Source organism: Triturus cristatus, chromosome 4_2 (genome assembly GCF_964204655.1).
Source record: "Triturus cristatus chromosome 4_2, aTriCri1.1, whole genome shotgun sequence".
In the NCBI taxonomy this organism is placed as follows: Eukaryota; Metazoa; Chordata; class Amphibia; order Caudata; family Salamandridae; genus Triturus; species Triturus cristatus.
This window is the reverse complement of record NC_140586.1, coordinates 116,947,826-117,019,914: the sequence shown is the minus strand read 5'-3', so window position 1 is coordinate 117,019,914 and position 72,089 is coordinate 116,947,826. Positions and strand designations below refer to the sequence as shown.

Sequence of the window (72,089 nt, the reverse complement as noted above, 5' to 3'; positions counted from 1 at the left end):
AGCAGGGCGGTATCAGTAACTAGTTCCTTAGTAGTGTTCTCCGCTGTTCCTACCCTCTCAGTCATTTTCTTTATGTTTTCTCAGATTAGCACCACATTTGTGGCCACCGTGTCAATCTGCACCTCAAGGGAGGTCCGTATCACCGTGATCGCCTCAAGTAGATCCTTATTCGATGGTTCCGTGGCGTCACCTGGTGTCACCGCCTCTGTTCGATCTTCTGCCTGTTGCTCTGCCAGGCAAATTTCTCCAGCTTGGACTGGGTTGCTGTCCGGTTAGTACGGCCGGATGCCATTGTCTATTGCCACAGGATCACACCTAAATGACCTGGGTGCCTCTGCTACTCCCCGCCGCTTGCAGTGAAAACCTCCACTCAGCCTGTCGGTTTTCGCGGGAAGCACCCCTCGCAGAGGGGAATCCAACTTGGTCCTTCACGTAATGCACTCAGTTGGTGAGATAGTGCACCCCAGTCCCCAGATGTAGGAGACTGCTCGAAAATTGGGGCCAGACCCCTTCAATATTTCAGTCCCTTCCACCCCGCTGTGGGTGTCGCTCCGGTCGAGAGGTCAGCCAGGCGTGATGGGAGGCAGAAAACCCAGGAGCCCCCGGTGCCAAATACTCTCACACCAGTGTGACGGGCTTTTCAGAACTCCAGCACCTCTAGAATGCCCCCAGCACCATAGATAGAGAGACCATTCTGTGTGTGGGACCCTGCAGCCCTTGATCTCACAGGGGGGACCGCCACTGCTCCTCCAGGTCACCACGTTGACTGGGTCTCTACTAGTGACTAGTCTGGGTCAAATCAATTTGGGGCACCATGAGGTCTAGGTCCCCGAAGCCATCTCCAGCAAAAGCAAAAATCTCAGGCTCCCAGCGGTAGGTTCATAGATTATATTCACAGCCTGGGGCTATGTCTGAGCCCCTCTCACCAGCCAAGCCACGACCGTATTTGTCTATAGCATGGGGGTTCACCACTTTCACCCCCAACGCACATCCACGTCCCAGTGTCTCAGCTATGAGCGGCCGCCATTAGCTCACAGCCTCCACTTCGAATCCTGCAGGTGTTTTGTTCCCGCAGCATCACCAACATACAGCGCAGCAAGCTGTCCCCGGGCCTCCAGCTCACTCCCACAAAACGATAGCAGCTGCTCACCGCTGCCTCTTTACAATTGCACCAGCCGCGCGCATGCTCCAGTGAAGACCCGCACCAATATTCACAGCGGGGGCTGTCGCACCGGTCACTGGGCCCCTGTCACTCACCGGACACTCGAAGAAGGTCTCTGCTGCTGCCGCAAGTGGTACGGCGGTGTCTACTCAAGCGAGGTGAGCTCCACCCGCACCGCTGCAGGCTCCGTCGGGTCAGGCCTCAGCCCCGGTCTTGCGTGGCGCGCTGGCTGTGTTGCGCAGCACCGCCGCTGGCAGGGACACCCACGAGGTCCCGGTCACTGGAGCGCTATCAGGTCACCTCCTCAGATGCCCCTCAAATTTCACCGGGTGATCGTCGGGCCCCACCGCTGTTATTTACCGGCACTAGAACAGGGATCGGGCCAGTAGGAGCAAGGTTTTGCAGGATAGTTTGGGAGTGGCGCTCCGGAGTGAAACTACCGAGCGGCTATTCCCGTCGGTGGTTAGCCACGCCCCCCAATAAATGCATTCTTGGATTTTTATTTGGGTCTGCTATGTCTATGTCCATTTACAAGTGAACAGTCTATCCTGAACCAGGGTCCCCTCACACATTCACTCTGTGGCCCACTGATTTTGTAGTTGGGGAATGTAAGATTCATGTCCACCCACCTTTAGCTCCCCCCGAGCTCCCCAAAGCTTCACTGTCTAAGCTGCCAATGATTTACTATTCCATTCTGCCTTACGGCAGCTTTTGAAGGAAAAGGTACCCGTTATCATAAAGCTTATTAGTGAACTTCCACAAGTTGTGTATGTCATGTTGGTTTGCCATTAAGTGCTCATCAAGTGTAACCATTCACCCTTGCAGGTCTCATTCTAGTTCTTTTGCTCTCTTCTAGAGCATGAGCTGTTTGTACAGCTGAATCGATGTTGGAGTAGGGCTCACTGATCAGTTTTCTTACCCCCTCTCATCGAAGCTGAAAGAAAGAATCCTCCGCTATGCATACCCTTTGATTAGAAGTGAGCACTAGAGAGATCTCTCCATGGCTGGGAAACAACTAGAGTATATTTTGCATGTCTATCATACCTCGTGCTCCATCACACTGCTATTCTCTGCAAACCAACACAAGATAAGTGCACCTCTCTGGCCACTCATTCATGGAGGTGGGTGAGTCAACAAATTAACAGGGAGAGCAGAGCAAGAGCCAAGCCAAGGATTGGCTCTGGCTCTAAGAGCCCTGTACTAGCTGAACCAGTGAAAATATTTGGCCTGCAAATCATGCAACAAACCTCATACAACACATGCTAAACCCTCTTTAGAATTCAAAAAAGTGTATTTAACACGCAGAAGAATTTCACCTTATTTCACCAGGTAATAGCACTGCACTAAGAGGCACATATTACATGTGATAGCTTGTAGACATGAACTTAGGGGAGTAATTTGTCATGTATACCCTAAATGTGACCTTGGTAAACTATGTTGTAGACTACCACACCCTAAACTCATGTATTTAAAGGTGCTCCTATGTGATAATGAAGAAAAAGGAGGCTCAGTGAAATAAAGTATTTGCCTAGGCTCACACAATTTGTTTAAGCAGAAAATCCAGGATTGATCCCAGATTTTCCAGTTTAACACCGTGGAATTCAGCTACTAGATGGGTATCGCTTTCTGACATCAAAAGTTAATGCTTTGTACTTAATTCTTAGAGAGTGTGTAAGAAGCAGAATTCATATTTTTGCCCAATTTTACATAGCACAAACATTGCCAAACAATACATAACAGCGTTTTACAACAGACATAGACTATGTTACTCATTTGTTTTGGCACGGGATGATTTACTGGGATTCAGAGAATGCTGATCTAAGGACGGGATTCAAACTTGGATCGCCATCAACAGAGTGCATAATTGGATTCAGTCATCCAGCACTTGTTTCATTGCTTGTGGCCACAAACATGGGGCATCTTCAAGACTTTATATGAGCAAACTGTTGTCTAAAATTTGTGGGTACCATCTGTAGCCACTAGACCGCACGCCTCCAGTAAAAGCTCAACTTGTTTTGTGCTTGAGGTTTCAAGGGCACCACAAGCTGAGCCAGGTCCAGGCATCTGGCTTGTGTCTGGCTCGAACGTTTAGTGGCTCGTCCGCCTCTACTCATGCATGACACCTAAATGCTTCCCACTTGCTAAATGCTCCTTTGCGGTAAAAAATGCCGGATATGAAGCACTATATAAATGCTACAATAGAGTACATACACCTAAGGAAGGCTCCTGCAGACGTTGAAAGGCGGACCCCCTTTCCAAAAATCTCCAGTTTTTAGGTCTGGCTGAGTCAGCTCATGCGCTACTCTGAGAGACATTTAGTAGGTGAGTTTTCAAAGTGCTACTGGCTGGCCTAGCGCTTGCGTTCACGTGAGCGTGCACGCGCGCAGGCGCCATCTGTCTTTCACGGGTCATTAGTAACACTCGGCCGCACGTCTTGTGGCTCCTGCCGTGTCTGCTTTTTTTGCCATTGCATGCATAGACAATCCCTCAGGGCCATGGCATGTTGCGTATGTTACATTGTCCCGTTCATGCTCCCATTGGTCTCAAAGTGCGGGCTAGCATAATAACTTTGTTAGCCTGTAGACGCAACCTGGCATGCAGCTGAGTGCTTTTGAATCCCCTCTTGACCCCCCCGTATGCCTCACTCTGCGACTCGCTCAAGCGTGGTCTTGCCTGCTAAGTGAATGCCTGCAGTTCAAAACAAAGCACGATCAGCGTTAAATTATTATTGTTTTTGCTCGGCTCTAACACAGTTTTTTTTATATATATATATATCTTTATACGGCCCCTGGGTTGCAGAGCGCCGTGAGTGAGCACACGTTGCATTACATGCGGACACCCAGCCCGGAAATGCCGAAGAAATCGGGCCCACAGCTTTGCAAGCGACCGCCGTAGTCGTGAAGCAAAATCCTCTCCTTACCAACTTTTTTTTTTCTTTTTGGCACCAAGTGAGTTAAGCCTCGGAGCTCGTGTCCTTGTTCAGCACACTGGTGGATAGCGCTGGCTGCATCTACACATCCCTGCAATGACGTGCACCTAGGGACAACGACTCTGCGCTGTTCTGCCACTCCTACTTTTTCCAGCCAAACGCCCGGGGTAACTATGAATTCAGAGGTCGACTTTAGCATTCCACTACTCTCCGCATGGTGTAAACTATGCCCTGCTTGTACAGATGATCCACACTATAACTTTTCATAGGGCTGGGCATACTTGCATTGCTGCCCCTTCACTTGAAACCACGCATTTATATGTCGATCTAATCCTGCGCTCAACACTCGCGCTGATGCCCTTCCCTTGAATTTGGACCTCGAACCAGTGCGGGCTGACCCAAGGGCATCCGAGCTCCCCAGGCCAGCCCCCGCCACGCAGGGCTATATCAACCCTGTCCGACCAGGGGAGACTAAGCAGCCTGCTCTGAATACGGACCTTGATACTTCCGGGTGCACGAAACGCAGTTCACCTGAGCCCCAACTACCCTCCACGAGGTCATGTCCCTTTCACATTTTTTTTTAAATTACAGGTCACACGGCTCAAATTTGGGTTAAGGGCTCTATCCCAGAAAGGCTGTTGAGCCGCCACACAACCTCTTTCTCCTTGAAGAGTGTACACATGCTTAAGACACGCAAACGTGCCACTGCACCAGGTCTGGAGCACTCACTCACGGTCTCACGCACAATACCAACATTCAACTCAAGCACGCGTTACTACAGCTAACAGCCTTCTCCCATCCATGGACTAGTGAATACGCTTTTACTCATCTGACCCTCTTGAAGGTGCTTTGGTGCCTCGACAAGAGGGAGGCAGGTGCTATAGAAATACTAGTGTTCAATAGGGTATAGTGAATACATATATCAACAACAAAAAACTAGCTGAGGACCTATCAGCATTTTTGGCTGCTCACATTCTTTGGGGAGTTTTATCTAGCGCAAACTCGACCCGAAGGTATCAGAGCGTTTTGCATAAGCACCAGTTGCATTACAGACGAACACATTCATTTTTGTTAGGGAGATTATGTGATTTGCCCAGAATCACAGGATGTTGAGCATCCCTGCCGAGACTCGAACACAGTTCCCCTGCTCTAAGGTCGACCGGCCTAGTCGTTAGGCCACATCCTCTCATCCTTAAATGGGTTTTGTGTTTTAGCTGCACACTTAGTATTGATTTGTGTTTGCTCGCACATTTTGCTTGATTATTTTCATGATATTTCATGATTATTTTTGCCTTTACAAGATGGCGCCCCTGGACCCCCATTAGTCCTTCTTTTTTGTTTCTCACTATATGTATTGGGTAGTCACACTGCTGATCATCTGATCAGGGCTGTCGTGGCAGAAAAGCGTCATGACTGTTCACAAAGTAAACAAGCATTGGCATAGCCAATAGGTCTCGCCTTTGGGACCTTATAAGTATTTAGTTATGCGGCACAATATCCTTACTGCAACAACATTAATTGTTGAATGGCTAAACACTTATAAGGTCCCAAACCTGAGACCTATTGGCTATGCCAATGCTTGTTTATCAAGCTCTACATTTTCTAAGTAGTCAAAGCTAATAAAGTGTTGGCCCAAACGCGTCAACAGGATCCAGACCTAATGCAGTACACTGAATTATAGTAGCTTGTTGTGCTAGACTAGGCTAGCACATAAACCTCCTCTGTACCCTTTTGTTGACAGCAAACACAATAATAATCCAACGTCCATAGTGTTGGCAGACATATCTAATTAAGCTTAGGTGCTAGGTCCTTCTGTTTTTGTTGTTTTCTATTTTGAATCTTATTGTATTAAATAAGCATTCTTTTTTTCCATGAAATATCTCTGACTGGATACGTATATTCATTTAGTGCGGTGAACTTTGTGTTACTAGACTCCTCACCACTTCCACGCCTTCACTGCTCGGCCACATATACCACCGGAAAATCAAGGAAACTGGAGGAGTCTTGGGTAAGCTTTGAAAAAAGGACATTGAGCCTGTTTATCCACCCACACTGATTAATAAACATAGATGTAGTTCCTCATAATGTCCACAATAAATATTAATGAAGCAATCAAGCCTTCTCCAACAAGTAAGCTCACGAGCTACTGGAAGCTCTCCAGCTACCTGTGAGTAGTTCTCCTGTGTGCAGCCAAGTCTAATACATTTTGAACTTTTGTTTGGTTTAATTATTATATGTGTACCAAACCTGAGAGCACATTTAAGAACTCAAATGATTGTATTTTTAGCACCATGAAACTCCGCTCTACTCTACGACTCTCCACTCCACTGTATAACACTCTACAACTCTTCACTCCACTCTTCACCACTCCACAACACTACACTCTACGTGTCTCCACTACACTCTACACCACTTTACTATATTACACTCCACACTATGACATTCCACTCAGCGCCACTCTCCATGCCATATCACGTAGATTGGAGTAGAGTGGAGAAGACTGCTGTAGAGTGGTGGGGCATTCAGTGGAGAAGAGTGTCATAGACTGGAGTCGCACAGAGTGTTGTAGAGTGGAATAGCGCAGAGCGGAGAGGCGTATAGTGGAGTGGTACACACAGTGGCATAGCTGGGGGGGCAGTCCGCCCCGGGTGAAACAAGATTTGGGTGGGTTGGCGGCCTCCCCCGCTCTTACCTGCCGATTAGTCGGGCGGAAATAGCAACAAAAAAAACACACCTCCGCTTCTCAATGCGGCAAACAGAGAAAACTCTCGACACCCCCCTGCTCTTCACTGCAGCCGCCGCGGGTGGCAAACGCAGGGACCGCCACAGGCGGCCAGAAGGCTAGCTACGCCACTGGGTACACAGAGCAGGAGAGTGGCCTAGAGTAAAGTAGCAAAGAGTGTTGTAGAGTGGGGTGGCATAGTGTGGAGTGGTGAAACTTTCAGTTATGCTAAACAGCAGCCATGCTGGTGTACAACATGGCTAAAACACATTGGCAAAACCAATATCTCTTACCTAGGCAAGACTCATTAGCTGTACCAATGCTTGTTAACATTATTGCTAGCAACACTGCTAGTAATCTTGCATATGGTGGCCACTAATGTACCTTTTCCTGATGTGGTCACTCTAACAATACTAAGAATATAAGTAGCTTGTTACAGGGACATCTTCAAGAATTCGGTAGCCCTGGGCCAAACATATTTTGACGGCCTCTATTTATAACAGTTTTGAATTTATAATCTAATTTGAACTTGTTGATGCCCTCTTTGGCCAGATCACTGACATTGCACAGGCATACTGGTCCAAATTCGAAATGTATTTACATGTAATATTTAGGGATGGTGACGTGTGTTTTCAATATTATAATTCAGCAGCAGCTCCATAATATTATTGCTAATAGTCTTTGTGACCCCCTGCCATTTCTCATATGTGTGGTCCTGTTTTGCCCTAAAATAAACAGTTTTTATAGGTACTGCATAATGGTGGTAAGGCAAACATTTATCTGCCAAAGGTCTGTAACAGACTCAAATACATAACTCACATTAAAAACAGTTATGTAGCTCTTAGTTCAGAAAAGGTTGGAGACCCCTGTGGTAGATTTCACGGACATTATTTGCGCAGTGTGTGGTGGGCACTCCGAAAGCCGACTTGAATTTACAGAGAGTTGGGTCGACGAATAGCCGTGCTTACGCCAGTGTCCACGGTCCACTGAGGAGGGAGGATACTGCCAAAATGGGACAGCACTCAGTGCTCTCAAGGGCACCAATGGCAAGAGGAAACGTGGAATCTCACAGCAGAAACGTGTCAGTGCCGAAATATTGCCTTTAAACACAGTGCTTAGTTTGTAAAGAAAAAAAAACCTAAGTGCCAGTGCTGGAGTGGGGTTTTCTTTAAAAATTGTATACCCTCTCCATTTTGCATGTTTATATTAATAAGAATAATTAATTAATAGTAATCGTACTAATTGTTTGCTGTGTGAACTGACCAACATTACTAATATAAGAAATACACGTGGGAATTGCATTTTACATGGCCTAATTAATACGTAAACGAAAATATGTACGCATACTAATGATAGACAATTAGAATTTGCATGTTATATGTTGCTTTCATGATGTATTTGGTGATTTGTGCTTTATAATAAGAGTATAACCCGCAATGAGTGTTGCTTTTGCTAGATAAATACACACACATAAGGGGTTTAGCGAGGGAATAACATTTTAATAGCCATTTCAATGTATTAATTAAGATTTTGTGTTTCTTTTGCTTAAGTTGGCCATTCGGGCCTGCCACAAGATGGCTGACATCTCTATCTGACGATGACGAAAATCTCTGGGTGAGGTGCGCATGCGTCGCCGCTAGCAACAGTGGCCTTTCCGCGACCCTAACCCGAGTGTACCCCTCAAGGACATTCTGGGCTACAAGCCAGCTGCTCTGAAAGAACACTAAAAGATACTTTTGACCGGAAAAAATATGAACTACATCTAAAGAAACATTTTCCGAATGCGAACCATGCTGAACAAATTTAATGGACCAATCAGAAGACATTCTAAAATAATATTGATACTTGTGGAATGTGATTTTACTATAAATTAGGATAGAATAGAGAGGTTAGGAGCTTCTTTTTTGGACTCTTTTCGATATCCTGACGTTATGCTGACGGAGAGGACGGTGACACTGCAGGACAGCTGTTTCCCTGATACTCTGACGGACTGATCAGATGCCCAACTTCTTGACGAACTAAACAAGCATTTGCAATGCAATAGGTCTCGCATTTACACGTGTTTAAGCTATTGGTATTGTAAATGACAATGCCTTTTATTTATGTTTTAAAAACTTTCAATGTTAATAGCTCAAACTTGCGTAAATGCGAGACCTATTTCATTGCAAATGCTGGTTATTCCTATAATTTCAGGAATGCATGAGATCTCAGCAATGCCCTCCAGGCACACTGCTCACCTATCAGAATCAAACACCCACAGTTCAATCAGTAAAACTGCCACTTGACATAGATACACCACAAAACTGTACCCAAAACACATCAGAATGTGCTGGATCAGAATATATTATCTGGATGAAACCTTGAAACAAATGTCAATTCTGTACTGAGTAAACTGAACAAGCCATGCAGACTACGCACTTAACAGAGTCAAATAACATTGTATCCACACGTTGCATTCGGTCACTGAAAGCTGCATTTATCACCAACAACTTCTGGCTGCCGCAAGCCTCGCTGCTTTGGTATGAGTTTAAAGGAGAGCAAACCCTTTGTATTCGGATATCTGGCAGAGTCCAGTTTTGTGAAGTGCTTGTCAGAAAAGAAAGCCCAGTTCAGTGGGGGAAGTTGCACAGACACCCTTAACTAAATGAAACCAACCATGACTTTGAAGATGCTCCACTGAAAAGAAATCCTGCCTACCCCACGTAGCCTCAATGTGCACGTTTCACATGGGAGAAGAAAGGTGAAACAACTGCACGGTGCAATAAAACTCTTCTCGGGCGTTCGAGGTCCCTAGAGCAAGGCTGAACGTGGCGAGGTCATCCAGACAACGCCTCCCTCCTCCCCCTTTCTAATCATGGGGAGGGCGAGCGAGGCGCCTGGTCAGCCTTAGTCACCAGCCCTTTGACGTACACACAGGCACATGCTTCCACCCCGAGGAAGCACAACACAGAGGAGGTAAATCCGTCTGCCAGATGCCGAATCAGCGTTTACCACATCATACGATTTACTGGGGCCGCTGAAACTCACCCTTGAGCGAGCCTTGTGTGTCTGGACCCGGTACAGCCTAAAACCGGAGCTCCCCGAGGGAAAAACACCCAGCTTCCGAGCCCTGCAGAGACAGACACCCGCCCTTCTATAAAAAATAAAAACATTCATAGAGTAAGATCACGAGGTCTTTGCGTTAAACGGGAGGGGGCTCGTCCCAGCAATGAAGCAATAATTGTTTACACACAACCTCCACGTGTGCAGGGCCGGGCAACACACGAAGTTTTTGTATCTGTCTGCGAACCCCACCTCCACAACCATTTCGCAACGCACTTATGGGGGGAGGGGCGGAGAGGAAATAGTACAGCCGCGAGTCGTGGCTACTGTGGTCAACAAACAAGCGGAAAGCGCATGCACCTTTCCTGTACAGGTCATTGCAAGCTTGTGGGTGGCGCATTGTTTCAGTTCCCCTCTCATACCCTCGGGACAAATATTACGAAGAAAATAAACCGATGTTAGTAAATATGCCAAATAAAACTAGACAGTTCAAAATAAACGTTTCCATCCAAACAGTATTAACAAGCGCGCACTGAAGCTGACGGAGTGGGAGGGGGAGTGGGGGCGGGCACGCAGGCTGCCAAATGGTGCGATGAATCACGGCTAAAGTGAAAGCAAACAAGTGGTTGCAGGACTCCAAATGGTGCGCGCGCCCGGACGGGTCACATGCACTGTAGTTGGAGGCCTGCAAAGCCACTGTTTGCACTTCCAAAACGCGCTTACTATAAGTCTCGCCAGAGCCAGCGCTAAAGCGCTGGTCAGGCGAGACCTAAAAATCACTTTTATGGGCATAAAGAGACAAAAGATCTGAATTTGACTTAGAGGACGACATTTAGCCAGAATAGGTAAATATGATGATCATCTGCTCAAATAATTAATGACTTTTTCTTCATATTATTTAGATAAAATTTGAATTATTGATTACAAGAACTGTGTCGGGTTATTATTTGAGAAAATGTATTAATGTAAAGAAATTATAGATTTAGAAATTACCTCAACCAGCAGCTAGTTGATTCATGGCCTATTCATGGAAGGGATACTAATGGTGATGTTCAGGTCTTAATGAGGGAAACAAGGTTAGTTGGATCTATTGCTCATTGAAGACAAACAGGTATTTTCTTCCATTACAGCGAATGGAATAATCACCCCCTTAGGAAAACAGACCAATAGAGGATGAATGTTGGTGTTATGGGCCCCACCGGCGAAAGTAATGAATGAGTGTGTCTAGGTGATTTGCGGTCTGTGACGGAGGGAGGGATTTTGTATTCCAAGCTCCATCACCAGTGTCACAGGAATTCATGAAATGCCACTGCAGCTTGCGCAACCTAACAGTGCTGCCGAAGGCCAGTACCATTGTTACCTTATATCCAAACAACTCCATTAAACTTGACCATTTGGACTATTCCATGTTACTGTTGTATATGGTTAAATGTGTTTACTATTAAGTGTTGCTGCTTAGCAACAACGGGCTTCCACTTCTGGAATCCGGTATGGGGAGTCCAGCAGACGGAGGGCAGGCGTTGCTAAGAAGACAGCTACTGGAGGTTGTGTCCTGTACTTCTCAATAAACTTCCTGCACGAGAACCATTGAGTACTTCATTAATACTCAAAAGTTACCTCACTAAAACTGTAAGAATGGCCTGGACGAGGTATTGTTTAGTCTAAATGTCTATTGAATTTTGTAATAATCTGTGGTTGAGCTCTGCCCCAAAACAGGCTGACAGTGCTACCATGTGGTGGATTGGTAGAAATAAATGACGGTGCTTAAAATAGGTGCTGCTGAGCACCGAAAAACCCTGGCACAAATTAAGCACTGTAATTAATTAAACATCATAGTTCCAGGGCTTTAAATGGGTTGGTACTTTCAGGGGCGGAGTACCTGCACTTGCTTATTTGAGAGGGAGGGTACCTGTACTTCTTTCTCGGCAGAGGTGCAATTCTTAAAACTTGCAGGTTTCCCTCGGAAGGGCGCGGCGGGACTACGGATTCCACAGATGGTTTCTATAAAAGCTCATAAAAACCGGGTCACGACCGGAATAAAGACGTATTGCGCCACCTGCAAAGCCCTACAACAGAAGCTCCGGACGATCATAAACCGATCTCCCCAGGGTCACACAATGCGATACAGAGGAGGGGTCAGATTTTCTGGATCTACCGTCAGCAGCTCGATCCCTAAATCACACGGCTTCTTAATTGAATATGAATGTGGACACCTAAAAAGCCAAAAAGCGAAAGTGCTCGTGAAAAAAACTCATGAGGCAAGCGGCAGGCTTAAGGGAAATCACCAGACGCCCGTCAGCTTCTGCTTCGAGGGGCGGTGGGGGCGAGGGAGGGGCCGGGGGGATCTGTAGGCGGAACATCAGTAACGTCGGGCCTTCTAGGGAACGGTAGAGGAGTTGCCCGGGTCCTGTCCTAGAGCGGTCAGGGGTGTGTAACGGGGTCCCGTTACTGACAGGACCGCAGACTCATCCGCGCTGCTGGACAAAGCCAAGGACCATGGGGTTCTCCCTCGGACTGGTGTGCGTATTGGCATGTGCCAGTATCCTCCCTCGAGGGGTAGCTGCTGGTGAGTACTCTGTATGCGATGGAGGGGGAGGAAGCGGAGGGCTAGTGGAGAAGGGGGCGGAGTGTGACGGATGGTGATCACTGAAAGTGGTAGGTCATGATTCATGATACTTGTCACGGGTTCATGTCATTTTTTTAATTCAAACTTTGCCTTCGGTGAACTGTATAGGCAGGGCCAGTAGAATTTTGAGGCGGGGGAGAGGGCCTCAAGTATGCGACATGGTTGACTCAATTATGTGGCAAGAAAAGGCAAATTATGAGCCATAATATGATCACGTTTTGCTATAGTATTACTTTATTATTTTGACATTTTTACTCATGGTAACGCTGTCTGGGCAAAGATTGCATCTCATTTGTGCCTGTTTAACAACCAAATGCAGCAGTAAACTTCTGAAAGATGACTAGTGAACTTTTGTGAGAGGCCTTCCACCGCGCAGGAACTCACGTTGCCACATTTGTAGTAAATTTTGATCTGCTTGAGTTAGATTTTTTTGGTTAAAATCTGCAGATTATATTGAAGATTATGGATTATATGGCAAATGCTGCAAATCCATAAGTAAGTGGAAAAGCCTGCAGAATCACATAATTGCAGTTGCCCTTACTATGTGCTAACAAAAATTTCAGTGTGCCAATGCCAAAGATTTGTCATGGGAACCCCCTTATGCCAAGAATCATATAGAATACTTCAGAACCAGAATGTTTCCATTGATACCGTCCATAAATAATAAGTGCCCACATATGTTAACAATGATCTCCAGTATGTCACAGCTAGTAGTTTCCTAAAGTCTGCTTTGCCAAGCAAGACCTCCCACCCTCAATATCCCTTGGTTGCCAAGTATTACCTCCAGTATGCCAGCACCAGCATTTTGCCCTAGAGGTCCTCTGTATGCCAATAATTACTGCCTTTGTGCCAGGGCCTGTGTTTTTAAATCGTTGCCCTTTCTATATGCCAGCAGTTCCCTCCAATATGCCAGTGGCAGCAAGTAGCCTTGTTTGTCTCCTAATTCAAGAATTATCTTGAGTATGCCGTGGTCAGCAGCAGATTCACAGGCATAAGACAATTACACGCTCACTCGTTTACACTAACTCTCACTCTTACTCTCTTCCTCATTCTTACTCTCTCCCCCACTCACTCAAACTCACACTGTCACACTTACTCATTTTGACTCATACTCACTTCCACTCACTGTCACTCTCATACAAATGTATCCACTCACTCACACTCTCAGATTCTCTCACTCACAAACACACTTACACACACTCACTATTTCCCAGTTACTGGCCCTCACTCACAACTACTGGTGTGCATGGCGCTCTGATTTAAACTCCTGAGGTATAGGTGCTTGGCTCTAATAAATAGGTTTCAGGCCTCTGGGCCCTGGTGCAGCTGCGCCTTCTGCACTATTTCTAGCTACACCCTTGACTCACTCCTTCACTCATTCTAACTCACACACACTCCTTTACTCACTCTCTCGCCCTCTCTTTCAATTATTCATACTCTCACTTTATCTCATTGGTTCTCACTCGCTTTCACTGTCATTGACACTCGCAAACACACTAGGCTAACAGCTATGCGAGATTCAGTCGCAAACACACATTCACTCGCACATGTGCAGGGAAGCAACACTGGATTTTGGATTTTTTTTAGGTACATGGCAGTACCAGGGCAGAATCCTGCACTGGACATTGGAAGCAGCAAGATATCATTCTCAATGGGGAGCCATACAGAACAGCTGGGCTAGGTTTATAAATGGGAAGACCCCCCTCAATCCCTCTCTCAGCATCTTGCTAGGACTGGAAACACTTAATTTTTATCAATGATATTATATCAATACATTTCTTTAGCTATTGTTCTCTCCATACTCCATTTACCAGCACATAGCATTTTATGTTATTCGAAGAATAGACTGTTAGTATAACTGACGACTGTTTTGCTGACATGGGAGGTTACCCCATGTCCAAGCTCTCGAACACATAGAATGTTGACTTTGTATTCAGTGGTACTTCATGGTCCAACTCTCAGTAAATATGATTTCTTTTGAAATGCTTGGATGGTGATATAGCCTGAAATACAACCCGTGTTTGGAATGGTTAGCTCTAATAATATACCATAAAAGAAGACGAGACAGTGCTGGGTATCCATCCTGCCCCAATGCACTGTATGTTTGGAAAAAAATATGGTTCAGAGGTGGCCCTAAGGGTCCATATATATAGTTAGTGCTCCCCAAGGGAGACACTATCATGGAAATCTTTTACAATGACAAATAATCACGTTGGGAGTATCTAATAATGTACAGGGGCAAAACTGTCTTGTAAAGGAAGGTATTTATTACCGAAACACAGTTGAAAATACCTAAATAATATTCAGGTGCTCACATATAAGTGAAAAAAGCGTGAAGTGACAAAGTGAGGGGGAATTAAAATCTTGACATCGCATTGGCAACAAGAAATGGAACTCCACACAATGCATAACACGGGGAGTCTTTCTTCTGGACTGGACTATATGTTGTAAATAGTGGATTTTAAAACACAATGGGTTAGTAAATAGTTTCCGACATGATTGGATGTAATACATCTTAAATGGGTTTTGGAGTTCTCCTTCAAGAAAATTTAACAGAATCAATGGCAAATATTCTGTTTTAATACACATTGAGGCAGTAGGCCTAATACAGTGTTGAATGTCAGGTGCCAGTTTATGGGACAACCCTTAGCACATAGCACACTATGCCATTTACAAGATCCTAACAGGACATAAAAAATAACTTTTACAAGATAATTGAGCGTTCTTCCCTCCAATACAAATTTTGGTAAATTGGTAGCAAATCATCCACTTTATGCACATTTCCTCAGCTATGTTTCTGCTCATACTCTATTTACCAGCACTGTGTTACATGGAGAAAAGGTTGTTAATATAGCAGACAACATTGACGTGATATTTGAGCACTCTCCCCTAAGACAAAATCTTGGAAAACTGGTAGCAAATAGTACAGTTTAAGCAGTGAACAACCTTATTATTTTTGCAAAAATATTCATGGACACAAATATCATATCAAAAATAGCATGATGGCAAGAATATCATGGGAAAAAATATTGCAGGTAAAAAAATATTTTTTTAAGTGTTTGTTGTCTTTTTAAATATACACTCAAATCTGAACATGCGGGCTCACATACAAGATGCCAGCTGAAGCGCTAATCTACATCTTCTAAGAAAACGAAAAAAACTAAAATCCTTCATACCACCTGGAGACATAAAAACAGTGGTTCAATCGCTAGTGCTCTCAAGACTGGATTATGGGAATGCCACACTCATAGGTCTACCTAAAGCCATCCTAGCCTCTATCAAAGCGACAATAAATAGAGCAGCAAGACTCTTTCCTGGCACATATCGCTACAATCGCATCTCTCCATCACTCAGAGCTCTCAACTGGCTCCCAGTTGAAGCCAGGATCCAACTGAAGGTGGCGTGCATAACACAAAAAGCCCTTCACAATTCTGGCCCTAAATGCATAGCAAATAGGATCAAGCTATCACGTAGCGGACGGGATTCTAGAAGTGCTAAATCCCTCATACTTGAACGACCCAGATTCAAAAAAGGAAATCCCACAGTCGCACTTTCATTGTCTGTGCCCAAAAATGTGGAAATCCCCATCACCCTCAACAAGAGCAATTACCTCACTCAAGCTTTTCAAGAAGGAAGTCAAAATCGTACTAATAGAAAGGCATGTTGCATAAAAGATTTATTTTGAAACTTTTATCTTCCCCTATTTGATACTGTATCTTACTGTGTTTTACTTTGCTTGTCGAATTCTACGTACAATGTATCCTAAATTATTCTCTCTGCACTTCAACCCTCACCAGCTCTCTCCCTGTACAGTGCTCTGATACCGTGATGGTCATGTTCACTTTTTATAAAACACAATAAATAAATAAAAATAAAATAAATAGTTGTATGGAATATTGTATTGGAATTATTGTATTACTTTTTGTGTTACTATTTCAATGTTAATTATGTGCAATTATTTTTAGTTTAGTTTATTTTATGTTTGCTTTGGTAATATGCTTAAATACTTTTTTGATTTTATATTAATATAATTACTTATTGGTGGATTGTTGGGTTTATCGATGAGGAAGATGGGAAGTTTCTTCAATATATATTTTCTAATTCTTTATAGGTATTTTATTTATTTTATACATTTTAATTGGCTAATTTGATTATTAGTTATGTCAATTATTTTGTTTTAAAATTATTTGTTAGATATTTTGTGAAAACTATGGTAGTTAATTGTTTTAACTGTTAACTGGTTAGAATACTGATTGTATAAATTATTTGTTTTAAATAATATTTATATTCATTAAATATATACAATTTTAGTATTTTTTATATAATAATGTTATAGTATTATTATATTTGTATTTATTGGGTACTGTAATTTTTCCTAGTAATATGTTCTATTGCTTTCGTTGGTTTTTGGGATTTTAGGGTTGTAGAGTAGAAGTAATTTTAGTATATATTTGTATATGATTTTTACTTGATAAATACTTTTTAATCTTATTTTTTATAATCTTTCTTTTTAACATTGTAAACACTTTTTAAGTATTTATTTGACTATACAATGTTAACACACACCCACAGGACTCCATCAGCCCGGATAAATACCCAACTGTGTATCAAGACTATCAAGAGCATGAAGAACGACGGGGCTCCTGGGCCAAACGGGATTCCAGCATCACTTTTAACCCCGCTCTTCAATTACACCTTCTCGACAGCTATAACCCCTATAACCCCTGAGTCCCAGGGGAGTTCCATATTGGTCCCCATTTTTAAAAAAGGGGATCGCCTAAAGCCATTGAATTATAGGCTCATTGCCCTGCTTGATCTGGAAGCCAAGGCATATGCCCGTCTACTATTGAAAGATCTGGAGAAGTGGGTCGAAGAGAGAAGTATAATACCCTTGTACCAGACTGGCTTTAGGTCACACTCATCAACCATGGACCACGTTCTGGCGCTAGCGCACCTATCGGCCCAGGCAACCCTGAAGAACCATCCTCCACTCTTTTGCTGTTTCGTGGATTACAGCACAACCTTCAAGAAAAAGATTGTGGTGGAAGCTAGAAAACTGGGGCATTCCCTCAAATCTTTTGAAGGCAATAAGATCATTATATGAAGACACCTGGGTGCGGGTCAAAACCAGTGCCTGCACAGTTTCCCCCAAAATAATCATGGAGAACGGGTTACAGCAAGGATGTGTGCTGGCCCCAATCCTCTTTAATTTATACACTGCGGATTTAGAGGAAGCCCTAAAAGGAGCCAGTCTAGTAGCCCCAAGATTAGGAAATGTGAATCTGCCGGTGCTACAATACGCCGATGATACAGCCATAATGGACCACACGAATGTGAGCCTACAAAGAGCCCTAAACGCATTAAACCGCTTTAATATCATCAATAACCTGACAGGAAAGACCAAGGTCATAATTTTTGGGTCCTACCATCTGAAGAAGAAAGCACAGTGGGAAAATGGGAAATGTGCAAATTAACTCGGTGGCCTCATACAACTATCTATGGGTCTGGCTGACAGAATGGGCCAAGGCGAATGTACATTTAAAACAGGAGAGCTCCAAGGCCAGCAAGGTTATACATTAATTAAAACAACTAAGCCATCATCTGATCAGTCCGTCTGCCAGTCCAATTCTGACAGTTTTAAGAGCGAAGCTTCATCCAGCAATCAGCTACGGTCACCTTGCCTTCCCTGGGTTACTGGATGCTCTCCTTAATTCAGCCCAAGTCAAGGCATACAAGTCAGTGCTATACATACCGAGGTCAGCAAGAAAAACAAGGCTAAGACTGGAGCTAGGCTTGGCGAGGCCAGACCTGATATGCCAGGGGGAGATCATAAAGTTATACTTAAGGATACTAAGGGCACCGGTTAACTCCTTAAAACATTATTTGAGATCTATCTTTGAGGGGCTAGGCTCGGCCTGGCACACTAGCCTAGGAAATGCAATCAAAACATTGAAGATCGAGGAAGAAAGCATACCGCGACTGGACATCCCCTTAAACGCTTGGAAGAGTGCTATCAACAAACAAGTGCGCAAAATCTCCTTTGATCTCAACCTCAAATCTCGCTGTTGAAGCTTTCATTTAGATCTGTTGAACAATTCCTACATGGCAGGAAAAGGACAACCCTACTTATGCGAGGCTCTTACTACATAGGCCCAAAGCAAAATCCTTTTCATGAGGCTGATCACATTAGGGATTGCGGAATTCAACCCTGCATGGGCCCGAAGGGGGGAATCCATAAACTGTAGACTGTGCTCCTACAAGAGGGAATCCTGCTTGCATATTCTAATTTCCAACCCAAACCTTAACAACGATTGCCGGCGACTATTGCGCCCGATCTGTATCAACAAGGGTATAAAGTCTTGTAGCGAAGCATCAGCTTTGTGTTTGTCAACCACTAACACAACGGCTCTAGTGAGACTGGCGAAATTTATCCATCAAATCAGGATTGCCCTAAAAGCCGCCAACGAATGTAGTAAAACACTGGCAAAGAGCACTGCAAACTCTGGGGAAGAAAGCTGATGGGGTTTTTTAATGACGCATTGTTGACAGTGCTCTTCTAGCATGCCCTCCAAGAGAGTGCCACTCCACGATAGCCATCCAGTGCGCCATAGTATGCAGTTCAGAGCTTTGTAACGCAGTACATTTTTAGGGCTTAAAGGGAGCATCACGAACATGTGCAAGGCCCCATGATAATGACCATAAATTCTGGTGAAGGCCGACCATGCGGGAACTGGGGAGGGGTGTTACAGTTTACTCATCACAAACTGAAGTTTTGTATCACTGTTTTAGCTTTTATATGCTGATTGTTTTTACTGTAATGATTTTAATTAATTGTACAGTTAATAAAATATACACTATATGTGTGTGTGCATGTGTGTATAAATATGCTAGATTCCGTTGTCTTCCCCGGATTCCTCCTACAAACGGGCACGGACCACCAAATGAGTGCATAAATTATTTTATTGAGATGCAGCCATTACGTGTTTTGGCTCAGACGAGCCTTGATCACATGACAAATGCTGCGGCTTCAGCCTTTTCTTTTTCTATTTTTTATATATATATTTTTATATATATCTACATTTTATGTTTGGTTTTCAATATTTGCATTTATTTAAAATAGGAATAGTAATCGGACCCTGCCGAAGTCCAACACTTTCCCAACTGTTGCTTTACATTGCAGTGGTAGTAGTAAATCTGACCCCAGGAATAGTAAATCTGACCCCTCCAAAGTCCAACAGGTTGGAGTGGGAATAGTAAATCTGACCCATCAAGATTTCAACTCTTTCCCTACCGTTGCATAGGTTGGAGTTGGAATAGTGGATAAGACCTCTCCAATGTCTAAATTGATTCAGTATGAATTTTTCTTCACTTGTTTATTTGTTGACATTTATTTTATGTGATTTAATTTTAAACGTTATTTTAATTTCATTTTGGTTGTACATTTTTATTTTCTGTGAGTAATATTGTTTTTAATTTAAATCATTTTATTGAATAGGTTAATTGTTTTATGACTTTCAATATAAATAGTGTTTCTTAATTACTGTTAGTTGTTTTATTTTATTTATGTTTATTTAGTAATTTTATTTATTCTTATATTATGTTTATTATTATTTTTAGATATATCTCAAAGTATATACTTTTGTTTTGTATTACCAAGTTATAAAATGTATTAATGTAGTGTGTTTGTGTTTATATGTGCATATATATATATATGGGGTGCCACAGGGCTCATCATTGAGCCCTACCCTTTTCAATATATATGTTGCCCCCCGGGCACGTATGATCAAAACTCATCGGTTTGAATTAGTATCATACGCAGATGATACCCAGATTATTGTATCAATTTCGAGAAACAATCCTAAAACAGCTCAGAATTTTCAGGAGTGCATGAGATGTGTCAGTGACTGTAAGGCCGAGAACTGTCTCAAATTAAACTCAAATAAACCTGAGGTTCTACTCTTTGGGAAAGACACATCTTTCTGGTCCTCAGAGTGGTGGCCAACAGAGCTGGGGACTCTCCCAACACCAGTCACTAAGGCAAAAAATTCATAGACACTTCCCTCTCCCTCTGTCACCATGTAAACAAACTTACTGCATCCATCTATTACACTTTAAAAATCTTGAAGAAAATTCTGTCATTCATACTGGCGGGACTGCAGAAAACAGTGGGGGCAGCCTTAGTGCTGTCTAAACTCGACTATTGCAATGGATTGCTGGTTGGAGCAAATCAATCAGTAATAATAAAACTGCAGGTTCTTCAGAATTCCACCGCCAGATTGCTCTTCGGTCTGTCCAAATATGCATCTGCCAAACAAGCCTTAAACACCTTGCACTGGCTGCCGATTGAGAAGCGAATTAGGTTTAAGGCATTGTGGATTGCATTTAAGGCCTTACAGAACTCGGGTCCCACTTACCAAATTAAACGATTCCAATGGCATATACCGGCTCGCCCACTCCGCTCAGCCTCTTTGAAGCTGGTGAGGGTACCATCTTCCCGCCTTCAGAGAGGGGGTGATAAAAGCTTTTTGAATATCACTACTAGATGGTGGAACAAGCTTAAAAAAATTCCACAGATTTTCTGTCTTTTAGAAAGGGACTGAAGACATGGCTCTACACTGTAATTTGGTAAGCACTGGTTCCTACATCACGCAGTTGCTCTGTGGGCTACCTCCTCAAGCGCCTAGATGCCCCCGGGTAGTAGTGCGCTATATAAATATATAAATGAATAAAATAAATAGAAGAGGGAAAAAGGTTTGCCTTTATATAGCGCTTGTTACCCCTGCAGGGGTGCATACATGGGCACTAGAACATCCCAGGGAGAAATACAGCTCCCTCCCACGAGGTTAGGACTGGAGCTGTGCTTCCGTAGAGCAGCAGACACTTTAAACATGCCTATTTCAAAGTGGAATACTCTGCTAAAACTGTTCCCATTGATTTCAGGCTGAAAATGAATGATTATTTGTAAAATAAAGTGCTGCAAAAACGCAGCTAAATTTCAATATTTGTGCCGCTAAATTTCCATATTTATGCCGCTAAATTTGCTAATCCATGCCGCAATATCCTGGGGGGTTTGATTAATAATTTAAGTGCAAATGTTACAGTGATGTTGCAATGAGTCATAGAAGATGTCATGAGTGATGTAATCTATGTGGAGTATTTAGCAGTGCATGGCAAGGGTGTGAGTTATAGTTACCTTAAGGCACAAGTCATTGTTACTTGAAATAACTATAACTGGTGAATTTCTGTGGTTTTTAGAGTTGAAAACATTACGTTGTTACTGAACATTTTAGCTAACTATAACGTCACTTTACCTTTTTCTTCAGGGAATTTCTAGAATTTTTTTTAAGTAAAGGAGTATTTTCTTACCATACGTAAACCCAACTCTTGCCGCACACGGCCTGTGGCCAGCCCCTGCATGCAGCCAACCCCATGCTGAGCAGTAGGGTAGGCAGCTGATCCCACACTGTTTGGCCACAGGGCCTGGCCATGCAGCTCTCCTCCCCTGATCTTTATCAGGCTCCAGGTACCCCATGCCCCCTGGCTGAGTAATTAATAAAAGGAGGGTACGCCCCCTCCCTGAGCCTATTTGGGGCCCTGGGGGCCCATTCCTTAGGGCCTTATTTATTTTAAAGGGGAGGGGGGGCCATGTGGCCCCAATCCCACACCTTATTAGTCCTTGGGGATCCCATCCCACAGGGCCTTTTTTTAGGTCGAGCCTAGAGCCAGCGGACATGCGCTGCTCTGCGAGACTTACTGTAGAGGAGTAGGAAATAGAAGCCCGCCCACTCTCTGCCCATATCTGCCATTGGGTTGTGTCATTGTCCGTCCTAAATGCTGGCTCCTGATTCGTCAATAGGCTTGTTAGTCCCTCCTTAGTACCGCCTCTGCTTCATTTGTCACCTCCCATTTTGACGGGCCCCTTTACTTTGTTTGTTACATGGTAGGTGTTATTTAGACTGTGAGCACTATTTTCTTTAATGAGGTTCTCCTACTGCAGGCACAACATGCTTTGGTGCTTTCTTTACTCCCCCCTCCCTCCCGTTGTTATGCCTTATACCCCCCGCCCTCCCTCCCGTTGTCCATGCCTTCTCCCCTTCCCCGCCCTGCCATTGTCCGTAACTCCCCCATCCGCCCTCCCGTTGTCCGTGCCTTCTCGCCCTCCCCCTGTCCGCCCTCCCTCCCATTGTCTGTGGCTTCTCCCCTCCCCCTACTGCCCTCCCTCCCGTTGTCCGTGCCTTCTCCCCTCCCCCTGCCCTCCCTCCCTTTGTTTGAGATGTCTACTATTTGAAATGCTATAGGTCTCGCTTAAATGCAAGACCTATTGCATTGCAAATGCTTGTTTATGAATGGGTAGGGGGGTTCCTTGGCCCTCCTCCTGAGCCTCATTAGGCCATGGGGACCCCATCCACCAGGGCCACTACTTCACATAAAGTGGAGGAGGGCCTCGTGGCACCATTCCCCGAGCATTATCAGCCCCGGGGACACCATCCTCTGGGATCCGCATTACTTAAAGGTGGGTGCACTTGTGCCCACCCAGGGCACCCACCATACACTCGTGGAGTACTGCGGGGGGAGCCCCAAGGCCTCACAGCCCCAGCCAGCTCCCCACATGCAGCTATTAATGCTGCTCCCTCTGGTCGGGAGCAATCTGTTAATCTGTTTCCCTGCCACATCAGTGTGGGCAGGGAAACAGATCTCAAGTCTGCTCCCAGCCAGAGGGAACATTTTTAAAGCTACCCTCGGCTGGGAGCAGACTTTGTGTTTGCTCCCATGTAGCTGGAGATTAAAAAATGCTCCTGTCATGCAGGAGCAACCACAGGTTTCCCTGCCCATGCCGGTGCAGGCAGGGAAACTGCTGTGTCCTAGGAGTAGGGTCCCCAGGACACAACATATGAGCTGGCCCCAGAGGATTGGGTCCCCAGGTCCTATAATGGCTCGGGGAGGGGAGCCATGTGGACCCTATCCCCTCTTTGGCATATTGCTGCCACAAGGGTGGGCTCCCTGGAGGCTATAATCGCTCAAGGAGGGGTGCAGCGTGGCCTCCCTTCCTGTTTGTAATGGGTTAGGGCCCCGGGGGATGGGTTCACCAGGGCCACTTTGAGGCCCGGAGAGTGGGGGCACCACATGGCACCCCTCTCCTTTAATTTATGTTTTTGCCCAGTGGAGCGGGGCCCGATGGCCAAATTAGGCGGTCCTGCCGCCGCACCGCCAAACTCGTATTCAGCCCCTTAGTGTTATCCCTTCCAAGCACTATCCCTCCTGCTAATTTATCCTTCACACTCCCACACCCTAAACCATTGCTAAATACATGACATGTCTTACCCTGATGGCCTATGTCATTATCAGAATCCCAGCTCACCTTCCAACTATCCCTCCTGCACCCTCTCCTGTTAAAAATAACTATTAAGAAGGAAGATTATGAGAAGTCTGCCATAAGACACTGTGAAGCGGGTGGGCAGCCTCCCGAGGGCTTTTTTGTTTTTCCCTAATATCATTTGAACATTTTACCTTTTTTGTAAGTCTCTGCCATCTCCATTCTTCTCACAATGAACTGTCATATCGAAATGTACCGCCTTCCCTCTCCTGATCCCTTCCCTCAATACTTCTGAATTTCCTTCCTTCCCCTCCTGTTGACCTAATGCCTATGGCAGCTACGCATAACACACTATTGCCCTGCCCAGAGAGCTACCAACTCTTTCTGAAGTCCTGCTCTATCCATAAGGCTTCTTCCTCATTCCCTCATTTCTTGTGCCTCCTCTTGCTGTCTGCTTGGCTCTCTTTTTAAATGTTCCCCTTCCTCAGTGTTTTGAGGAGGTATTATGGTGGGACAAGGAGGAATACAAATAAGCAACAGTCTAAAGTTCCCATGTGCTACAATTGTAAGTCAACATTTTCTTTACTTTATTACAATATGATTTCTTGCACTCTCATTGTGTTGCTGAGTGTCTTTCGCTATGTCTCTCTCTCTGTCTTCATCTCTCTCTCGTATTTTCTCTGTCTGTCTCTCGCTAATGCCCTGGGTTGCTCTGTGCATAGCGACAGTGTGAAAAACTAAGGAGCCACTGATGAAAAAGTGATTAAGAGTACATAGGCACTACTGCACTTCTCCCCTTCATTATCATCCAACAATCCTTCCTCTTTGTTTATTCTCTGTCACACAGCAAGGGTTTTTAGCAGTACAAATGTCTCAAAACTGCATCAAGTTTGACTACACTTTACATGAACATATAATCTTAACCTGTAGCCCGCAGCCTGTCACCTCTAGGCTTCCAAGAATCTACACTTCTTGAATTGTAGAGAGGGTATACCTGCACTGTTCAGCAGATCAGAAATACTTCCACATGTAGAGTACTGCTTCCCAGCAGGAAGTATGTATTCTGTCGTGAGCACCCTGTTTTCTGACTTTAATGCAATCTCTGTCTTTGTCACCTTTTGACACAAAGACCCATATCTAGTCTCCAGCTTTAATCAAAACAAGCTTGAATGCTACCCTGTGTCTGTCTGAGGCAAATGTCAATAAAGTTGTAACTTTTCCCATCACTTCTATTAAGAGCTCTCATTAGACATGGCTACCTGCTAATGTGTGAATAGAACCTATGTCTTAGGCTGATGTGTAGTTCCTCTCATATTTAAAGATGAAGTTGTAGAGGAAAGTAGATGTGCTGAGCTCACATATTGTGAAGTTGTGTATTTTTGTGTATTAAGTTGTAATTGTTGAAATGGGTTTGAGGGACACCCTGACTTCAAGTTGTTATTCAGCAGGATCTGCAGAAGTCTAAAGGTTAAAAAACTGATCTGCATGGCCCACCGATATGGATAGTAAAAAATGAAAAAATCAGACCCATCAATTTTTGGAAAAGTACTTTAAATGTAACCAAGACATATCAATTGCATGGATGTGCAGTGCAAGAATAAAGTTGTCATCCGTGAGTAGCTGAAATAATGTGGTCTATTACCAGTGCAAAATCTGTACCTTTAGTAACTATCCTGTCAAGGTGAATTGTTATGTTATCATCATATGTATAGTGCATTCTGCCGTTAGTGAGCCACGGAAGTGCATCTTTAATCTGGGTACCCTTTTTGTACAGTTTCCAAGATGTGTCTTCCACGGAATGCAAATCACTTTACATCTGCTGCTTAATTACCTTCACTTGCTCATTCCTACGGTTGTGCAGGCCTGACTCGAACAACTTGGCATCCTCTGTCCTCAATGTGACCGAAACCCATAACAATCTCCTTCCTGGGGGACTATAACATCTGGTTTGAGTAGCTAAAACCCTCTAAAAAAAAGAGCCTGCCTATCAAACCTAGGCACTCTCAACTTCTTAAAGTTGTCTCCAGACCAACAGCCTTAGATGGACATACATTTGACGTAATGTTTTTTTCCACAGGATTCTTCAAAAGTCATTGGAAATCTTCCAGTCATCTTGGGGAACAAACACCTATTTTAATTTGATTTTTACCTGTCTATCAGTACAAGGTCAGCAGCTACAAGGCCTTCTACAAGCATTGGAAAAAGTTCAAATTCATCTCATTCACCTCTTACCTCACCGCGTCCTATTAATACACATAATAGAACTGAAGGCGGTTTAAGGGCTTTAACTGACTTACACCACACAAGACCTCACTTCAACTAACTTACACCACACAAGACCTAATCATACTCAAACCATGATTGAAGATATTCTGGTACAGCACAAATGAAAAGAAATTGAAGGCAGAAACAGAACCTTGGAGCATCAATAAAACAAGACAAATTACTGCAACAGGAAGCTCCTCTTCCATTGTCACATAAATATCTACATATGGGAAATCAAAGAAAGCAAAAAGGTTACTACTCCTATTGGCACTTCAAAGTATAATGCCTATAGGAGGATTTGTGCAGGGTATTTTCATAATTCAAAAACCCAGCCTACACTCCTTCCAGGATCACACTACACTTAGCCCTTTGAGATGTGCTTGCAGACCATTTTGTCATGAAACTAAATCCCCTGAAGCAATATCTCAGAGGTGTCCCTGCAACCTCTATCCTCAAACTCCAAGGCATAAGCCAATGTCTTCTGTAAGACAATACATTATGGCAGCCTGCCAGCTACTCCCTCAAACAATTCAAGGAATTAATCAAGTCCAGCATTCCATCTGGCTTCCCTTTGGATAATGTTAACCTCTAGCTTCCAAGGAGTTTCAACTCTCCACTATCAATGCCATCTAAGCCAGAATCTTCATCAACAACTTGCTAAACTCAGCCATCTTCTCTAATGACCGAAATACTTCTTACATAAAGCCAGTCATAACGAAGATCCTTAACTAGGTTGATTCAGCCGGCTGCCACCCAATCTCAGACAAGCAATGCAGACTAATTAAAAGGGTTGCATTGACTCAAATCCCCAACTTCCTGTAAGGAAATAACACACTCCCCAACTTTCAAACTGGTTACAATCAGGGCAGAGCACATCGGAAAGCAATATAATTGTCATACACCCCATCCGGACCTGTCTGCAACATTTGATGCAGCCCATTTCTGTACAGTACTGCCAAGGCTAGAAGATCTTGGCCTACAAGGATCCATCCTAGACTAACTCTCTTCCTACCTCTTACCAAATTTTAAAGCATCGTCTTGCTCCCATTATTCGCATCAATTTCATTTCACATTACTGTTAAGGTGTCACAAGGTTCTATAAATATCTCCATTCTTCTTCAACATGTACCCCTGCCCATTACCAGAACTAAGTTCTTCAGTTTAACCTGTTACAGCTAAAGGGGCAGCACACAGGTCATTTTCTTGTGGATCAAATTGACTAAGACTGCTCCGGCCTAGGCCACTGCCTCTAAGCCATTGAACAGTGGGTGCTAACCAACCACTTAAAAGTGACTCATCCAAAGTTGAGATCCTCACATTAGGAAAGTACCTACTCAGAAGACTGCAAAGAATGCAGCGGCAAGATAATTACTCCACTTATGCCTTTTGTAACCAATTTACTCCCGCTCCTCAAACATTTCAATGGATACTCATAACCAGAAACTCTTTCTTCAAAGCAATGTCATTGTCCACTGAGGAATCCAAATGAAACTTTAGCAATATACAGAGACTAAAACTTGCCATCACACTGGCCCTTTACTGACTCCTTCCGGCTAAGAAGATGCACATTGGCAGAACATCTTTCTTTATTTCAGCAAAAAATATTCTGAAACTAACTCTTGGCAAAGATAAGAAACAACTAAGACGCCACAGCATTCAGTAAGTTAGTTAAGAACTGGTTGTCCCTTAGAGATGGCACTCTTAAACCAAAACATTGCCAGACAGGGCCGGACTGGCCATAGTGGGCATCGGGCCTTTCCCCGGGAGGCTGGAAGGGTGGGGGCTAGTTTTGCAGTAGTGGTGCTGATTTTGTTACTGGAGGACGGTTTTGCTATGCTGGTGCAATATCAGTCCCCAGTAACAAAGGCAGCAGTGTTTCACACTTGCAAGTCCCACTATCCCTCCCCTCCCTTGCCGGACAAAATTGCAAGGGCGGCTTTGGGTTCCCAGTCCTGTCCTTGGTTGAAGACTGTTGCAACCGCACATACTAGAGCCTGTCACCCACATATAGATGGTAGACAGCAGCATATGAGAATGAATATCTCCCTCCTCTTGCTTACACTTCAAGCTTACATGTATATCCAATATCCCAGCAATAAGGTCATCACACCCACAACAAAACCGCTCCCATTTATGCCACATAATAAATCCAGACATCAAACAAGCACAACAATGGTGTGAATAAGTGAAAGTGGCTATATTTGTCACTCATCCTTGTTATGGCTCAGGCGTAGCTACAATTACATATGTGCCACATTGTGGGAAAGTAGGATCTGCTTCTATGGTTACCCCCACTTTTTGCCTGGTGCTAAGCTGTTATTGACTGGTCTGACTGGGAATCTGCTAATCAGGGCACCAGTCTATCTGCTTTATCCCTAAATTGTTATGTTCAGTACTTAGGTACATCCCAGATTGGCTACTGAGGTACCCTTATAAACCCCTAATATATGGTACTAAGGTACCCAGGGCATAGGTACCCCCCAGATGTCCCCCATGGGCTGAAGCATGCCTTATGCAACCTATGGGAGACCATTCAAAATGGAACTACAGGCCTGCCATTGCAGCCTGTGTAAGCTGGTGCTAGCACCGCTTACTAAAGATAAAGGTTTCCTATATCTAGGGTCACTGCACTTAAAACCTATGTCACCTCTATAGAAGGCCTTTACAATCCTGAAGGCAGGGTGCTTGGTTCAATGCGAGAGGGAGCCCCTGCATGAGCAGGACACCCCTACAGCCTATGGAGTACATTCTCTCAGGTTGTCAGTGAAGTAGCTATATACCATATAGAGGGACACTGTGTAATTACACGATGACCATCTCGAAACTTGCTGCAACGAATCCTATTATCTTTGGTATCAAGCATGTTGGAATCATACCCCCACACCAAGCACTGGAAGAGCCCTCCGTTAGGCTCTCCATGCCTCCGATACCATTCTTCCAGACCCGGACAGCACAAAATGGTTGCTGCTGACCAGAGACACGATTCTTCCCTCCTGCTGCTGAGTCAAGCTCGATCAGGGGAAGGCAGAACAATAGCCATCCTGTCGCAGGGAGGTGTGACCACCTCCCAGACAGGATTTAGTGTTTTGGGGCAGGGTAGGTGCGCTTGCCAGTGCCACTCAGTCTGCATGAGAGGCACATTTGGTGTCCCCATGCATAGTCCAGTTCAAACCAGTCCTGGGAGGCGTTGGCTCCCACTCTTGCACAAAACTGGACAAAGGACATGGTAGTAACCTACCCACTGTCCGGATCCCCCCCTCCAAATCGTCCCAAGCCTCTCCTGAGGGTACTTAAGGGCTTACCTATGGGTGGGTCCCTAGATTCATTGTGGGATAAGATTCAGATCAGACACCACTTCTTCTTCTACTGTCTGGGCACTCTGGACTGCGCTGGACTTTGTTTGGGCTCGACTTAGTCTCCCTTCCAGTCTGCTGCATCGTCTGTTCCTCTGCACCATACAGGAATCTTCCAAGGCCTGGGGGCATCAAAGACACCTGAATGAATCTCCCTTGGATTGAACTAGTCACTCCCCTGCATTTTCAGACACCGCAACTAAGCCGACTGGTCTGCTGATCCTGAGCTCCGCCGGACTCTGAAAGGTTCTGCAACACAGGTGATGGTTTTCCACAGCTCCTGAGGTCTGCCCTGCCCTCTCACCAAGTTTTAGGCCAGTATCCCTCGTGGGGGTTAAAATAACCAAACCCCTGTGCACCTTGTCAACTTGCAGTTGCAAAGGCTTTTTGGCTTCCTTCCAAGAAGATCTTCGGGCTCCAAGTAGCCCCAAACTCGAGTATCTCCTGTGATCAGAATCTTCAGCCACACCACATCGTGTGCATCGTGGCCTGGATTTTTTGGTGAGCTTCTTGAGGTACTCTCGCGACTCCAGTGCCTCTGGCCTGTGGATCCATTTGAGGGTCACCTTTGCTTCTCTTGGGCTTCCCTAATTGCTCGGGCCTGCCCTGACTCCCTTGCTTGTGGTGAGTCTCCTGGATCTTGCTGGTCACGACCTTGCTCCTTCTTCAGCTCCTGCGTTTGTTGCAGCATGAAAGACAGATAAAAGACATTTCTCCTTCTTCTTGTGAAGTACTTGACAAGTCGTTGTTTGCATTTGCCAAGGTTTGTGGTGCTCCTGCCGGACACCGACCCTTCAGCACTCGACATCCTTCGTGGGACAGCTCGTGCACAGCTCCTGAGCTTCCTCAGTGTCACCTGGTCCTCACAGCTGCAGAGTCAAGGGCCTCGTCAAATCTCCTGCAACTCCCGACATCGGTGGACATTCGTCTTCCAGAACTTCTGGTCACTCCTGAGTGACATAGTCTCTGTCGCCTCTGCTTGCAGGTACCTCTGAACAAGAATCCACCTTCGGATTCCAACGGACACTTCCCTGGTGTAGGTACCATGGTTACTAGGGTATTCACTTGTCGGGTGACACTCCAGCCTTCTGTCTTCCACAGGATTCCTTCAGGGTCCACTTGGAAGGGTCCTTAATCTTTAAAAATCCAACCGCAACTCACACGTAGACTTGTACGGAGCACACGGCCGTGTTCCCACACTGCACACGCTCTCCATGGGGTTCCTAGTCACTCACCTTGGGTGCTTCCTTGAGTCCCCAGCACTTCTGTGTCCTTGCGACATTGTCTTGACCCAAGTCGGGGTTCTTATACCACTTTCTTAGTATATGTTTTGTTCCCCCCCGGGGTCCACAGTGTATTACGTGCTATTTACTGTGTTTCTTTGCAAAGTGTTGTGTGCATTGTGCATAGATCCGGGTATGAGATATTTGTATGTGTTAGAGAGTATTATATAATAAATACATATTTTTATAAATACCTTGTGTGGTTCTTTTTCACTTAACCTATACTATAAGATTGCACTCTGGTAAAACAATCTTCTATACACTCCTTCTGGACTAAGCCTGAAGGCTGCTCTCCACAGCTCCACTTAGAGAGCTTTCTAAGGTTGTCTAAGACCTCTTAAATCACCATAAGGGTTGTCTGGACTGGTGCAAGGTGTCCACTCACAAAAGTGTAAATCATATACCAGGCCAGATTCTGACACACATCACGAAAGAAGCCCGTTCTTGCTCCCCACGTCTTACACCAATGCTCTCTCTATATTGCACACAAATATCCTCTCCTAAATAAACATGGAAAATGACACATATTCACACTGGGCGACTCTGTACTGTGCACTGTGTAACTGCATAGTCACTGATTTCATTTAATGCAACGTTTTAACTAGGATTAACAGGTGCAATGGTGTTATATTTAAAATATATATAGCAAATATTTTGAAGTGCATCAGTTGAGGTGCTTTTTGGAAAAAAAATAATAGTGCTATACCATACCCTTCACTAGTTTAGAAGGCGCTTCCTTACCCCATAACAGAGAACACAACTCTTTCTGAATGATGAATAAAGTTAAGAAGCATTTAAAAAGCTACTTAACTGATGCATTTCATTACTTTTAACACTTTTTAAATCTCGCCTACCAGAACGTTTTTAGCTATCTGGTTGGGAAAATATTTTGTGGGCTATACTAAGAGCTTATGCTGGGCTTATAGCCCACCAACAGCTTCCTTTGGTTGGCTTAATTGTCACTCTCATGTTCTTGCTTTTTATTCAATGCCTTTACTTCCTCTTCCTGTATTTGTCCCTCCTCTGGAGCATATGCTCTTTACCATACTTCAGATTGGCTGACTTGTATCCTTCCACTGCTCACTTTTAGAGCACTTCTTTTTTCTCTTTCGCTAAGCACTCTGAGAGATTGCAAATCCAATTGGTCGCACACTGCTCGTCCTATCAGCGTGTTACCCCAAAGCATTATGGTCCATGAAGTAAGCATCAGTGAGTGCGCCTCTGCCAGAGTATTAAGCAAAATTAAAGTCGCGTTGGCCATCCCTGGACACGTGTTTCAAGGTTATTACCTCTCGTCAGCAGGGAATAGGCATGTGTGTAGGGTTGCTGCGTAGGCTGCCAAAAATTGTTCTCAGGTCCAGTATCACTCGTGGCATTCAGGTGCGTAACCATGAGCTCGTCAGCCCCACCGGCTCAAGAGAGCCTGAATATTAACACAAATCCAATTGGTCACACACTGCTCGTCCTATCAGCGTGTTACCCCAAAGCATTATGGTCCATGAAGTAAGCATCAGCGAGTGCGCCTCAGCCAGAGTATTAAGCAAAATTAAAGTCGCGTTGGCCATCCCTGGACACGTGTTTCGAGGTTATTACCTCTCGTCAGCCGGGACTAGGCATGTGTGTAGGGTTGCTGCGTAGGCTGCCAAAAATTGTTCTCAGGTCCATGACCACTCGTGGCATTCAGGTGCGTAACCATGAGCTTGTCAGCCCCACCGGCTCAAGAGAGCCTGAATATTAACACAAATCCAATTGGTCGCACACTGCTCGTCCTATCAGCGTGTTACCCCAAAGCATTATGGTCCATGAAGTAAGCATCAGCGAGTGCGCCTCTGCCAGAGTATTAAGCAAAATTAAAGTCGCGTTGGCCATCCCTAGACACGTGTTTCGAGGTTATTACCTCTCGTCAGCAGGGAATAGGCATGTGTGTAGGGTTGCTGCGTAGGCTGCCAAAAATTGTTCTCAGGTCCAGTACCACTCGTGGCATTCAGGTGCGTAACCATGAGCTCGTCAGCCCCACCGGCTCAAGAGAGCCTGAATATTAACACAAATCCAATTGGTCGCACACTGCTCGTCCTATCAGCGTGTTACCCCAAAGCATTATGGTCCATGCAGTAAGCATCAGCGAGTGCGCCTCTGCCAGAGTATTAAGCAAAATTAAAGTCGCGTTGGCCATCCCTAGACACGTGTTTCGAGGTTATTACCTCTCGTCAGCAGGGAATAGGCATGTGTGTAGGGTTGCTGCGTAGACTGCCAAAAATTGTTCTCAGGTCCAGTACCACTCGTGGCATTCAGGTGCGTAACCATGAGCTCGTCAGCCCCACCGGCTCAAGAGAGCCTGAATATTAACACAAATCCAATTGGTCGCACACTGCTCGTCCTATCAGCGTGTTACCCCAAGAGTGGGAGTGCATGTGTTTTCTAGCTCCCACCCTCTTGGGCTTCTCCCCACCAAATACCAGCACTCCATATTGCTTGGTTCCTCGTGTGCTGCCCTCTCTTGTTTGCCTTCCCCACGCCCTCTATGTTACTCTCTCCCTCATCTGCAGCTTTTGCCCTCATTTATCCCTTCATTCCCAACCTTTGTTTTTACTCTGTCCCTCCCAACCCACTCCTCATTGCCCTCCCAAACTGTCCTTCATTGCTACCCTACCCCTTGTGGGCTTTGACATGTTTTTTTAACTACTTGCATGTTTTTTGGAGGCTCCAGCAGCTTGTTGTTGCTGGCGGACACTCTGCTACAAGGAAAGCAGTTTGGAAACAAAATTTCGCCACCTTAGTTCGGTCAATGAAAACAAAATAGCACCTGCGTCATTCGGTAAGCTTGAACTTGTGGTGACCCATGTGCTTGCATGAATTTTAATGCATTTGTGCAGCTACAGAATAACACCACCAGCAACAGTGGCTACATCATTATGCATTTTTGATAATGCTATACTGAATTCTCAAAAAGCATTGACATAGCGAATAGGTTTACAGGACGAGACCTATTGGCTTAACCAATGCTTTTTTTTGTGGGTGTTGTCATATGCTGCATGTTGCTACCTTAACCTTTCTTGAAGCATATTTTTTCATATGACATATATTTTTTGAATTACGTAGTGCTTGCTACAGGAGATTGTACAGTTTTGCAGCACAGAAAATGCTCTGTAGTATTACACATAGTATCAATCTTAAAAGGTAGAAAGGCTGTGATGCACTCATTTGGAATTCAAACCATGTACTGTGAGTTTTAGATTCCTGAAGCAGGCATCGTTGCCAGCCACAAATGCATATTTTAGCGTGAAATCTCATTTCCATACCGCTTCATCCACTATAAGGTAAAATAAAACAAATTAATGTAATTATTTATGCTATAATTTCATACACAATTCTGTGGTCTCCACGACCCTCGCAATGTCTTCCCATGGGCTCCAGTACCCTGACGCTTTCTACCAGTGTGTCCTTGGCTCCTCACACTCCCTGCCCATCAGCCCCAGGATCCCCTGCTTTCTGCCTATTGTCTCCACGCTCCTTACACAATCTGCCCTCACACCCAAGGACCCTCACAATGTCTGTCCATGTATCTCAGCGTCCTTACACTGCCTACTCATTGGCCACGGGACCTCGCGCTGTCTGTCCATATACCCCAAGCACCTTGCAATGCCTGCCCATCGGCTCCAGGACCCTCACAGTGGCGTCCCATCAGCCCTGTACTCCCCACATGGCCTGCGTATGAGTCCCAAACACCTCACAGGCTGCCCATACAGCCACGGGCCCACACTCCGACTGTCTATGTATCCTGTGCTCCCCACACTGCCTTCTCATCATCCACAGGACCCCCACACTGTCTGCCATTCAGGTTCAGTACCACCCACTGTCTGCCTATGGGCTGAAAGCTCCTTACACAGTCTGCTCATATGTCCCAAAACCCTCACACTGGTTATAGACTCCAGAAGCATCACACTGTCTTCAGTGAGTCCCGTGCTCCCCTCACTGTCTGTCCGCCGATCTCAGGACCCTCACACGGTCCAGGCCGCCCATGGTCCGCACACTGTGTGACCATGGCGTCCATGTGTCTCAAGCTCCTCAGCTGTAAGCTCATGTGATGCCCTATGGTCCTTACTCTCAGTCCATTTATTCAAAGTTCCTCACACCTCACTGTGTGGACCTGTCCCTGGCAGTGCCCACATCTGAAGGACACATCTGGAGGGCTGTGCCCGGTTCTGCAAGCTTCTGTATTTTTTTGTCCACAGCTCGTTGCAATAGAATTTTCAGTTCTGGTAGCCACACCTGGGGTGTTCTGGCCAGTTCTGCATTGTTGTGGCCACTTCTGGATGCCATAGCTGAAGTCTTGTTTCCAGTTCTAGAGGCCTCACCTCGAGTAGTGTGCACATTTTTGCAGTTGTGTGTCCTGTCCCAGAGACCTCTTTTGAAGTACTGAGTCAAGTTCCAGAAGCTTCACCTGCTGTAAAGTGCCTAAAGGTTTAACCTACTGTAGTGTGTCCAGTTCTGAAGGCCTCACCTGCTGTAGTGTGTCGGAAGGCCTCGCCTGCTATAGTGTGTCCAGTTCTGAAGGCCTCACCTGCTGTAGTGTGTCCAGTTCTGAAGGCCTCACCTGCTGTAGTGTGTCCAGTTCCGAAGGCCTCACCTGCTGTAGTGTGTCCGAAGGCCCCACCTGCTGTAGTGTGTCCGAAGGCCTTCCCTGCTGTAGTGTGTCCAGTTCTGAAGGCCTCACCTGCTGTAGTGTGTCCAGTTCTGAAGGCCTCACCTACTGTAGTGTGTCCAGTTCCGAAGGCCTCACCTGCAGTAGTGTTTCCTCTTTTGTAGGCCTCGCATGCAGCTGTGTCAGTGTGCCAGGTACTAGGGCCGCAAGCCTAACAGGATGGACACGGGCCTGTGGAGGCTGCCAGATGAACACAAGCTTTATCCCTGCAGGGCCATCGAGGTGAGATTCAGGAATGCCAAGCATTCCAACACAGGGCGAAAAATCTGCGTTTCGGCCAAAGTGTGTTCCTGGAGACCGCGCTATGAAAATGAGGAGCGGGAAAATGTATTTTTTTCCCACCGAAAGTGTACAAGATACATGGGTCCGTCAAGTCTTAAACAGAAGAGGCAAAGATTACAAAAATTAAAAATAATTGAAGAATAACCAAAACTCACAAAAAGGGAGTGATCTAGGATTACTAAACATGCTACATCGCTCCACCCACACGATGATCTGTGTTTAGGAGCTTAAATGGTAGGTGTCCTTACTATCCAACTCGAAGGCCGTCCTTTCTTCTAACTCAGAAGGATGAAAGGCTGAGTTGGCACTGCCATGATCAAACCAGTAAACTGAAGGCTGCATGCGGACGTGTGCATGGACCCAACAAGCTAAACTGCCACGTTCTTGCAAAGGATTTATAGAGGGAGAGCAGTGGTGTAGGCTGGTTCCAACCTTATGCCCTGTCTTCACCATGCATAATGTTTTACTGGAGTGAGAGGTGATGTGTCACTGGGGACCGTGGTAGGAAATGATGAATTAATCCAAAGTGCCAGGTCTTTTAGGTTTCATTCTTTTTATTATTTGATAACACACATTACAAACTCAACATCTCTACATGTGCTTTAAGTACATTACAATTCTAGGGTCCTTCAACTAATTACAATTCTAATTCTGGTTTCCTATGGGATTGCCCTCTCCCTTACACAATGTCTGCTATGTACTGTGTTGCCAATCGCATTTCGTATAAACAAAACAACCAATTATAACTTACTTAAACTATGCCCCCCTTCCCCTCCCCCTTACCGATTTTTTCATATCTTCCATTAATTAGTAATCTAGGGACCCGTGGACCTTCTATTCTGGCCAGGTCTTTTTAAAATAATTTCTTGTAATCTAGTGCTCTCTTGTGGCCATATTATGTAGCGTTATAAGCTATTTAGTATTTGAGGCCTTAACACAACCCTCGCTTTGTTTGTGTCGGTTGAGCTATGTTGGTTGTTTGTTTGTAGTCGGGATTTACTGGGTTTTGAGTAGTGTGGGCACTCATCCAAATGTCGCCTTCGAGGTTAGGGGAAATGTCTGACACATCTAAGAGTTTACCAACTTCGCTCAACTTTACCCGAAGGAGAAGCTTTCCGCATTTAACAATACTTTTTTTTGTGAAAAAATATTCTTGCGTTAACCTTTTTTGAAGATAATTCTCTTGCTAAGAGAAGGTGCTTTGCACTGTTTCTCCCGCAAGCCAACTTTTAGCTGCATTTTTTTTGTTGATATTTTTTTCCAATCAACTTGAAACGTTTGCAGATTTCATCGGAGTTATGAGGCTTAAAATAAAATGAGAAAGATGCAGATGAAAAACTTTAGTGACTTCCCCTATTGACTCCTTCGGAGGCGCCTAGGTATGTCATCGGGTTGCTCTATGTGACCATATATGAACCAATTACTGACGTTTATTGGAATGTCTTTGTGCACCTTTAGTGATTCAGTGGCCATAAAGACCCTTTACTGGGACAACTAACGATGCCCCCGGTTTGCACCTGTAGTGCCCGCCCTGGCCAGATAGACCCTTTACTTAGGCATCTAGGTCACATGTACCATCACGACGCGATTGCACGCCAACCATGCTACTGCTGTGAAATAATTTGACAGATTTATATTTTTGTGCATTATTAACAATGGGTCAAATTCAATTTTATGCTTGGATGTTAAAAAGTACAGACTCATATAATGCAATTATTTGTTAAACAAGTTTCCAATGTTGTGTAGAAAAGTGAGTTTTTCTAATTAATGTTAAATAGGCCGCATTTCTGGGCAAACGCCATCTTGACCAAGATGGGAGTCTTCTCTGTCACTCACACTGTGCTACTGCACTCATCCTCTGCCCACAGGATCACCAGTACACAGTGAATTTGAAGTCATAATGATTATTTTCACTGCTTTTATTTTTCTGTTCGTGGTGAATCTTCCCGAGTTCGGATGTGGTTTGATACATGTCACATCTCCAGTTTCTTGGCTGAAGTCGCTGAAAGTCTCAATGTTTATGTTTCACATTTGTTCGAACATCTCTGGATGATATTAGCATAGATGGTGTTGGATCAGTGTTCATAACAATGGGTTAGTGCTTAGGTGATAACAGGAATGTGACTTGTATTTTTTCTGTGCTCTGATTTACTGAATGATAAATGATACATTTGCTCACAGCACAATGAATGTGCAGAAACTCAGATTAGACAAGAATTGTATATTAATACCCTCAATTTTTAGGGTGAGCCAGAAGACTTTCCTATTCCACTAGGAATGCCGCACAATTCCTTTCTGATTTTGCTGCTCATTTGGACTAAAAAAAATCAGATTTTCACATATTCTGTGTCACTCTGCATCTCAGAGCCTTCATGGCATTGACTCTGAACTGCTTATTTTAGAATTTTGTAATAGAACCCTTTAACTTTTCATTGATCTAGAACTCAGTTATGTTTGTGGGCTCACTCAATCCATTACATCCAATTGATTAATGAACTGTATAATTCTGCTGGTTTGATGTTTGGGACGGTGCCTTAGCAAAGGGGATACATTGCCTCATGAAATTGAGGTTTAACACCATCTCTAATCCAGTAAATGTGGTGAAACTGTTAGAGGTAACTTTCGGGGTGTCTCAAAATGTTGGGGTACCCTTTGTCTCCAACACTGCCCTGTGATCAAGTACGTAGAATAAATGCTGCACGGTGCACTCTCTGTTTCCCATCACATACGTCTGCTGATCACTGCACATATATGAAGAGTGGTAAACTTGCAACAATACAACCAGATTAAATGTCAGGACCTTACGCACCTCATGCAAATTTTCACACATAGGCCATGCAACAAACACACACTTCTCCAATCAAACATGCAGATCCACCATTATCCCTCTGGATAGAGCAACACAGTGTCAAACTAGTGGCTGTTGTGTGCTATGTATGGGCTAGATAACGTAGCATAAAGTGTTATCACTCCGTGTGACACACATTTGCTACACGGCCAAGTGTGGTGAAGTCTATCTGATGTCACCTTACTAAAGTAGCATTTTGACACTAGAATTTCAACATTGGGGGAAATATAAAAATAAATATTAAAAAATATATATACATACATATATCCTTGAAATACACAAATATATCAGCTTCATGTACAGCAACACCTGGAAGTCTGAATTTTTATCGATCCATACATGCACATATGGAACTTTATACAATACAATTGTATATCTCTCTATTTCTCTTACACATGTATACCCTTTCTATGTAGTTGTGTATCTATATATTTATTACATTACTCCTGCTGTAGAAAAAAATAAAAAATGTCTTCAGCTCCCTTCTGTGCACTACTCTACGTCTCACGCCATACCTCTCTCAATATATTCGCTACCTCAACTCTCTGACTCATCCCAAACCTCATTCTACTACTATGATCTTCCAAAGACCCTTTCTTGATTCTTCCCTCCTTGACTCGCCCCAAACCTCTTTCTACTACTATGATCTCCCATATAACCCTTTTTAGATTCTTCACTCCTCTATTCCTCCTTGACTCACACCAAAACTCATTTTACTTCTAAGATCTCCAAAATAACATTTCCTAGACTCTACCCTCCCATAACCCTCCTTTGACGCATTCCAAACCTCATTTTACTACTAAGATCTCCATAATAACCCTTTCTAGACTCCCCGCTCCTCTATCCCTCCTTCGACTCCTCCCAAACCTCATCTCGCAAATATGGTCTCCCAAATAACACTTTCTGGACTCTTCCCTCCTCTATCTCTCCTTTATCCTATTCAATCCAACTAACAGCCTCACATGTCCACCGCTCAGTCAACAGCTCATATCTCCCTATACTAATCCACCTCTAATCCTTTGGGTTCTGGAGTAACATGCTACTTGCTGAAAATCTCTTCAACACCTTGTATGGGGCACTATATAAATACAATTACAATTACAATAGCATACCATACCATATCTAGGGGCACTGAAATTATGCGATTGTGCAGCCATGGCGTTTTTTGCATAGTTATGAATTTGCTGCATTTGCGACATAATCCATCATCTGCGGCATAGTTTTTAGATTTTCTCCCAAAAACTTTGTTTCTAGATCAAATGGTTCAAAAGTTACTAACAACAAAGCAACACATGTTGTCGCAAAGTGGAAGCTCCTTTGCAAAGCTTGACTGGTCACCTTTATGTTGCTTATTGCTATCTTTGGGTGTCCAACTGGTACTAATGAGGTGAAAACAATGCCCAAACAATGTTACCAAGTGTAAAAATGACAATATAATGAAGTCATTCTAACATAAAAAGTGCTGCATTACGATGCATAATTTGCAATTTCTTGCTGCATAATTTACTCAACCCAGCTGCATTATTTGGCCTCATTTGCCACATAAATCCAGTGGCCCTGACCATACCATACCATACCATACCATACCATACCATACCATACCATACCATACTACCCTACCATACCATATAATACCATACCATACCATACCATACCATACCATATCATATGTAACGTGGACCCGAGTTCTGACAGTGGGAATTCCAACATGACTGCCGATCATGGGCCTGTATAGGCCGAAGGCAACGCGCTAGTCATTCGACATGACTCGCCATCGGAATGAGGTGCAGCTGGACTCCAGGGGCATGGCGTTGCTCAAGAAAAGGACACCAGTAACTACCAGCAGGGAAAGAGCTACGAGGAACATGGCAAACACTAGGACAGCTCCCGACATCAGTGGCGGAGATGGAAAAAGGCTGCCATGAAGACACGTGCTATCAGGAGGACGCCGCAATCGAGCTGCGAGCTTCACAAGGAAGGGAAATATGCTAAAGACGTGGGACCTACTGAGGGAGAAGGACACTGAGTTCCTCTCAGCCCCAAACTCATCCCCAGAACTGCAACTTAATGCAAGTACTCTATTCACCCATTTTTTGCCTGGTTACGGGGCTGGTAGTGGGTTTTGTTAGCTTATAGACGGGAGCTTCTACCCATGGGCACTCTTCTCATTTAGCTGGGATTTTTGCATTGGGCCACGCTCGGGATGAAACCACCGTATGAACGCACAAGTCACAGAGGAAGTGGGCTATTTTCATTGCAGACTGGTGATGAGACAGTTTTAGGATATGTCGAACATATGACTTAGGACCCTTTTCTTTTATTTTGTATTCTTCCGAGGCCAAGAGTCTGACAAGGATAAGAAGACCTGGGGCCGGGTGGTGGGACTACCCATTTCAAAGAAGAAAGAACAGAGTTTCTGTGCCTGTTCTTCGTGTCAGTGTCTTGATACTTATTTCGGGACTCCTACTTATGGTTTCCTTAGATCCCCTATTCAAATAAATCAGGTTTATTCCTCACCAAGGCAACAGTCGTGTCTGACCTCGTTTTAAACCATAGCATAGCATATCATACCACAATCTTTAATTTACATATTGTTAATATTCGCCCTTACCCTACCACCAATTGAATTACATTTTGAATATAATGGTTAATTCTTACCATGTGCTATTTTGACGTATTTAACTAAATTAAACTTTTAATAACGGTATTGTAATGCATATGTGTTGTGATTGATAGGAGTGCATACACAAGCCTGCATTGTTTGCACATGCATGAAATGCATTTGGACATATCTACATGCATCACAAACCAGGATGCACACTGGTGAGTCCTCCCAGCAGACCGAATCCATACTTTTTAAATAGCAGAAAAATATGCCACCAACCTGAGGGAAGACAACGTACTTCTATCGACTGCCCACTTCGAGCCTACACCCTGCATTACCTGCAGCAAAACACCCTCCTCTTTTTGCTGTGGCTACAAAAAGGGCAATATGAGAAAAGTGATTTGCAGATATACTTGACAGCAGCCTATGATCTTTGAACTTCACCTTTGTTGGTATTGGGTGGCTGATCACACTATGCACAAGTGGCCTCAACATTTCTCTTGGCAACAAGTGCAGCAGATTGACAGACAGCCACATCATAAAGGCACAGGCTATAATCATCTGTATCTTTCAGATGTTTCTGTACTACAGAGGGTATTGAGCTGGCACACTCTGGTCTGTAGGGTGTGTTTTTGAAAGCCAATGATTTGTGGGCAATCGGGGTTGGTGCCAGGGCAAGGTGATGCTAGGGTAACACAATCAGTGGGTGCTGTTTTGCTCCTAAAGCATCAAATATGGTCAAGTTTCAAAGTTGAAGGTGGTAAAGGGTCCTATGACTTTGGGCAGCAGAATGCTTGCACTAACCCTGTGGGTAATTACAAGCACTAGTCAGTATCCCCCAGTACTGGTGCCACCAATTGGAAAACATGTCCATCAATGAGTTGGACTAGACTGGCCAACTGGCACCCACAAGGGCTTCCAGTGAAGGTAAGGCACCAAGACACACATATAGGAGCAAAAAGGAATAATGCAGGTGGGCATGACCTCTGTGGCAAGGGAGTGGGTTGTGGCAATCAGCTTGGGACACCTAGGAGCAGCTCTGGTGCAATTATGTCCAGAGCCCCAGACAAAACAACTGTTTGTTTTTTGGACTCTACACCGATCCACCAATAACATGGCAATTTTAACACCATTTATTGAAATCTGATGCCATCTTTTGACTGTTTCAGATGGCCATGTAATGCAGCTACCTACAGTGGTCCTTTCTGGGAAGTGCACATTGTTAGAAAACATCTGAGGATTGTCTACACATTATGTTCCATCGAGTGTCGAGTTTTGGATCGAGAACCTGATTGATGGTTGGGTGGTAACATAAAACTGTCATGTTTATAGAGAATGTGGTAAGTTCTCTGTGTCAGGAGTCTCCACTGTGAAAATCCTTACCAGCAGAGAATCCCCCCTTGTGGACAATTTACCACATCATTCACGACTCAGAGAACTTTATGTTACCACCCAACTCTGAAGAAGCCTCTTAAGTCTGCACTCTCCAGATACACTTCCGCTTTCTGGGGAAAACAACTTCACCCCAACTTGTGCACATGGACATCCCTGAGGCATCTAAAATGGAACCCACAGGCCATCATCACTCAGCTTTGCTTCTGCATATAATGCATATTCTACAATAGGCACATACACAAACACACACTACATACACTTGGATAGGATTAGGTGACAAATATGATTGCACATTGCCAAGATACTCTCAGCCAGTGCCAAATAACTCATTTTAGTGAGTGAGTGAAAAAACCTTCTATTTACACAATAATGAGAGAATATCTTTAAATAAGACCGCTGACTCCCCTTGTGCTGTGTACAGACCCCGTATCAAGGTTGGGATACTCCAGACTTTGTTTACAAGGGCTGTCCTAGATTTGGGACACAGCCTGTTAGGGCTTTTAATGTTTAAATGAGGTATACACTTGGAATCACATTAAGCTGTCTGCCCCAGATATGGAGTACTATTTATTATGTTGTTTCTTTCTACAGCGTACATTCTCCAATTGCTAGCCTACTTAGAAAGACTCCTCCCACTATATTCCTAAACCCTGCATGAAAAATGTACCTTGACTTACTCTTGTTTGATTCCTTTCCTTTCTTTCTTCAGAATGACCCTCTTCTTTCCTTCCACCCGCTGCATGACTTCTGTTTCTGAGAATAATCTCCTGTCAGTCTCACGCCTGCCTCAGTCTTTCTTATTGTACTTATGCAATTGGCTGATTAATCATTTCATAGACACCAATCTAATTTAATAAATCACCACCTCTCATCTTTACAACCCTATCCCTGTAATCTAACATTACCTAATCTCTGTCATATCATTCTCACCAACCATTTACCTGAAACCACTTAGCCCACACTACACACCTAACTGATATTAATATATCACAAGTAACTGGAGTAAATGCATGCAATTTGTCTTAAGAGTACATGACTAATCACAATAACCACTAGATTAACAACTAACCCCTGGTTCTCGAGTTGCATGCTCCTCGCTGTAAAGTGCTTCAGCGTCTCGTCAGGGGCAGTAAGCGCTATATAAATCCAATAAAAACTTGCTATTAATTATCAGCCTTACAATTTGAGTGTTGATTTCAGTTTTTCAGTTTGGAGCAGTGCTCTCCTGTTCTGCTGTTTTGTTCCCCATTAAATTTAATTGAAAAATAGTATATTGTTTAATCTTTAAAGAGGTTATACCCTTTATATCTAGAATTCAGGCAGGTGAACAAAAGGCCACTTCGGTGTATTGTTTATCATTGTTTAGTTCTTCTAACCATGTAGTGAATCCTATAGTTGATTCTCACTCAAAAACTGGCTCTGAGAGGACTGTGAGTGATGTGTTTGGATTAGCATGATTTAGAAGTAAATCTAAAATCACTGGGTAATATTAGGTTCTTCCCTATGACCAAAAGCTCATAATAGACATGCTTAAAAGAGACATAAAAGGTACTGATGATGTTTTCTAATGTTTATCCTTTGTTTTTTCTCAGAGACAATGCCAGATGCTTGTAAACCAGTGATTTTAGGGCCAAATCCAGTTTTTGTTGAATACGGTGGCTCTATTTCTTTAAACTGCACGATGATGTGCAACAGCACTATAGTAGCCAGAGGCTGGGAGACCTCCCTGCGTAAGGATGAAGGGCCAATGGACAAGTACTGGATCACAACAAATCTCCTTAACATCACTCAGTGGATCTCTGCCCCACAGTGCTTCACCGTCGACATTTCCTCAGTAAGCAGAACCACGCAAATCACCATTGTTGCATACCGTAAGTCAGCTGCTCCAGGACTCACTGTTCTTTGTTTGTGTGCAAATAGTACAGCTAATTTTCAAGAAGGTATGAATGTGAAAAATGCATGTTGAAAAACACCTCATTAAAAAAATATGTTATGGAGAACAGCAACCTTGAGTCTGTAAAGAGTAAGCTCTTTCCGCTGATCGCCTTAGATGAATCATCAAAACTGGGTTTTTTCTCACCTAAGCATAGATTGTAATAAATTCACTTCAACTTGCTTTATACAACATAAGGATTAGTTGACAATCATATTAAACTGTATTTCTTTCATTAAGCACTTACCTTATAGTATTTTCAGTCACAATACCGTTCTTGCAATTTTTTATGAAAAAAGCAAACATCCTGAAGCAGACTCGGTATTCAGGCAGTGAGGATTGAAACAAGTGCTTTCCCTGGTTTTTACTGCTCACCTTTTGACTGCTATTTATTTTGACAACTAAAGCCAACAAATCACATTGGTTGTAGGTATAATAAAGTTGTCCTTATTTTCCTTCGCACATTTTCCTATTATTGTGCCTATTTCACATTAATTATGGCCAGCTTGGGAATATTAATAACTTTTTGGATTCCTATACATATTTGCGTCCTGTGCTTGTGTCTATGAGTGTTGCTGTACATTACACTTGTGTGCATATATTATAGAGGAAAGAATGCAATGTTTGTATAACAACCTGTCTTTGATTTTCCTATTACATTCTGATTGTGACTTCACTAGTAATGTGCCATTTGTTATAAGAAAATTACATACCTATTCTAGTGTAATGAGTTTTCACAGTTGAGTTGTGATATCTCAACGGCTACTGGCTCAGCAAGCAGACAGTTTGAAAGGAAGATGAAGCAGAATGGAAACTGCTGTTTAAACATTGAAAATGAGAACTTCTTTTTTAACTTTTCTGAAAGTATTTTCCCCTGAAAATGAACAATCTTTAGTAGGAAGAAGATAATATTGAACTGCTACTGTAAGTAAGACAAATATAGGGATCTTTCAGCATGTTACCAAAAATTCTAAACTACAGCAGTTTTTTTAAAGCCATTTATATTAATCTGCTTAATATGTTTTCAGCACATAATTAGCTTCATATTGGTGTCATTAATTTTACACTACAGATGCTACCCACGTATTACACATATTCAGCGCCATCTTTTTCCTATGAAAAGCAAGAGAAGGGGGATTTAGGCTTTTTGAGGAAAAGTTAACGGCAGACCGTGTAATATAGGAATACAATTGCCTTCACTGTTCGTTAAAAGAATATTTCATGTCACCTTGGAGTTCTGTGATCTTAAAAAGGGAAATCACTTTAGCTTTGTTCCTATAAATTGTTATATACCAGCACTAAAAAGAAGGCCGCAGATTTCACCCATAAAGGGCGTTGTCAGGGTAACACAAACCCCAAAATGGAATTAAAAACAATATCATGTAATTTAATGCAACACCATAATTCGTACACAAGGCAGCCCATAAAACTTACTGACTGCACCTCCCCACTAGCGTGATGTGAAAATCTTGTCAACAAATGCATCCAGTTAATTTAATATTCAAAACTAATTATCAGTTGATTGTAATTTTTAGTTATTGTTTTTCCATGTTTTTGTCATTTTCCAGACATCATACCGGGGGTCAAGTCGTAGTTCTAATAACTTCTACAAAGTGAAATTATAAACCATAAAATGAGTAATAATTACTGGCCATGAATGCTCTCTTTTCATAGGAAAAAAACTCCTAATATGCACTGATCCTCAATATTACGAAGCTTTCCACTTCATATTACTGAGATGCTATCAGTCAAACTGATTTACATTAAAGAAAAGGAGAAAATATTTCATATAACACTGAGGCTGAACTAGAACATTATCCATGACAGAACACACCGTTTCTAATTCCACAGAAATACTGCATTTCATTTGTCATGTTATATCCCTGCCGGGCTAATAGACCCACCAGATCCAAAATATGATATAATTCAAACTTACAGAGTTTGCCTTCACGCTCCCTACTTCTAATAAGTGCTGGAATTATGCCAGTTCCAAAGAATGTAAATAATGTAATGTGTGATTGATGAAATGTAGCTCCAGGCAGAGTCATGGGATAACTGTAGTCCTGTTTTTCATTATTACTGGAATTTGTTCAATAGTGCATTTCTTGAGTTGGCATGCTCTACTGCCTACATACAATGTATGATATGGACAAACATCAAATGTGCTGAGACACAAGTCATACATGTGTTGGTTTTCAATCCATGTTCAAACTCTATAGCTAAATACATAAAGGACACAACAACAATCCCAGAGTCCTGGGAAGGTTCTATTATCAGCCCAATCTTTAAATAGGGCAACAGGAAACTTCCAAGTAACTACCGGCTAATAGCCCTCATAGAGGTTGAGGCAAAATACTTTGCGGGAACAAATCTGGATGAGCTAACATCATGGGCATTCGAAAACTCCATCATTCCAATTAATCAAACAGGGTTATGCCGGGGCTAAGGAACCACAACAAACATCATGGCACTAACTTTGCTAATGGATGAAGCTATAGAGGCCAAAACCTCCCTATTCCTCTGCTATATTGATTATACGGCTGCCTTCGATCATGTTGACAAAATCAAACTTTGGCAAAAATTGGAAAGTTGGGGGATACCGAAACCACTTCTGGATCAGCTTAAATTGCTGCACACAGATACCTGGTTTAAGATCAAACTAGGACCAGGAATGCAATTTTCCAAACAAATCCCAACCTCTAAAGGGTTGGAACAAGTTTGCATACTAGCGCCTCTACTATTCAACCTTTTTCTAGCAGATTTGCCTGGCAAATTGGACAAGTGCTCTTCTCATGCTCCAAAAATGGGGAACAAAGTGCTGTCAAGCTTGCTGTACGTGGATGCTCTGGTGTTGATAAGTCAGACTCCGATTGACCTTCAACACCTTTTGAACGCAACTTATACCTTTTCAAAAAGGAATTCACTGCTAATAAATCTTAAGAAAACCAAGATCATGGCAGTAAATTACTTTAAAAAAAGGATCAATTGCCATTTGAACGGACAAGACTTGGATTCGATAACCTCCTACAAATATCTGGGAGTATTTATGGATCATAAAAATACATTCAAACCACAACTGGAGTCTCTTCGGGTGAAGGGAACTGCGATCTACCTGGCGATGAGAGCACTGAAGGACAAACTGCTCAACTTAACACTACTAGACCCCTTGTTACAGGTGCTACGAGCAAAATTACGGCCGAATCTAACATATGGGAGCGAATCTCTTCAAGGGAAGAATGCCGCAGCCCTGGACATAGTGATAGCCAACTCCTATAGAGCAATCTTCCACCTGCCAAAATACTTTTCACCAGCCCAAATACGTCTGGAATTCAGACTTCAAAAATAAACGGTGGAAAGATGGGGTGTGTATGTCATTAGTTGGCATAAGATCTGCAGCTCAGAGGTTGGATCATTAAATTCCCACCTCTGGCTCGAGTTGCTACGCCACAGAAAATCTCCAGCCAGGGACTATCTGTTTGATTTCCTTAAAGTACTGGTACTGTCGGATCTCTGGGGAACACCAACTGACTATACGTCTTTTAAAAAAATCGTGAAAAAATCAACACAAATCATATCCGCTATAGAGGATAAGGAAATACTTGCTAAAAGGGCACGCGGCTGGATAATGCTTAGCGATTATGGAATACTACAGCCGCAATCTTACCTTAAAATTGGAGTCAAAATAAAGACGTAAGAAAAGAAAAGCTACGACTCGGTGTTATTCCGATTATCCCTCACATGCCATTCTGGGAGCGGAGAGACAGTTTGCAGTCCTGTTGGCTATGCGGAGTCAGGAAGGAGGATATTATCCATGTCATCTGTAGCTGCCCTAATCTAAATTAGGTATAGCTCACTACAGCCTTTTTTCAAGCAGCACGGTATCCGGACCTGCAGGCAGGCAGTAAAGCTGTGCTTCAACCCAGCCGAGACAACTAAACTGCCAGCTTACTAAATTCTTTGACTTAGTAACAATGAGGTGCAAAAACATGTTGCACACACAAACAAATGCACACGGTTAGGGCACTGCTTGATGTTAGCTCAAAACATTAAAAATCATAGCATACAGATTACTGTTGTCCTGATTGATGATGATAAGACGTGCAAAGGAACAACCTGAAACAAGAATACTAGCGCTAGAACCAGCATCCTCTTTAACCTAGGATAACCAACCTAGTTCAGCTGTTTCTGAAATACCAGTACCTCAAGATCAACCTAAGCCAGGACCAGTTCACCGGATCCTGAAGTGTTAGCATCTTAAGATCTGTTCACTCCGTGGCAACAATGATAAGCCTACTGATTCTGAAGCACAAGCACTTTCAAATCAACTGATGAGCACTATATTGTCCTGTGCAACCTTTTATAAAGCTGAAGACTGGAGCACAGGAAAACACGATCAGTGTACTTGATTTCGGAGCTTAAGTACCTTCAGATCTGCTCAAACTAGGACATTATGTCCTGTTTACCCGATCATGAAGCACAAGCACTTTAAGATCTGCAGGCGAACGCTATATTGAACTGTGCAATCTCAAACAATACCAAAAGTGACTTTAATAATGCCTGGTTTCCGGAAACTGATGCCTAATCCAGGACTATTACAATCAGCTTAGTCGATCCAGAAGCATAAGCACTTTGATACTTCTCAAACTCAAGAATTTATGTCCAGCTTAATTAAAACTGCCGATCATACTATACCAATTTGTGTAATTTTAAACAATGTTTAAAAGTGGATTTGATATTGCTTTGTTTCTGAACATTGCTGCTTAATCCAGGTCAACTTTATACAGTTGATCAGTTCCTGAAGCACAAGCACCTTAAGAACCTACTTGATCGAGGACAATTATAATAAGTTGCTTGATGTTAACACATGTGTATTTCAGGACTTGTGGACAAGAAACAAATTGCACTGGGCAATTTTTTATACAAATTTTAATGTGAATTTTAATATTGTTTTATTGTTGCAAAGGTTTTTATTAATCATGTATAATAAAATTTACCTTACCTTACCTATAGCTAAATAAATTGATTAAATTTACAGAAATAAGGAGCACATATCACATTTCCCACAGGTCGTCTAGGTGACGTCTTGAGTCATGCTGCCCCTGAAGCAGAATACTTTTGTGCGTCTGGTGAATGGCTTGATATTTGCCTGTCACTCAGGTTAGGCATTTTTAATAATAATTATTGTGCTAGAAGTGACAATTTTTCTGATTTTATGATCTGGTACCTTTTTTGGTTTTCTGAATGTTCATCTAGCTGTTCCGATGTAAGCAAAAATGTGACTGTTCAATGCACTTTTGCCAGTACTTTTTTTGTGTTCAAATAGTTTATTGGTTTCGAAAGAGAAAAAGCCATACAATCAGAGATACATGCGATACAATCAAAGTATATGCGGTACAGGGTGCACATGAGAGAACAATTGAGTACAGGTAATGGCTGATACGGCAGAGAGTGTACAAGCCAAGCAGGTAGGCGAGGACACAACAGAGACTTGTGTCTACAGTATAACGAACAGAGTACATGTGTTCAAGAGCACAAAAAGAGCCGTAACTTGTAAACGTTTGTCAGGGTGTGGTTCAGTACCAAGAAATATGGCTTTATTTATATCGCCTATATTTGAAAAATCGCCATCAAAAATGGGAGAAAGGAGAGAATGGGAGGAGGGATGGGTAAGAGTATAAGTCGGGATGTCTGCTTCATGACCCCAGTGCAACCTCAAAGGGTCTGACCCACTAGCAGAGTGAGTAAATGGATCCTTAGAGCCTAGTTTCATGTACCTATCCAGGGACCGCCAAACCATGCTAAAGATGGGCGGTACGGAGTGCCTACCTGAAAGTGTCGTGTGAGCCCCACGGAGATATGACACCCAAGCCCACCAGGTATGGTATGAAAGTTGTTGGAAAGACTTCCATTCTGTAAGTATGATTTTAACTGCAATGGCTAAGAGTAAGACCATATCTGTAGAGTCTAAAGGCATCGGAGATGGCGAAGCTCAGGGACCCAACATTACCATAGAGAAGCACAGGGATATGTGTATTAAAGATTGCTGACACATGTGTCTGTATTGATGTCCAATATGGGTTTAGTAGTTGGCACCTAAAAAACATGTGTTGGTGTGTGCTAGGCTCAAGATTGCGGTTCCAGCATTTGTCATTATCTCCAAGTTTCAGCTTATGTAGGTGAAATGGAGTTCAGTGTAAGAGATTTGTTGTAAAGAATTTTCACTGAATGAGAGACGGGGCAATTTTGCTGTACAGGGAAAGTTTGCCAATCGTGTGCCAGGAGTCAAGTGTAATATACTCAAAAACCCCTTTGTCAAAACGTTTGGCCCATTTAGTATAGATAATTGAATCTTGTGGGGAAGGGGATCAGATGAAAATGTGTAGATTTTAGAAGTGATATGGCTTGAGCGTTGCAAGAGGGTGAGGAGCATGATTAGGGCCGACTTTTTGGACAGCTCAAGTTTAGATATTTTTACCTTAATTCGGAGGAAACTATAAAAATCAAGGTTTGTGAGATTGTGTTTCCTAGCTAGAGCTGAGAAGGGGAGTGTATCATGATTGGGATCATACAGATCCTTTATTAACCTGATTCCCTTAGAGGCCCACACATTTGCAATGTTACAGTCTTGATCAGTATTGGTTTTAGGATTGAACCATAAGGACGCCCACCTAGAGCAATTGATAGGTTCCTGAAGTTGTTTGTCTATTGTTTTGCTGTATCAGAAAGAATACGGTGAGAGTGAAATGTGGTAAATTTCAACATTGTGAGAAAGGAGGATGTGTCAAAGGGGGAGCAGAGGTCGCGTTCAATATACAGCCATGATGGAGTGTTGTGCCAGTCTGGGAGAAATCAGGAAGTCCCTTGGGCCACTAGAAAGGTAAAGGTTCTAATTTGGGAGACTACGCCCCCCTAATGAGGCAGGTCTTCGAAGAGATTTGCTTGAGATCCTGGCTCTCTTATCATTCCAGAGGAACTTGGAGGTGAATTAGTTCAGTTCCTGCAAAATGGAGGGAGAGACTTTTGGAGGCAGCATGAATGATAAAAAATGTACTATCGGGGTGATCATCATTTTAAGTGTTTAAAACCTACCCCACCTGTTGATAAATTTGGGTGACTAGGCAATCAGAAGATCCTTGACCTTATTAATAGTGTGAGAGTCATTATAAAGTATAGTATCCCTGAGGTGTCTACTAAACCAGATCCTCAAATATTTAAGATGAGTAGAGTGCCACTTAAGACTTGCATCTCCTAGGCGGGAAGGGAGACATAGAGGGCTTAAGTGGAATACCTCCGTCTTGTCTTTGTTTAAAGTATATCCAGAGACTTTTGAGAAATTTTTATTACAGCAGGGATAGCTGACTCAATATCTTCAGAAAAGATAGGGATGCCGTCTGCGTATGCAGCTGTTTTAAATTTGTGTTGTCCAAATTGAAGACCTGTGATTCTTGAATCCGGATTGAGTAACCTAATTAATAGTTAATTAAAAAAAGTAAGGGAGAGAGGGGGCGTCCCTGTCTTATTCCTTGTTGGAGGTGGAAATAAGAGGAGGTAGGGCCATTAACCCTAATGTTTGCTTTGGGATTTTGCATAGAGTGCCGGGACCATGTTAATGAAGGTGTCACCCAGTTTGTGTGACTCCAATACCGCACGTAGAAAAGGCCAAGACAACTTATCAAACACCTATTCCGCGTCGAGAACAATCACCGCAGTTGGCAGCACAGATAATCGAGTTTTTTCTAGAATGCGTCAAAAAGTGTGGATATTATCTCTAGTGAGACGTAGCTTAACAAAGCCCGTTTGCGAATTATGACTAAGTTTGGGAATGGGGCCCACCAACCTATTTGCAAGGATTTGCACGAAAATTTTGGCTTCCATGTTTAAAAGTGAGATGGGGCAGAAGTTTTTTGGATCAGAATGATCCTTGACCTCCTTGGCCTCAGCGGCTGTGCCAGAGACCTTGCCCGACAGGGCATATTGATCCAAGATATTTTAAGGTATTTGATAATAGAGGACTTAAAAGTTTCATAAAAGACAATTGGAAAGCCGAGGCGCTATACCTGAGTAAGTGACTTTTATTGCTTTAACAATCTTGTCTATTTCAAATGGTTATCTGTGTCCGAAACCGTAGACATAGGAAGTGAGTTAAGGAATTCTAGGCATTTTGACGGATCGCATGTCAACTGTAGGTAAAATTCTCTAAAGACCTTGAGAATATCTTGGTTGTTGAATTTTTGTGAACCGTCCTTGCATTTGATGTGTGTGATTTGGGTGTTTGAGATTTTTAAATTTAAGAGTGAAGGCCAAGAATTTACCCGCTCTGTTGCGTAGTAATAGTTGTCTGGGCTTTTGAGCATGAACACCAAGGTAGGCTCTTTTACTGACAATAGAGTTGAAGGAATATTTGAACTGTTTTATGTCCTGTAGGAGGGATTCATTATTAGAGTGTCTGAACAAAGCCTCTTTCTTTTTAATATGGTCCTAAAGTGCCTGAAGAGAAGCCTTAATTTCACAGTTATTCTTCGACATTCTCTTGATGCTCTGTCCTCTCATTGCACATTTAAATTCATCCCATAGTATTGTAGGTGAATTAACAGAATTGTCATTGTCATTAAAAAGAGATTAATCTCCTTATTTAGCTCTGCAATATCATCTTCATTCTCTAAAATCTCAGTATTTAGGCGCCAAGTTCGGCTCCCAACAATATCAGCAATGCTATGAATGGACATCAAAATTGCAGCATGGTCAGATATAACTATCGGATGAATTTGTCTGTCTGGCGTGTCTTTTAGAAGAGAGGAATCAACAAGGAGATAATCAATATGGGAGAAGCTAGAGTGAGGGCGGAAAAAAGTGAAATCGCTACCTTTTGGGCTGTGTAGTCTCCAGTCATCCAATAGACAATGTGAAGTGCAAGGGTTAAGTAATTGCTTTTGTGCTTTGTGAGTTCTATACCTAAACGCTGAATGTCGATCCAAGATAGGGTCCAAAGGAAGATTAAAATCTCCTCCTACTATTACTTTAGATCTGCGGGATGTCTCCCAACTTCCCCTGCACTGGCCTGGGGCTACAAACCCAGAAACACATTATACAGGAAGTCCCTCCTAAAAATTAACCTATTTTAAAACCTAAATTCCTGCAACACAAGTGAAGAAATACATAGGGAATTTAGTGGATTTCCTAGATGGGTACTTTGAGAGGCCTATCTGGCTGAGGCAGATTTAACCTCAAATAAGACTGGTCAAGATCTTTCCAAGGCAATAGAGGCAAAATGTTTCATATACAGTTCAGTGGTCTTTAAGACTTCACCCTCACAATTTCAGTATCTTTGCTGACGTATTCTAAAAAATCTTTGAAATGTGGCAACAATGTTCGACCCACTGCCACAGTGGATGGGTTCTAGGCACTGAGGTCACTTCATGTTAACTGGAGATATCCCTTTCTCCTCAGTCCCTTACTCCATTCTGCTCTCTTAATATTTGCAATTACAAAACACCTCTTTTACACATTGAAACGTTAGAGTAGTCCAATGTCAATCCACCTCATTCATATTCTTCATGCATGAACTGCAACCTACCTTTTGATTTAGGATATTCACATTTTGCTAGCACTTATGTGGAGGGTATGTGGAGGGACAAGAGGGGGGTGGGGGGGGTTTGAAGACAGATTAAAGAGATTAGGACTGTAAAATATACTCAATCTGAAAGGTATTGATTGTTGAGTACAGTTCAATGCAAAGTTTGCTATTGAATACAACCTTCCAAAAATATAGCACAAAGGCTGTCCAGCATTAGTTCATGGAACGGTCATCCATTCCAGATTTTGAGGACAGCCACATGCTACAAATGTACTTACATAAACATAACATGTGTATTTGTAAGGCGCCCGTTCACCCCAAACGGGGTATCTTGGCGCTGAATAACAGATGTTTTATTGTTACCCAACTCAATGGTACTTATTTTATCGACCTCAGATGGATGAAAGGCTGAGTGGACCTGCCAGGATCCAGGGGCCTGTGTTTGACCATGAGGTCGAACACAGGCCCCTGCAGTGGATGCATTAGTCCACTGAGCCACCAGACCCGGACTTACACTGAATCTAAATGGGATGAATTTACTTAGGCCATTGTTGTCCTGGAAAGCTGGCCTCCATCAACTCCTTGCCCTCATGGTTCAACCTTGAACATACCTGAGCAAGAATTCCCTGCTTTCATACTTTTATACCACTTTTTCATATAATACAAGTTTACCCATGTTTGCCATCATTTTATCATAGGATCCTATTGTGTTTTTGTAGTATGCGTGTGTCAGAATCATATACGTTCACTCTACCTGCATCTAATGTTGGGCTCGGACTATTGCATCTTGTTTTTCTTTAAAGTTTTCAATATAAATTATTTGTCTTGGTATTTAGCACCTGTATTGCAAACAATGAGGTTTTCCATCTTCCACTTTCTTAATGAAACAACTTTTTACTCCCCTAAGCATTTGAAGTTTCAATGTAAAAGAATCCAGACCTAAGGTTTCTACTGTTGGTGGTCTAGGTATGAAAGACCACAATGGAACAGTAAGAAAATAATTCAATTATTCATTACAAAATCTACTTGACGTACCACAAAGTGCAGATGTGAGGATCACACTCCCTTTTACATCGCAAGCTTATTTTACAGTTTAGAAACTTTGTCTATTTGAAATCTACTCATAGACACTTGTCTGTAATTTTCGCTTGTCCAGTGGTTACATTTGCAATTGTAGTGGCTATTCTGATCGTAATACACTCTACTTGTCTAAACATAAAAGACTTTCGGCTAGAATCTTAGTTCCACTCAAGAGGCTATATCACTGAACCACACAGTAGTAACTGATCTACAATGCCCAATAAAGTGTTGCCTAGATATTACAGAAATAAATACACACATAAATAAACTCCTAAGTGTACTTGTATTTTTAGATCTTTTTATAGACCAACTGCCTAATTCAAAGTAATGTATGCGCGTATCCACAAGCCTGAACCCCAACATAACTGGTTCCTGTATGTATCAATAAGTTGACACTGAGTCTGTAGTAGTTGTTTTTCTCTTGCACAACATACAGTAAATTGTAATTGAAAAATAAACAGGTTTCTGAATGTGCCTCAAGTTCGAAGATTAAACTCTGGCCTGCCCATGGCTGTTGGAACTATGTCCTCAGAAATGAATAATCCTGAGATTCTGAAATAAACCCAAACATCTGTAAGTCCATTTTCAGATGTGCAACATAAAAAACTTTTGTTATGGGTGCATAAGGAATATCCCTTTTCCTCATCTCTTTGCTTCACCATGTGTAGCAAAAGACCAATAGACAACACAATCACAGTCGACCACAATGCACTGGAAAAGTTCGCAAGATGGCTCAGAACAGATGATATTTCAAGGTGTTGGTTTTCTGCATTCTAAATGTAAACAGAATGCACAGGGTTTGTCATAAAATGTCTTTAAAAAGCATGCTGTCCAGTAGCGATGGACAATAAGAATGGCTTCATTGGAAATGTTGCAATGCACGTACTGTGGTATTAAGATGATAAAATGTGAGCCTTGTTTTAAAACTGTACTGAACTAGAGGAATACATTTAGGAGTAATAATAAGAAAAGTGACATTTTCAAATTAAAGGAAAAATAAGGGGACAGTATATGTCACACCTTCCAGTTGAGGTTTGCTTAGTTTCAATTGAGTTATCTGGGATTGTGCTGTGCTGATGTGGAATCTGATACTTGCACTCCCTCTTTTTTAGAACCCCCCAGCGATGTGCGTGTTGACCTCCCTGCAGAAATGGTGGCGGGTCAGTCCTACAAGGTGATATGCCAAGTGTTCAACATAGCTCCAAAAAGAAACCTATCCGTGTCCATCTTCAGGGGGACTGAGACACTCCATAGAGAGACATTTTCTCAAGATCTCACGGATACGAGCACTGATGTCACCATCACCCATGACGTCATTGCCCAGAGAACGGACCAAGGGGCTGAGTACAGTTGTATAGCAGTGTTGGATCTCAGAACCAACGGAGGAGTTTTCAATGCATCATCCCTCCGGAAATCCATCAGTATTGTTGGTAAGTTCATGCTCTTGACTGTGCCATCTGTCCTTTCAGATTTGATGAGTTCCCAGTTCCATACTTGGGTGACAAAGTCACATTGTGACTGCAACCTTAAAAATTCAGCAATAATGGAGTGATGAGGAAGTATCCTTGCTGGGCTCCTGGGCCTAGGACCTCCTCTCATGGCTATCAGGAGATAAATGACAGTCATGATTTCTTGTAGCAGAGATCTGGCAGGGGAAGCAATTGGCTCCTCGATGCGCCCAGCGGCAATCAAGGAGAAGCATGAGATGATGTGAAAATGTGAGGTGGAATGAACCCTGTGATGCATATTCAAGATGGCACCTGGCTCAGCACTTTTAAATGTAGATGGCCCAGAAGATGCCCAATCCTACTGGCTCATTTGACTGTGCAAAGTGCTGGCGCAAGTGCAGAGATGAGAGAGCTGGGGGGGGGGGGGGGTATTGTGGGAGCCCGTTGTGCCAATACCAAAGCTGGACATTCAGATTAGCAGGGTCAGGGGCAGGCTTTGGCTAATGTGGAGGAACTGAGTGTGGGCCACAGCCTGGGGTGAGGGTGCAGTTCAGAGAGGAGCCTTGGAGAATTGCTGAGTGGCGCCCTTGGTGGACTGGGCGTAAGAAAGCCTGCAGTCAAGCCATGCCCAATGAACAGTGTGATAGTGAAGACTGCCTCTACCCATCTGACCCACTGGTGAGGGCATGCTGATTACTGTGGTTGTGGCAGGGATCCCGGACGAGATCCCCGCCTTAAGAATCTCTTTGTGGCACTGAAGAGGAAGAGAGGGCTCCTGAATCGAACCTTTAAGGCAGTGGCTGGCGACTCTCTGAGGAGTTTAAGATGAGCTGGACCTGGCATATTAATGAGCCATAGAGAATAGTTTGAAGGAGAATATGTGCGGCAAAAGGAATTGGCCTCGATGTAGACTTATGCGCTTGTGTCTTTCACTTACACCCATGATGGAAGCAAACAGACCTCTAGGGTGAGGCCGACACCTTAAGATCCCTGACCGCAGCTTCAGTGTAGTCCTAGCGCTAGTAACTGCAGAGATACCACTCTCTTCCCTACTGATTGGCAACGACATTGCCACCATGTAGTGCCTTGAAGCAAAGGTGACACAGGGAGAGCCCATTTAAACAGATGCCACAAGAATTAATGATGTCAACACAGCCAAAAGTGCAGAAAGCTGCGGACACCAAAGACATGCACAGTGTCCACTTCACAAGATGCCTACAGAAACTCTAGCAGGTAGCCCAACAGATCAGACACTATGCCAGACCCCTGAGGAAAATATGGAGGCCCCAGCCCCCAAGGCAGATATCTACATGCTTATCTCGGAACTGAAGCATTACATGATGGCGTTAGGACAGCACCTCACGAAAGCAGTAACAGAACTAGATCAGTCCCTCCAAAAATACATTTGCAGAGTCGAACTGCTTGAGGAAGTGATGACAAAAGGGGCTCACTAGAGAACCAGCACCAGGCGCTCCCATATAAAAGTCAATGATGTGGAATATGGAGCCCAATGCCTGCTCAAGAGAGCATTTTCTGAGTCCTTGACTGATAGCAAGCTGAAAATCTAGTACAGGGGCCTCTAAATCACAGCAGGAACAAGCTGAAGACCCTCACATCGAGATGGATTGCACTCTCCGATTAATAAACACCCTACGAGATCAAGAGCCAACTAATCCCAGATACATTGACTAGGGTGCTCTATTCCAAAATGAAAGAAAATATTAGCAGTGGCCAGGGGAATGGATCACATCATCTGTAAAAGCGCCACAATCTCACTCTTCAGGGATAATTCACCTGTGACATTGGCAAAGTGTGGATCTCTCAGAATGGCCACTGAATACATTCGAAGCAAATAGATCAGGTATAAATGCGGGTTCCCTATTAGGTTGATATTCAGTTTGAATAGGAAGACCATATTGATTCAATCTATGGAGGAAGTACTCACAATCTGGAACTTGGAAGCAGAAGAGATGTACTCGGACAAGACATTGACGGAGATCCGTCTGGACTGGCAAATACAATCAAAACGACCTAGGAAGAGGGAATGAAATGATCTGAATCAAAACTCTTCTATCACTATTGATGTAGATCAAGACTCCTCAGAGGCAACTTGACTCTACATAATAACTGTGCTGACTCCCTTGTTTGCCCACCGAGCATATCCATGGCTGAAGCATGCAACCTAGGTGAGTGAGGCTCATTGAGCCTTGATAACAGTACTTTTCTTAGACTTAGATAGAGAATGTCTCCACATTTTGGTGGAACGTTACGCTTTTTGTCGATGTTTATGTGTGGGAGAAGGCGTGACGGACCCTCTCAATCATAACCTCTCACTCTCCTTGATTAAAAAAATTACGTTTTGCATTTGCCTATGCAGAAGGTGATAACTCAGTGAGCCGGCCATACAAGCTCATCTCTTCTAGTATTACAGTACATTCAGCTGTAGTGGTAAAAAGCTCAAACTACACAAAAAAGGGAAAAAGGATTTGGCACAAGACCACTCATAAAGTGGACAAGACATGGAAGGTACTTCGTTAATCAGGTGGCTCAAAAGCGCCTCAAAACATGTCTCCAAGCATGTGAATTTGGTGCCAGAGTAATCCAAATCTCCCATGCGGTTCTTGCAACATGGTATATCCTCAATCTGCCATGGAGCTATAGTAACATCGTAAGTCCTCATTTGCCCAGAGGTGTGTTCTCAAGCAGTCTGTCTTCAATTTCCCAGAGGGCTGCTCTCACAATGTAGGTCAATGATCCCTCATAGAGCTGTTCTCACATAGCACTTCCTCGGTCATCTTTGGAGAAGTTTTCATATGGTACGTCCTTGATCGCCCATAATCCTATAGCCATGAAGAGGGTTCCCAGTTTCCCATAGGGCTGCAGTCCTCGATCTCTCATAGAACTGTTGTGACATTGAATTGGATTGATCTGACCTGCAAATGTTGACAAACATTACATCCTCAATCTCCGATAGGGCTGTTGTCTCATCCCATCTTAGCATGTCTATAATATGTCCACAGTATGTAGTTTGTTTCTCACATTGCATATCTTCAGTCTCTGGTAGGGTTGTTCTGCCTATGATGACGTGGGGCTGTTTTCACACAGTTTTTCTTCATCTCCCATAGGGTTGCTATCACATAGCATGTCCTTGATTTCCCAAGGGATATGACAGATCTTGACGTTTTATTTTATAATAATTGGTAACACTGCACCATGCTTTGGTAGTTGTTTTGGACTGTCTTTTTGGACTATTGTAAGTATAGTGGGCAGAGGCCAAAGCTTGTTTGCCCAGAAGCAACATTCTGCGACTGGTCTTAATTCAGGAGCAGTGTGCTGCTTATGGATAGCAAATTCCATATGTGGAGGGATGCCGTGTACAGTGGGTTCATCGGTGTCCTTTGCTTAGCGGGTTATGACCTATACATGGATATTATTAATACTGTATTGTTAATACTGTGCTACAGGGGCTGTTTGTTTGGCCCAGTGAAAGTGTATTGTATCACATTGCATCCTTTTGCTAAAACATTCCTCTTCTTCCTTCCTTTTCCCATCCTAGGACCACCAATAAATATTAATATTTCCACAGAACGGACAGATTTCCAAAAAGGGGATAACTTTACGGTGAAGTGCTACGCCGAGGGAAACCCCTCTCCAATGTTCACGTGGCACTTACCCTCTAATGCAAGCTCGCGGACCTCGCGCAATGGGTCGACAGTCACCATCATCGCTGCACAAGAGATGCACAGCGGGACCTATGAGTGTAGGGCACAAAACCGCTTTGGTACCACCATGGCAAAAGTTGATATTCTTCTTAAAGGTAAGGATGCCACTATTCTGATTTTGTAAAATGCAAATGGTCACATACTCTCTGTGATGGACTGTCAGGGTTTATGCCAGCTAAATAGATACTAAAGCAAATGTAATAACTTATTATGTTCTTGTTTTTACACTATGTCTCGATCATATTTGGTATCACCCCTTGTCTTTGAAAAGCGATTTTTTTTCTCTCTGTCACAATATATTAAGGAATAAAAGAATAACTTTTTTCTTCAGAATCAAGAACAATGTATGCGCTGTTTCAGAATGGGCTAGGCTTTCTTTCTCAGGGACTCAGCAAGTCTTTTGGTCTCTTCCAAAGACCTAAAAACTTCTGATCAAATCAACTGTACATCATAATTCTTTTTTGAGGGCTTAAATGAGCAGTAGCATTTTTTGTGTGATTTACACCTAACTGTGAGACACACCAAGGTTTTCAGATAATCACCTATGGACAGGAAAGATAAATTCCCCAAAATATTTATGTGCAAGAAGTACAAAGATGGCCACAAAACATGAATCCACAATCGCGATTAGTACAAAGACATCCACCTACCTGCTTTCGCACCGCTGTGAGAAGTAAAAAGTCTTCTACGTTATTGTTTATTTTAAGCTTTACGAAGTTCCAAGAGTCCCAGTTTTCCAAATACTGTATGAGCATATATCACAGTGTCCAGGCTTCTGAAGGCCCACTTCTTAGAAAGTAGCCAGAGTCACGCTTAACAATTTATTCATAGATGTGAGACAAGACACAGCCAGACCTCCAAGTTACAATGTATGCACAAATAAAAGATGTAGAAAGATTTGCAAGATTAAAAAAGTATTACCTTAAGTCATACTGAATGAACTACAAAAATCAATACACCACCTTGATGGTCCTGTTCTCGTATTTTTCTGTATGATGAGGCAATACTGTACTGTCCTATTGCGGGAGAGAAGTTTACATGTGGACTGCTTCTGTGGGCAACGTTCCAACACCTACGCTAATCTTTTTTGTCTTTTGTTGAAATTTCAGCACCCGGCTTTCCTGTTTGGGCAACAGTCATCATCATCATCGTTAGCTGTTTGACAGTTGTTGGCGGGGCGTGGTTATTTTGGAAATATCGAGACACTTTAATGGACAACTAAATATACAGTTTACTACTTTGGTACATTGGACATTTTAGTAATGAACATGAACAGACATTTAAAAATGATTTGACAAGTGTCATCTTTGTCCCACAGATGGCCTATGTGAGCACTCAAGGCTTTGATTGGAAAGACACATACAACAAACAGCATAACAAATAGAATGTGGATAAGAAATGTAGGTACGAAAAACCAATGGTCCTGTTACGATCCGTGTTAGATAGGTAGCCTTTTCACAGTGTTATGCTGCAGGTATTTCTACCAGGGCACAATGGGGGAGGGATGCATGTATTGTACAATACAAAGAGCCTGTGGTATTACTGTCTGCCATTTTAGGGACAGCATGGTAGCTTGAGTTTGGCCTTTGTGGTCTGGGTACACAATAACATTTAGCTATCCATGTTACTCTCTTGGATTTGATTGAAAGCCACTGGCTGAAGGAGGAGGAACTCCACCAAAGTGTGAGCCAAGGGATACATTGTGTGCAGTATTGTGTGACAAAAGCATCTTTACATGTTTAAATGCATGAACTGCCCTTGAGGCACACTAGCAGAACAACACACAACAGAAGAAACCACATTGTAACACACCTCGATATCTAACAGTCACATGTCAGTGGAACAGCACAATTAAATGACAGCCCATCATAACACAACAAACACATCACAACTAATCATACCAACAGCCATCAAATGAGAGTATGAAGAGCACAACATTGCAAAAAAATATTATTACAACACACCTCACAAACACAATATAACACACACCATCGCAAAACTAAAACAATAACAGAGCACAACAAACCAATATACCAATTCAGTGCAACAATGCAGTATAACCACACATCAACACAGTAACAAAAATTCAATGCAAAAGAAAATATACCAACACAATACATCAGCACAACAAAACATTATGCAACACAGCAGCCTTACAAAGCAAAGTATGAATGTACCAGAACAACATAACTGTACACTAATAAATCAATGTAACACAACTAATACAGCAAACCGCATCAACATTACAATAAAACACAACTCCATAACTAATTAGCAGAACACCATGAAAAAACACCAAAATATGAGCATAATACAACTAAACAGCAACACATCAAAACAATAGAGCAAAACTGTTTATTTGTTATATTGTATTATCATTGTGTTATTGTATTGTTGTGCTGTTTTCTTTTATTGTATCGTTTTTTATTTATGTTGCATTGTTGTATTGAGGTTGTATTGCTCTCGAGAGTGCTTTTGATGTGCTTATTTTGTTCTTTTATTGTAGTATTACGTAACTTTATTTGCAGACTTCAACTAATGCTTCTTCTACATTTTCCTGCCAAAAACAGCACATTCCATTAAAGGTCTAAAACTGCTGAAATAACACCACTCCAGCGCTCCATCCTTGCATGACACCTGTCAGCCTCAAAACCATGCATCAGACTGTGCCCTAAAATAACACTTCCAAGGCTCACATTTGGAATGTGACCCTTAGTTTGTGTTGCTTAACTCCTATCTTGCTGATATGTGAAATTGTACTGCTTTACTTCAATGATATCCTTTTAATGTACTCTTGTTCTAATCGCTGTTTGGACATCTGTCAAGTGAAAATACTTTTCTGCATGTGAAGCCTTGCAATCAGCCTCCTGCACAATGATTTCTGTAGCCCTTGCATTAGTATGCGAAAGTGCTACGCTTTCTGGGTCCTTTAGCGGAAACATTCTTCTGAACATTCTTCTGTTGTCTTTCTGAAAACTGGACCCCAGTGAGTTCAACTGTGCTTTCATAAAGTGCTCCGCATATCCAATAGGATTGTTCACACATTCGAAAATTCAAAGATAAACTGGTGTCCCAATTTTCAAACATTTATATGGATGTTAAAAAAGTTTGAATCTTAGGAAAGGTCCTGTGATTTGTGCATGTCAAACTTTCTGGCATTTTATAAATGCCCTCAGATACTGTCAAGACAAATCATTGTTTCAATTTGTACTCCTTGCCCACTCTATTTACTGGGCTGTATTTGATTTCATAATAAAATGATTTAATGGAATATCATTATTGAGAAACCATTTTTTATAAACGGTTAAATGGAAATTTCAGAATGAATGGCATCACCATTTCATAGAAACCAATTGATAGAATGTCTTTTTTTCTAAATTGGCTCCTGCATGCTTATCTTTTAGGGTGTAAATGAAATGGTTGTAGTTTTTAGTTCCAGAACATTTTTTGTCATAGGTATTTATTTCAGTCCACTATGTCAGGAGACATTATTTCAGAATGATATCTATTACAATTTCAAACAATGACTTTGGATGCTTTTAATTCATTGTACCCTCATCAGCCCTAAACACGATCCATCTCTGCCCCTAAAACGCCTCCTTAAACATTAACTATACCTATCCCTGAACCCTAAACTCCACTGATTCCTGAACCTTAAAAACCCTTTCTAACCCTAAACTCCACTCACCCCTGAACCCTAAAAATCCCTCGCCACCCCTAAACTCCACAAGTCTCTAAACCCTTAAAGCCCCTTCTGCTCCTAAACTCTACCTATCTCTACCTAAAACCCCCTCACTACCTCCATTCCTGAACCCTAAAAACTTCTTTCAATTTCTAAACCCCACCCGTTCCTGGTCCCTTAATACCCATCACCAAGCCTGAGCTGCACTCATCCCTAAATCCTAATAAACCTCACCACATCTGAAAAACTCCCATTAATGACACCTAAACCTCTCACCATCCCTAAACCCTCCATCGCTGAACTCCTAAAACGCTTTCTACATATAAACTCTACCTCTCCCCATGCCCTTAAACCCCACACCACCCTAAACTCCACCAAGTCCTGAACACTAAAAGCCCTTCACCACCCCACAACTCTACCCATCAGTGAACCTTAAAAGTACTCACCAGCCCTACACCTCAGCCATTAATTTAACCTATAAAACCTCCACAGCCCTACACTCCACCCATACCTGAACCCTAAAAACCCCTCACCGCCCCTAAACTCCACTCATCCATCAACCCTAAAAACCCCTCCCTACTCTAAACTCCGCCCATGCCTGATCCCTAGAAAACCCTTACCACCATTAAACTCCATCCATCTCTGAACTCTGAAAACCCTAAAAAAAAATCATCGCCCCAAAACATCACCCATCCTGAACTCAAACAACCCTCACTACCGCTAATCTTCACCAAAGTTAGTGAATTTGAATGGTTTGTTAAAATTATATTTCCTTTAAAATGCTTCCTTGAATTTTCGATTTATTTATATTCCTTAAAATTGATTTTCCATGATTTGGTTTCCTCCATTGGGGTTTCTCAGTTTTTGTTTTTCCAATAATTCACATACATCACCTTACTGTAAAGGATTTTTTTACACAATGTATTATCCACATTACTAAGTGTGACAGGTTTGTACATTTGCTGAGATTTCTTCTCTTTCTCCACAAGGAAAAAAATGTTATGGAAAGAAACCCTTTCCGCCATTTATGTATATTTTAATATTATTTCCATTTCACCACTCGCCCTGGAAACACACTCTTGTCTTCTGCAGACATAGTCTTACATGCACAAAATGCTAAATGTGTGTGAAAACCCACAAACTTACATATTTTTGGGGTTGACAGTGGGAAATTAGAGAATGGACTTCTCAGCTAATGGTCTAGAACTAAACAGAAAAGTGATGCACTGTGTCGTAATTTGTTAAAGTGGGTATGCAGGAAGGGAGGCGGCACATCAGCAATCAGGCTGCTACTGTTAATTCTGTTAAGGGTTACTTAAATAATCTATAAAACCTTCTATCTGAACATAATCCAAAGCTTTTCCTCGATTTTACCAATAAGACAATTTCCTTGAAATACATACCAATGAAAACAACTTGAGGTGAAAGGAAGCACTGAGCAGCATTTTCACCCTTTCCAACACTTTCGGGCATATTTACAAGCCCCTATCGCCACCAGAACATCACTTTTTTTTAATGTTGTGGTGGCGATATGGGCTTCGCCTTATTTACAAGGCAGCGTTAATCCACTTAACGCTGCCTTGTAAAAAAAGGGACCCTTTCACACTATACTTACTGTGAAAGGGGTGGGCAATGGGTGTTGCGGTGGGCGTTCCTCCACAACACCCGTTGATTTTGACGCTGTCCCATATTTACAAGAGTGGCGTGTATATGGGTCAGCACCACAATTAAGACCAGAGAAAACCTGGGGGCATATGTACAAGCCCCTATCGCCACCATAACGTCACTTTCAGTGACGTTGTGGTGGCAATAGGGGCTGCACCTTATGTACAAGGCAGCGTTAAGCCACTTAGCGTGGCTTAACACTGCCTTGTATATAAGGCACCCTTTCACGCTATAGTTAGTGTGAAGGGGGCGTGCAGTTGGTGTTATGGTGGGCGTTCCACCACAACACCCATTGTATTTGACTCTGACCCCTATGTACAAAGGTGGCGTACATAGGAGTAGCGCCAAAATTAAGACCAGGAAAATCCTGGTCTTAAGTTGGCAAAACGAGGAGAAAAGCATTATTTCTCCTCGTTTTTGCTTTTTCCATGTGTGCTGCCTTGTGCAGCACACATGGAAAAAGCAAAATGCCATGGTTTGTTTATGTACAGGAAGGTGTCCTTTCCTGTACATAAACAAACCTTTTTAAAAAATGTCATTTTGTAACTTTCATGTGTGCTGCATGAAGCAGCACACATGAACGTTACAAAATGGCATTATAGGATTGTTTATGTGCAGGAAGAGACACCTTCCTACTCATAACCAATCCTCCCCTGCACACGAAGAACCTTGCACTCTGGTGCAAGGGTGTCTGCCTTGGCGCTAAGTTGTCAAACTTAGCGCCATTGCAGGGGGAAATGCAAGGCTGCACCATATTCTTGTAAATATGGTGCAGCCTTGTGTTTTAGAAGTGGTGGAGCATGTTGTTTCACCACTTCCTTGTACATATCTCACCTGGTCTTAACAGGCCGCAATGAGGAGAAATGCTTTAGCTCACCTTGTTTTTGCTGTTTTCATGTGTGCTGCATTCATGGTGCAGCACACACAAAAACAGCAAAACGCAATGCATGATTGTTTATGTACAGGAAGGTGTCCCTTACTGCACATAAACAATCATTTTAAAAATAACGAGTTGCAACTTCTATGTGTGGTGCACAAAGCAGCATCGTGCAAGGGTGCCTGCATTGGCGCTAGGCAGCTGAAATTAGTGCCAGTACAGGGAGAAACACAGGGCTGCACCGTATTGTTTAAATACAGTGCAGCTTTGCGTTTAAGAAGTTTCAGAGCGCTGTGTTAAGCCAAGAAGACTGACGCTGCGCTCCGTCACTTCTTTGTTAATATTCCCCTTTTTTGTTACAGGAAGTTATTGAGAAGAGGGCGATATCTGTACATCCCCCCAAAAAGGGTAGATGATTTGTCTACCTTACTAGTGATTCCCCAACTCTTTTAGAGGAGCCAAAGCTGATTCTGCTGTCAGAAGTCCCTTTGGAGATGGGCCAACCTCCACAGGACCGTCAACTCCATGCCTTTGAGCAGCCCACCCTTTTTGAGATAGAACACTGTTTTTGAAGATGAAAAGAATGACAACCAACCCTTCAGGCCACCATATTTGGAGAGTATTCTGTGGAATCACTTTCAGTGAAAATGTCTGCTGCATCTGTTCAATCTCTAGATATGGTTGGCAGTCAGAGGCTGGGGCAGTGGGAGGGGTATTTCTAACATCCTACATTTTTATGGCCCCACAGCTTTAGTCACAGAAGTTGGTGCTAGTCTGTTCACTGTGTTTAAGGTGGATCTTAGAAATTACTCAGGTAACCCTTTCAAGTTACCAAATACTCTCAGTTAAGTAACAATCAACTATATAAGTGAGATTATTCCTAGACCATAAGTGAAAAGCAATTTTTACCTCACTGCATTTATGGCCCACTGTTAGAAACCAGGCAACTGTCTGGAGAGGTCAGTTCAGTCTAGTTTCCAAAGATGTAGCCTTCAAATTTCTCTTGTGCCTCCTTTCATTTGAGTAATTGTTGGTGTGCCGTACATGCCAGTTCTTGCCATATACTTTTCTACTCCTAGTGCTAAACGTATTGCTGTGGAAAAACTACCATACATTAAGGCGCTTCATTCTACTATGTTACATCCTGTTTTGTGATTTAAGCTCTCTGAACTTGCAAGCAATAATAACTTTTTTGTGAACCCATGTCTGAACTGGGGTGGCAGAGTGGGCTAAAGAACGGTGATGGATCAAACCCAGATCTGTTGACTGGGTGTGAGTGTTTGATTGGTTCTGATGCTCCGTCCATCACCACCCCCTTTTGTACCGCTTTGTGCGCCATAAGTTGGCAGGGTATGCTCAGACGTGAGTCCCTTGCTCACTTTGCCACTGGATTCGAGCAAGCCTGGCTGAAGACGGCTGAAATACCAGAAACCGGTCCTAGGAAGCTAGTTTCCGGTCCAGGGAAGGCATGGCTTGGCAGTTCGGGCTGGACTGTTCCCATGAGGCACAGGGTCAGACTGATTTGCATACGGCCATGTCTGAACTGGGGTGGCAGAGTGGGCTAAAGAACGGTGATGGATCAAACCCAGATCTGTTGACTGGGTGTGAGTGTTTGATTGGTTCTGATGCTCCGTCCATCACCACCCCCTTTTGTACCGATGTGAACCCAGGTTGAACATGCTTTTGTAATTTGCAAAGCAGCAGTGAAGAAATGGTTGAGATGTTCCATCTCCATATAAGAGAGAAGAAATATGGCGCGTTCAAGACAGATGTCACTCTTAACTGCTACTTTGCTACTCAAAAAGGTCATCATGTCTGCTGGCGGGATCTGCAGGGAGAGCCACTATTATAAGAGTTAAGAAATCTGCTGTTCTTATCAAATGTAGCATAAATTAATAGCAAAATCCAATTATCATGTAATTTTCCTAGTTAACGATTTTCATTGAACAAGTATCACTTTTACATTCTTCCAAATGTTAGAAGCAACATTATATTTATTTACTCATTTTTAAATTTCAGCTTTCAATAGCAGATCCTAATTTTGAAATTTCAATGCAATAACTTCTGCAAATAATTTGGGTGCCGATCACGATCCGGCAAAAACCGGGTACGAACCGTCGGACGGAGCATATTCTCCGTCCGACGCGTACCCGGTCGTCAAAATATACAAACATGGAATTACGATTCGCACGGGTACACCATTACCGTACGAATCGTAAAAAAGACCGACCGAACAAAAAACACCTACCAATGCGATCCGGGAAAGCGCCGACCTGACGTCGGGACGCACGCAGCCAGCCATTCACGACCCAGGAATCACGATTCGCACCGACGTCACCCCGCACGGTGAATATTTTGCGGCAGCCAAAAACTGCCGGGAAATCAGGACGACGCGAACAAGGACCACCAGTACGCGACGGACAGACGGCGACGCGAACAAGGAGGACCAGTACGTGACGGACACACAGGACGACGCCACCAAGGAGGACCCGTACGCGACAGGACGACGCGATCAAGGAGGACCCGTACGCGACAGGACGACGCGAGCAAGGAGTACCAGTACGCGACGGACAGACATGGACCCGAACCTACGAGTCATCCCTGCCCTCATAGCAGTACACCTCCTCTACAGGTTACGACGCAGACGCCGCAGAAGGTCAGAATAACTAAGGGAGGGGGGAAAGTGGGGTGGGGTGGGGGTGGCACGACCAGGGCAGGCCACAAAACAACCACATGAGTGACACACTACACATGGCCTGGACATACCTGACTCCCATGCCCTGGTCACCACGAGGGGGTGGGGGCGTGTCCTGATAATCCAGCGACCGCCACAACGGAAGTCCGTCACCACGCGAACCGGCAACACAACCAGACAGGTACGTCCCGTACCCACGCCTGAAGAGCGTGGGTACGAGTCGGACCACGCCCACACACGTCACCCCAACAATGGCGGGACGGATCGCACCCACGTGGCAAAGGCCTGGGTACGGGCCGCACAAACATCACATAGCGTGGGGACGGATATGTACGGACCCTACCCCCACCCCGTATGCAAGGAGCGTACCCCCCAGCCCAACAGTGCAAGTACGACCCGTACCCCCACCCGCGGACGTACGGAGCGTACCCCCAGCCCAACAGTGTAAGTACGACCCGTACCCCCACCCGCGGACGTACGGAGCGTACCCCCAGCCCAACAGTGTAAGTACGACCCGTACCCCCACCCGCGGACGTACGGAGCGTACCCCCAGCCCAACAGTGTAAGTACGACCCGTACCCCCACCCGCGGACGTACGGAGCGTACCCCCAGCCCAACAGTGTAAGTACGACCCGTACCCCCACCCGCGGACGCACGGAGCGTACCCCCAGCCCAACAGTGTAAGTACGACCCGTACCCCCACCCGCGGACGTACGGAGCGTACCCCCAGCCCAACAGTGTAAGTACGACCCGTACCCCCACCCGCGAATGCAAGGAGCGTACCCCCCTGCCCAACAGTGTAAGTACGACCCGTACCCCCACCCGCGTATGCATGGAGCGTACCCCCCATGCCAACAGTGTAAGTACGACCCGTACCCACACCCGCGGACGTACGGAGCGTACCCCCACCACACCAGTGTCAGTAGACACGTACCCTCACCTCTAATGCAGTGTGCGTAACCCCACCGTGTATGTGCCAAGCGCACATATCCAGAAATCGGAGGTGTGTGTGCAGAGTCCACCCAGCAGTGCCCTGAGACAGGAGTGGTGGGTGTGGAGTCCTCCCAGCAGTGCCCTGAGACAGGAGGGGTGGGTGCCCATCACTCCCAGCAGTGCCCAGAGACAGGAGGGGTGGGTGCAGAGTCCTCCCAGCAGTGTCCAGACCCAGGAGGGGTGGGTGGTGAGTCCTCCCAGCAGTGCCCAGAGACAGGAGGGGTGTGTGCAGAGTCCTCCCAGCAGTGTCCAGACCCAGGAGGGGTGGGTGCAGAGTCCTCCCAGCAGTGCCCAGAGACAGGAGGGGTGTGTGCAGAGTCCTCCCAGCAGTGTCCAGACCCAGGAGGGGTGTGTGCAGAGTCCTCCCAGCAGTGTCCACACCCAGGAGGGGTGTAACACATGTGTGTGATGCCACAATTACCCACATCCATACTGCCTACAAGGGAACATGTCCCCATGAACTCATGTCAACTGACTCCACACACAAGTACAGTGATCACCAAGGATGCCACGATTGTTGCAGGTGGAGACATGGCCATGCATGCATGGCCAAAGTAGAAGGGCTCCGTCACACACACAGCTCATGTACACACAGCTCTGCGCTAAACATTGGGAACACCCTGCAGGGAAGAAACTGGGTACACAGAGGAAGGAATACACCCTGGGACAATTGAACCATGCAGTAACTGCTGACATGACCTAAGGAAGTTAGCCAACACCTTGTGATGGCACACAGATCCTAGGGTGGCCCCAAAGAGCAGAACACTACTACAAATCCCACACACCCAAAGCCTTAAACACCACCCAAAACAATGTAGCAGCCCCACCAACACCAATACCACCATAGCAGGAGTGTGATAATGAAAAAAAAAATAAGCTTTAATCAGCATGAGCACAATGTCCGTGGATCAACGGCAGTTCAAAGTCAACAAAGGCCATAGGGCAGTCAATTATTCCCAGCTGCATGGGGGACACAGTGGGATGTGTGTCCCCTACCTTGCCTGCACAGTCAAATGCCATCGTCTTCCATACTGGTGAGGGCATCAGGGGGGGGGGGAAGCAACAGGCACCGCAGGGACATCAGGGCAAAGGGGCGGCGTTGTGGGTGCAGGGATGGAGGACTCAACCACAGGGGGTGTGTCATGGCCAAAGGCGGAGGCCAGGATGGCACTACACACCTTAGCAAGGTCCTCCAGGGAGTCCCCTGCACCCGAAGTGACCTCAGGCCCCAAGGAGGGGGGGGTTCAGAGGGATGGGTTGCAGCGCCACCGGGGGAGGGTGGAGACAGGGGGGGAGACTCAACCACCCTGACCGAGGACTTCCTTGACCGCTTGCGTGGTGGCGTAACTGTGGGGCTCAGGGACAGAGCGGCCATGAAGGAGTCCTTGGGGGAGATGTGGCCAGGAGAGCTGAGGGGAGGGGATTTGGAGGGAGTGGATTGTGTGGAATGCGGACTCCCACTCTGGCTGCGTGTCACACGTTTGCCCCCCGACCCAGTGGGTGTGCCTATCTCACCCTGTGTGTGCGTGTCAGGAGGAGTGCGGTGGACCTTCCCTGCTGGTGTGGTGCCTGTGTCTGTTGTGGTGGGTGCATGCCGACGTCTGGGTGTACGTGGGACAGGCATGGAAGTGGGAAGTGTGGATGGGGCAGGGGTAGGTGGGGGGAGGTCGCGCTGCAGGAGACCCACTGCTGCAGTCAGTGTGGAGTCTAGGGACCTCAGCAAGTTGCGTTGGTCAGCCTGCAAAGAATGAATGCCCTCCAAGAATGCCTCGATGTTGGTGAGGGTTTTCCCGTGGGAATGGAGGACATTCAGGATCGCAGCCTGACCAACCTGCATTTGCCGCTGGATGTCCATAGACTCAGCATTGGCGGCAGCAGTGGAGACAGGGGCA

General features: G+C 43.8%; 1 protein-coding gene across 1 annotated transcript; it reads left to right on the top strand.

The window, feature by feature from the left end:
• Nucleotides 1-12,202: 12,202 nt before the first annotated feature.
• Nucleotides 12,203-63,561, top strand: LOC146833122 (intercellular adhesion molecule 2-like). Its single transcript, XM_085600746.1, has 5 exons — nt 12,203-12,421; nt 44,121-44,399; nt 56,228-56,545; nt 60,120-60,380; nt 61,395-63,561. Exons 1-5 carry the CDS (start codon nt 12,352-12,354, stop codon nt 61,505-61,507), a joined length of 1,041 nt encoding a protein of 346 aa, XP_085456872.1. The 5' UTR covers nt 12,203-12,351; the 3' UTR covers nt 61,508-63,561.
• Nucleotides 63,562-72,089: the final 8,528 nt, after the last annotated feature.

Excerpts from the sequence above, each read along its gene's own strand:
- LOC146833122 (XM_085600746.1), top strand. The coding sequence starts at position 12,352 with ATGGGGTTCTCCCTCGGACTGGTGTGCGTATTGGCATGTGCCAGTATC. Across the intron at positions 44,400-56,227 it reads AATCACCATTGTTGCATACC|AACCCCCCAGCGATGTGCGT; the intron begins GTAAGTCAGCTG and ends CCTCTTTTTTAG. Across the intron at positions 56,546-60,119 it reads GAAATCCATCAGTATTGTTG|GACCACCAATAAATATTAAT; the intron begins GTAAGTTCATGC and ends TTCCCATCCTAG.